This window comes from Camelus bactrianus, chromosome 2, assembly GCF_048773025.1.
Source record: "Camelus bactrianus isolate YW-2024 breed Bactrian camel chromosome 2, ASM4877302v1, whole genome shotgun sequence".
NCBI classification, from domain to species: Eukaryota; Metazoa; Chordata; class Mammalia; order Artiodactyla; family Camelidae; genus Camelus; species Camelus bactrianus.
Genome location: NC_133540.1, coordinates 82,402,537 through 82,474,625, shown reverse-complemented (window position 1 = coordinate 82,474,625; position 72,089 = coordinate 82,402,537). Strand labels below are relative to the sequence as shown.

At 35.8% G+C, this 72,089-nt stretch overlaps 2 protein-coding genes, 1 long non-coding RNA gene and 1 pseudogene across 4 annotated transcripts in view; 3 read left to right on the top strand and 1 right to left on the bottom strand.

Moving 5' to 3' along the window:
• LOC141573305 (UDP-glucuronosyltransferase 2B31-like) overlaps window positions 1-4,689 on the top strand; it is a 15,633-nt gene extending 10,944 nt beyond the window's left edge. Inside the window, exons 4-6 of one of the 2 annotated variants that reach the window (XM_074344379.1) lie at window positions 366-453; window positions 1,301-1,520; window positions 3,299-4,689. In XM_074344379.1, the coding sequence (XP_074200480.1) occupies window positions 366-453; window positions 1,301-1,520; window positions 3,299-3,578 (588 nt within the window). In that variant the 3' untranslated portion in view covers window positions 3,579-4,689. The remainder of the gene's footprint in view (window positions 1-365; window positions 454-1,300; window positions 1,521-3,298) is intronic. The other variant, XM_074344376.1, reaches the window with a different exon arrangement.
• A 10,959-nt stretch (window positions 4,690-15,648) lies between these two features.
• On the top strand, window positions 15,649-34,743 carry LOC105078895 (UDP-glucuronosyltransferase 2B31-like; annotated as a pseudogene).
• On the bottom strand, window positions 26,202-54,279 carry LOC141573760 (uncharacterized). The gene is made up of 3 exons (XR_012499840.1): window positions 53,398-54,279; window positions 32,883-32,989; window positions 26,202-26,332 (listed from the first exon to the last, which is right to left on the bottom strand). It is a non-coding gene; the product is annotated as an uncharacterized LOC141573760 (long non-coding RNA).
• Window positions 54,280-54,884: 605 nt separating this feature from the next.
• LOC105078894 (UDP-glucuronosyltransferase 2B31) lies at window positions 54,885-71,278 on the top strand. The gene is made up of 6 exons (XM_010967551.3): window positions 54,885-55,644; window positions 56,235-56,383; window positions 63,255-63,386; window positions 65,317-65,404; window positions 66,499-66,718; window positions 68,691-71,278. The coding sequence occupies exons 1-6, from the start codon at window positions 54,924-54,926 to the stop codon at window positions 68,968-68,970; spliced, it is 1,590 nt and encodes a 529-aa protein (XP_010965853.2). The 5' UTR covers window positions 54,885-54,923; the 3' UTR covers window positions 68,971-71,278.
• The last annotated feature ends 811 nt before the right edge of the window (window positions 71,279-72,089 follow it).

Here is a 72,089-nt window from a genome sequence, read left to right as displayed (position 1 = left end):
AAACAAATGTGTAGATTATTAGTAATTTGCCACTGTTTTGCTTTTTCACTAGAATCCAGACTACCTAACAATTTCATAAATACTTGAATTTGTCATTGAAAAATTCATTTGTCAATGACATCATGTGTGATATGTCATGATTCATTCCATACCTCATTGAACATAAAAATAAGTACACAGAATGTGGGTATTCCTATTGATGTCAGTGCATTACTAGTCATCCCTACTTAGGATCTGCTGTCTTCATTTCCTGACCTGTCGTATGGAAGGCATTTAACTGGATGTCTTTTCATCTCTTTAGAATTCTAACGTGCTATAACTTTGAAGTTCAACTCATGAATAAGCTATCTACTTCACCCTAACAGGTTCTTTGGAGATACCATGGCAAGAAACCAGATACCTTAGGACCCAATACTCGGCTGTACAAGTGGATCCCCCAGAACGACCTTCTTGGTGAGACCTGGGAGAACAAATGCTGGAAACAAGAGTAACAGCTGAGGGAGTGACAGCACTGGGACAGGAAACCAACTTACCCAGCACTTATTATTCAAACATGCAAAAATTCTTCATTGTTATTTCCACTCCTAGTGGGAAACCAGAATAAAACATAACAGTTGGTTTTTTATTGAAGAGTCACATCTTTTATGGACAGAATCTTTATTTTGGCTGTAATTACTTCTCACAGTAAAATTATCAAGAACATCCTGGATTGTTGCTGTGTCTCTGAACTCACTCCTTACACACATCTTTCCCCCTCTAACGAGTATATCAAATATTCCTGAAAAACAGCGGCTCATTTTCATTACCCCATTTTTTGTAGGAAAATACTTCACAATTGTTTTCATGAGGCTGTCAACACAATTCATGATAAAATGTAGCTTTTCCTTTCTCTGGTCTCAGTGTCACGACCATTATGATTCCTGTTGCCTTGACACCCTCCCTATCAGACTAAATGTCTTACTATTTCTTTAAGAGACTATGTTTTCTGACATGCCCTCACCCGTTTTTAGCTCATGTGGTTTTTTTACCCAGAATGTTCTTTCCATTTGTTCACCTGACAATCTGGAGTACATTTGTGAATTCAACTCACACAGCACTCCTTTCATGAAGGCTTCACTTCCCTCTCCAGCAGACTGAGTGGCTTCCTGATCTGAGTTCTGAAAGCAGTTGAAATGCAGTTTCATGTGTATAATCATCTGTTATCGAAAGGACACTGCTTCTTTCACTGCCTTGTAATGGCCAGTTCTCATTTGATTTCTAACATTAATTAATCATTTTACTGAAATTCACTCAATCCTAGGTCATCCAAAAACCAAAGCTTTTATAACTCATGGTGGAACCAATGGCATTTATGAGGCCATCTACCACGGGATCCCTATGGTGGGCATTCCTTTGTTTGCTGACCAACCCGATAACATCGCTCACATGACGGCCAAGGGGGCAGCTGCCAGACTGGACTTGGACACAATGTCAACAACAGATTTGCTCAATGCATTGAAGCAAGTCATTAATAATCCTTCGTGAGTACATATGTATATTTTTCTACTACATACTCTGTCTAGAGAAGTTCTCATAGGGAGGCCAGGGAGGCAGTAATACATTTTCACATAAACGCAATGAGGAGTAAGTGCTGGTCAATGCTTTGAACAGTCAGTGACAGCCTACTGTCAATGTTACATTAAGGTTTTGTTTTGGGGGGGGGTGGGTTTGGTGGCTTAATGACAAAGCTTCCTCAAAGGTTTAAGGATAGTGGAGAAATTTGAAAGGGCTAATCATTAGAATGAGAAGAGTCACCAAAATGGTAACAGAAGGATTAAGAGGAAGCTGGACGAACAGGGTTCAGGATGGGAATCATGAGGTTATAAGAGTACCCACCCACACAGTTATGACTTTCCTTCAGCATAAGAACTCCTCAAGTGTTTTAAACTCTTCCAAGATGCCTGTGCCATGTAAACTACATTCATATTCAATTTCAAATTCTTATTACATTCAACAACTTCCATGTTTTCTGTGCTAATATTCTGAACCCATTGCTGATAAGTAGTAAACAACTAGAACTTTATATAGATATAAAAGCAGTGTTATCTATTTTCATTTTAGCCCATCTATTCTCCTAAAAGAGCAGCATAAGGAGCACATTTTCCTCTTTTCTTAGGACATCTATCTTTCATTTGGTGGTTTTATGTAAAAGCACATTTCTCTAATATCATTATACCTTTTTAATTTTTAATAATGTAAAGCTGATGTCAGAAAATGAAGATAAGTTATTAGGTGCTACGTACAGAATGTTTACTACATGCTACACATTGTATGAAGTCCTTCGCACGTATTGAGTAACTTCTTCATGTTGGTCTTTCCCTATTGTATTACAAAAACTTCAGCATAACTTCCTCCTCTGAAAAACCCAAGGCTCGCCCAGCACATGAAGAGAATGTGCCTCCAAGGCTATTGCTACAGAGCCATGCTATCGCACTTTGTGATTCAGACTGCGTGAGCCATCTCTCCTTATTCCTCCTCCCCTCTGGTCTGTTAGTCCATAACCATTTCAGCAGTAACTGCGACACCTGAAACTGAAAGGTTGAGTACTTCCCAGATTCTAAAATCACTAACAAGAAAAACAACAATACTAGCAATGACCTACTGAGAGTGAATTGTGCACTACAAATACCTCTAAGAATCGATATTATTCCCCCAAATAATCACATGAGATCCTATTCCTAACCATTCCACTTAACAATAAAAACCTGAGGAAAGAAGAATAACAAAGCAGGCAACAAGGTAAGTGCCAGAGTCAGGATTCAAACCAAGGCAATCACTTCCACACTTTAAACCACCACTTCACTAATAAGACGTCAATACCAGTTCCTGCTCACTACCAGCTGCTGCCCAGCCCCACCTGGACGTGTCTCTGAACCTCGACACGGATTTTCCACCTATCTCTGGATTATTATAGTATTTCAAAACTTGTCTGTGAACAATCACTTACGGGGTCGTTCACTAGCTTGGAACACTCAAATCACGTTTTCTTGTTTGTTTTTTACTCTTGTGTCTCAACTCATTCCATTCTTTAGGCTAGAAATACTCCTCCTCTCCCAGTTTCTCTCTCTTTCCATAGCCTGAAATCAAATGCATTTAACAACCTCTAGCCATTAGCTAAGATCTCTATAATCATCTCTGAGGAAGATAATCTTTCCTTCCACTCACTGTGGCACTCATTCTTACCACCTGCATGAAAATCTTGCAGACTTTAATTTTCTAGATCACTCTCTAAATTGATGTCTATTTGTTTTTCCTTCAGCTACAAGCAGAATGCTATGAGGTTATCAACCATTCAGCACGATCAGCCAGTGAAGCCCCTGGACCGAGCAGTCTTCTGGATCGAGTTTGTCATGCGCCACAAAGGAGCTAAGCACCTGCGGCCAGCCGCCCACAACCTCACCTGGTACCAGTACCACTCTCTGGATGTGACTGGGTTCCTGCTGGCCTGTGTGGCAACTGCTATCTTTGTCATCACAAAATGTTGTCTGTTTTGCTGCCAGAAGTTTCCCAAAGCAGGAAAGAAGAATAAAAGGGAGTAGTTGTATCTGAGGCCTGATACAGGAACGCTCCATACATGGATCACTTCCAGTTGATCCCAGCAAGAAGGAATGAGGTTCCTGTCTTCCGGTGACAAAAGGACATTTCTCAATTTAGCATCAAAGATCAAAATTTGCTTTCAAGGGGTTTTCGTCCTGCTTGAGAGTTAGAAATATGTTGTGAAAAGAGAAAAGCTGCCAAAAATTAAACAAAAATAAAACTATAAGGGTATCTATTGAAATTTATTATTTTAATTAAAAACTTATGCTAAAAAGAAATCATTGAATTTAAGTCTGTTTCACATGGTATGCACGTACAAAAGAACCATAACAAGTCTACTCACAGTATCAAAATTATGTTGTAGATATTCAGAATATTTTCACCTTATTTTGGTGCAGAATTTTATAGTTTTATCTTGCTACAGAAACTGTTCAATACTTGAAATTGTGTAAAAGATTCACCCTTCCATTTCATTTGTGAGTCCACGAACACTTCTTGGATTTTACTGTGCATCCAGCCTCAGCATCACTCCTTACCTAAAGCCATGGCAACTCACTTGCATTCCTCCGGGTTAAGTCATGTCCCAGTGAAATGTCTGTGGAATCAGTCATACAGCAACTGCTACCTGCTTCCTATTATAAAACTGAGCCATTTGTGAAAATCTTTGATTTCATGACTGAATTTTCTTTTTCTCTTTACCTTTAAAAATATTCACCTGATCGCTTTCATTCCTATATTCAGCCTTTGATAATGGATATAACTTTTCAACTTTAAATCAAGAAAATATACAACCTATACTCTAAAGGGAATTATTGAATTTTCATTCCCTCCAAATGTACCAAAATATATCTATATCTCTATATATTCCATCAAAATAAGACACAGCATCACTTAGCTTATTGCAGATACACTATGAAATTCAATGTGTTTGTTGAACACAGATTGAAATAATGGATATTACTCTACATAACCATACTTTGGTTCAGTATAGCTCATTCTTTTGTCTCTTTTCTCAGGAGCCTATTTCTCCATCCATTCCATAACAATTATCTGTAAACACTCAATCCTTTGTCAAGAGAAAAAATAATAAAAGCATCATTTTCTTTAAACCTAGGCCCTCCTTGACTGACATAATTGGTAACAGTGGGTGGAATACAAAAATTATATAAATTTCATGGAAAATTGGTAAATCAAATGGAAGATATCTGAAGGCACTCTTGAAAATTGCACATCAGGAAAGGACTTTATTATCAAAGTGGTCCAGATGAGGAAAAGCATAGTTGTCTTATTGGTCAAAACCATCATCCAAATCATGTGACAGTCATTCCTCAGCTGAAAGCATAATTTATTTTAAAAATAAATTAAAACATTGACGTTTAGGGAATTATAGAAAACATGTGCCACAGAATTTTCAATACAATTTGTATGTATAACTGACACCTTGTATTTAAAAATGGAACTAAAATGATGCCATAGTATATAATAGTTTTAAATCACACATCGAGGCTTAAATAATTTTCCTCAAATTGATTCTGCAACATTTAAATATTATAGATAAATGTATTACTACTTGTATTTAAAATTTCAATAGTTTTAAAAATCTTAACTCACAAAAATTTAATGCCTTTACTTTGGTTTTAATGTCAATATTGAATTAATTTTACAATAGCTCAGGGACCTCTGCTGGCTTACTTCCAATACTTACATTTATAGTGTTTCTGAGATATCACTACAAATATTTTGACATCTCTCCCATCAAGTAATTTCCTCTCTTTTAAAGTTTAGAAAGTCTTGTTGCTGGGAGGAGAAGGCCATAGCTCAGGGGTAGCGTGTTTGCTTAGCATGCACAAGGTCCTGGGTCTAAACTGCAGTACTGCCATTAAAATAACTAAATAAACCTATCTATCTCCCTTCCAAAAAAAAAAAGTTAAAAAACAATTTTGTACTTGTCTCACAAATGTTGCAGTCTAACCTCCAATAGTCAGTTACAAACTGCAACATATTGTCTATTTCTTCGTCTGTCTCTCTCTCTCTGTCTCTGTCCACTCCCTACTTCCCTACTCACCACGGAGCCCTGTACCACACCCAAAGTCCCCATGGTGAATGATCATTTGTGGAGAGTTCATAGATATGCCTCAGAAGTCCTAGTACTTGGCCCTCCAACAGATTGCATCTTCTCAAACCAATCACCAGATAATTACAACCCCAGCCACCACAAGACTGTAGCCACCTGAGAAACCTCCTACAATAATCACTTAGCTGAGCCTAGACAACACCCAGAACTATAATAGATAAAAATAAAATGAGGACTGCTCTTCTAAGCCCCTACTTTTAAGGGCACTTTTTATGCAGTAATACACCACTGGAAAAATAATTATACCTTTGTAATAATATTACAATAAAGATACAGCTTAATAATGGGACATTATCAATGTTACATTTTGAAAAACTGTAACCCAAAAAGGAGACCCACCATACCAAAATGGTTAAGAGTTTGAACTCTGTACTCAGACAGCATGGATTTAAGTCCCCGAAGAACTGCCACAGACTTGTGTGGGGTTGGGAGTGTTACTGTATCTCCCTAAGCCTCAGCTGCCCCATCAGTGAAATGCAGATAAAGTAATGGTATTAACCACTTCATGGAGTTCTTCAAAGTCTGAATATACTAACCTTGTAAAGCACTAAATGTAGTTGGTGTCTATAGTGCTATGTAATTTACATTAACTATTCTGATTTAAATGCATGGAAATACATTCATAATAATTTTAGTCCACAGGTTTATGCAGTACATTTTATGTAACATGTTTCAAATGCAAATAATGATAATAACAGCATTTCCTGTAAATATGCAGAAACTAAATAAGGAGAAATAAATTTGTGGTACAGGACTGTGCCAAGATGCCAGAGTAGGCGGACATGGTGCTCACGATCCTCACAAACACATCAAAAATACATCTTCACGTGGAACAGCTGTCACAGAAAACTGTAAACTGACAGAACTACGAAAACAAAGCTACAAGAAAGAGTTCCCTGTAACCAGGCACGATGGAAAAAAAGTAAAGGGGCAAGATGGTGAAGCGATAGGACCATGAGCTCGTCTCTCCTTGCAACTACAACAAAACCACAAATGACTGCTAAACAACCGTCAAAAAAAAAAAAAGAGTGGAATCTAGCGAAAAAAAAAAAAAAAAAACTTTTTCAACTCTAAACATAAAGAGGGAACCACAGTGGGATGGTAGGAGGGGCATGCTTCCAATATTATCAGGCTCCATACCCCTGGGTTGAGTGACCCACAAGCTGAAAGACGATTAAGTTGCAAGGGCGCACCCACAGGAGTGAGACTTCTCAGCCCCACATCAGACTCCCCAGCCCAGGGTTCCAGCATTGAGAGGAGGAGGAGATCCCAGGACATCTGGTTTTCAAGGCCAGTGGGGCTTAGCTCCAGGAGCATCATGGGACTAGGGGGAAACAGAGACTTCATTCTCTAGGGAATAGAACACAGAATCTCACGTGTGCCAGGTCCAAGGGCAGAGGCAGTGATTTCATAAGAACCTGGGACAGACCTGTCTGCTGGTTTTGGAAGGACTCCTGGGGATGTAGGGGAAAGCTGTGGCTCACCTAGGGGACATAAAAGCTGGTGCTGGACATTACAGGAGTGTTCATCTGCATGAGCTTTCCTGGAGGCTGGTATCATTATTGGATCACTAGCACCAAGAACTAGCCCCACCCAACAGCCTGTAGGGAAACCTCAAGCCAAAAAACATACTGGGTGGGAACACAGCGCACCCATCAGCAGACTTCCTAACCCCACAAACACCTCTAGACAGGGCCCTACCCACCAGAGGTCCAGAACCAAGCTGCACCCAGCAGTGGGCAGACACTAACTCCTCCTGCCAGGAAACCTGCATAAGCCTCTAGTTCCTCCCTCATCCACCAGGGGGCAGGTACCAGAAATAAAAAAACAATCCCAAAGCTTGTGGAAGGAATCCACAAACACAGGCCAGACTCTACACTGGGACCAGCTGGACCCTGGCCCTTGAGTAACAAGAGAGGAGTGTACCGCTGGGATGCATAGCACATCTCCTACAGAGGGCCACCTCTCCAAGGTCTACAAATGTAACTAACCTACCTAAAAATACAAATACAAGGACAGAATGTGAGGCCACAGAGGAATATCTCCCAGGTGAAGGCACAAGATAAAATCCCAGAAACAGAAGTTAGTGATAAGGAGATATGTATAATTTATTCGAGAAAGAGTTTAAGGTAATGATGGCAAAGATGTTCAGAGAACTGAAGAGGCGTATAGATGCAGAGAGTGAAGTTTTAGCAAAGAGTTTGAAAATATAAAGAAGACACAGAGTTGAAGGATAAAATCACCGAAATGAAAAACACACTAGAAGGAATCAAGAATAGACTAAATGAAGCAGAAGAACGGATCAATGAGCTAGAAGACAGATTAGTGGAAATCACTACTACAGAATAGACAAAAGAAAAAAGAATGAAAAGAAATGAGGATACTTTAAGAGAACTCTGGAACAATATGAAGCGCTCTAATACTCACATTATAGGGGTCCCAGAAAGAGAAGAGAAAGACAAAGGACCTGAGAACTGAGAAAATTTTTGGAGGGAAAATAACTGAAAACCTACCCAACTTGGGGAAGGAAACAGTCACCCAAGTCCTGGAATCGCAGAGAGTACCACAGAGAATCTACCTAAAGAGGAACACAGCAAGGCACATAGTCATCAAACTGACAACAATTAAGGATAAGGAGAAAATATTAAAACTAGCAAGAGAAAAGCAACAAATAACATACAAGGGAACTCCCATAAGGTTATCAGCTAATTTTTCAGCAGGAACTTTACAGGACAGAAGGGAGTGGCATGATACATTTAAAGTGATGCAACGGGGAAACTCGCAACCAAGAATACTCTATCCAGCAAGGCTCTCGTTCAGACTTGATGGAGAAATCAAAAGCTTCACAGATAAACAAAAGCTAAAAGATTTCAGCACCACCAAACCAGCTTTACAACAAATGTTAAAGGACCTTCTCTAGTCATCAAACCATAAGAAAACAGAACAAAAAGAAGAAAGAGGGGAAAGAAGAGAGACCTACAAAAGATTGTTCTGGCTATTCGGGGTCTTTTTGTGGTTCCTTATAAATTTCGGCTACAAACTGTACAATTACAACCAAACGACATTCTGTAAAAGGTACAGCTACAGAAACAATAAAAAGATTATGGTTTCCAGGGATTTGGGGAGAGGGAGGGAGGGAGGACTGAATAGATGGAGCACAAGGGATTTTTACACCAATGAAATTTTTCTGTATGATACTTTAGTGATGGCTACATGTCATTATGCATATGTCAAAACCCACAGAATGTACAACATCAAGAGTGAACCCTAATGTAAACTATAGACTTTGGTTGATAATAACGTGCCCATGTTGGTTCACCGACTGTACCAAATATGCCACACTGATGAGGGACGTTGAGGGTAGGGGAGTATATATGGGTGGGTGGGGAGGGCTATGTGTGAACTCTGTATATTCTGCTTAGTTCTGTTGTGTACCTGAAATGGCTCTAAAACGCTAAAGTCTATTTAAAAAAATAAAAGAAGAAGAAGAGGAGGAGGAGGAAAGAGAAGAAGGAAGAGAAGAATGAGGAAGAGGAAGAAGGAGGAGAAGGAGGAGGAGGAGAGGGAGGAGAAGGGAGGAGATGGGGGAGGACATGGGAGAGAAGGAGGAGAATGAGGAGAACGAGAAGGAGAAGACGACGATGACGACGACAAAGAAGATGAAGACGACGACATAGACGACGAAGACAAAGAAGAAGAAGAGAAGACCCAAAAACATTGCTTTGGTAGTTCCAGGTCCTTTATGGTTCCATACACATTTTGGAATTGCTTGTTCTAGTTCTGTGAAAAATGTCATGAGTATTTTGACAGGGGTTGCGTTGGATCTGCAGATTGCCTTGGGTAGTACGGCCATTTTGATAAGGTTGATTCTTCCAATTCAAGAGCACAAGCTATCTTTCCATTTCTTTGTATCATCTTCAATTCCTTTCATCAATGTTTTACAGTTTTCAGAGTATATATAACTTCCTTGATTAAGTTTATTTCTAGGTGTTTTGTTGTTTTTGATGCAATGCAAATGTTTATGCCAGTTATCAAATTCTGGTTTTTGAAGTGAAAGAAAAAAAAAAGTGAATGAAGGGCTGCAAATGGGTGGGTTGTAGTCTATTACATATAGAAGCTGCATCTTCTTTATCTATTCATCTATTGATGTGCACTTAGGATGCTTCCATTTATTGGCAATTATAAAGAACGTTGCTGTTAAAAGCAGGGTTGTGTATCTTTTTGAATTAATTCTTATGTTGTGGTCGGCTTTATTCCTTTGATAACTATTTAGTTAAAAAAGCTAAAGTTCTTAACATTCTTAGAAGTAATAAACATAACATGTATGTAAATTATTAAACAATATGTGCAACATATTCTGTATATGTAGTTACATACAATATACTCTATATGTGCAAATTGTAACAATTTTACATAATAAAACTGAAAAATGAAAAAAAAATCTGCAATATGCTGCCTACATGAGACATAGTTAAAGGCAAAAGATACACACAGATTTAAAGTGAGGGATGTACACAAGAATAAACAAATGGGACCCAATGAAATTTACAAGCTACTGTACAGCAAAGGACACCATAAGTAAAACAAAAAGACAACCTACAGAATGGGAAAAATTTTTTGCAAATGAAACCGACAAAGGCTTGATCTCCAGAATATATAAGCTGCTCACGCGATTTAATAAGAAAAAAATAAACAACCCAATCCAAAAATGGGCAGAAGATCTAAACAAGCAATTCTCCAAGGAAGACATACAAATGATCAATAGGCACATGAAAAAATGCTCAATATCACTACTTATCAGAGAAATGCAAATCAAAACTACCATCAGTTAAATCCTCACACCAGTCAGAATGGCCATCATTCAAAAATTCACAAACAACAAACGCTGGAGAGGCTGTGGAGAAAGGGGAACCCTCCTATACTGCTGGTAGGAATGCAGTTTGGTGCAGCCACTGTGGAAAACAGTATGGAGATTCCTCAAAAGACTAGGAATAGATTAACCATATGACCCAGGAATCCCGCTCCTGGGCATATATCCAGAAGGAACCCTGCTTCAGGATGACACTGGCACCCCAATTTTCACAGCATCATTATTTACAATAGCCAAGACATGGAAACAGCCTAAATGTCCATGAACAGATGACCGGATAAAGAAGATGTGGTATATTTATACAATGGAACTATTCAGCCATAAAAACTGACAACGTAATGCCATTTGCAGCAACATGGATGCTCCTGGAGAATGTTGTTCTAAGTGAAGTAAGCCAGAAAGAGAAAGAAAAATACCATATGAGATCACTCATATGTGGAATCTAAAAAAAAAAAAAAAAAACAAACAAAGCACAAATACAAAACAAGAACAGACTCATAGACATAGAATACAAACTTGTGGTTGCTCAGGGGACAGAGGGTAGGAAGGGATAGACGGGATTTCAAAATTGTGGAATAGATAAACAAGATTATACTGTACAGCAAAGGGAAATATACACAAGATCTTATGGTAGCTCACAGAGAAAAAAATGTGAACAATGAATATATATATGTTTATGTATAACTGAAAAATTGTGCTCTACACTGGAATTTGAAACAACATTGTAAAATGATTATAAATCAAAAAAAAAAAGAATAAAAAAAGATAAAACAGACAATCTTTCAGTCATGCTCAACAAGAATAAAGAAGACCTAAAATAAAAACAAAATAATAAACGAAAGAAAATGAGTATCAACCAACACCACAGAGATGCAAAAAAAATCATAAGAGAATACTATAAATAGTTATATGCCAACAAATTGGATAACCTATAAGAAATGGACAAATTTCTAGAAATATGCAACTTTCCAAGACTGAGTCAAGAAGAAACAGGCAATTTGAGAGACTGATAGCTAGAAGCGCAATAAAATGTGCAATATAATTTTTAACTCCTTGAAAACAAAAGTCCAGGAATAGATGACTTGACAGGGGACTTCTACCAATCATATAAAGAAGAACTTATACCTAGCCTTCTCCAACTATTCCAAAAAATTAAAGAGGATGGAACACCTCCAAATTCATTCCACAAGTCAACTAGTACCCTGATACGAAAACCAGACAAAGATATTGTGAAAAAAAAAAAAACTACATGCCAGTATTTTTAATAAATACAGATGCAAAAATTCTCAACAAAATATTAGCCAACACAATCCAACAATACATTAAAAGGATCATTCATCTGATCAATTTGAAATTATTCTAGGGCCACAAGAATGGCTCAACAGAGGAAAATCAATTAGTGTGATACACACATAAACAAAAGAAAAGTCAAAAACCATAATGATCATCTTAATACACACAAAAATGCATTTGAGAAAAGTCACATTCACTCGTGAATAAAAACTCTCATCAAAGTGAATATAGAGGGAACCTATCTCAATGTAATAAAGGCCATTTACAACATACCAATAACCAACAACTAACAGCCAACATAATACTCAACAGAGAAAAAGCTGAAAGCCTTTCCACAAAATTCAGGTACTAGACAAGAATGCCCACTCTCAAAGCCTCTATTTAATATGGGATGTGAGGTCCTACACACAGCAATCAGACAAGAAAAACAAAATTACCCAACATGTAAGGTAAGAGGTAAAACGATCCCTATTTGCAGATGACATGATACTCTATGTAGAGAACTCTAAATTAATATAAAGAAATCTGTTGCATTTCTACACACTATAACAAAATATCAGAAAGAGAAGAAAAAAACAATCCCATTGAAATCACATCAAAAAAATAAAATACCCAGGAATCAACTTAACCAAGAAGTTGAAAGACCTAACAACTGAAAACTGTAAAACAATGAAGAAGGAACCCAAAGATGATACAAAGAAATGGAAGGATATCTTCCTCTTGGATTGGAAGAATTCATATTGTTAAAATGGCCATATTTCACAAAACAATCTACAGATTCAATGCAATCCCTATCAAATTACCCAGGACACTTTTCACAGAATGTTAGAACAAATAATCCTAAAATTTATATGGAATCACTAAAGATGCAGAATTGCCAAAGCATTACTAAACAAAAACAATGAAGCTGGAGGAATAATCCTCCCAGACTTCAGACAATACTACAGAGCTGTAGTAATCAAAAGAGCATGGTATTGGTACAAAAACATATATGGATCAATGGCCAGAATAGAGAGCCCACAAATAAACCTACAAACTTCTGGTCAATTAATCTTTGTAAAAGGAGGCAAGAACATACAATGGAGTAAAGACAGTCTCTTCAGCAAATGGTGTTGGGTAAACTGGACAGCTGCATGTAAATCAATGAAGTCAGAACATTCCCTCACACCATACACAAAAATAAACTACAAATGGCTTAAAGACTTACTTATAAGACAAGACACTGTAAACCTCTTAGAAGAAAACATAGGCAAAAAGATATCCAACATAAATCTCAGCATTGTTCTCCTAGGGCAATCTATCCAAACAAAAGAAATAAAAGCAAAAATAAACGAATGGGACCTAATTAAACTTACAAGCTTTTGCACAGCAAAGGAAACCATAAGCAAAACAAAAAGACAACTTACTGAATGGGAGAAAGTATTTGCAAAAGATGAGAGGGACAAAGGTTTAATATCTCGAACATATAAACAGCTTACAAAACTTAATAAGAATAAAACAAACAACCCAATCCAAAAATGGACAGAAGACCTAAACAAGCAATTCTCCAATGAAGACATACAAATGGCCATTATGAAACAGGAAAATCATGCTCAATATCACTAATTACCATAGAAATGCAAATCAAAATTACGATGAGGTATCACCTCATATCAGTGAGAATGGCCATCATTCAAAAGTCCACAAACAATAAATGCTGGAGAGGCTGAGGAGAAAAGGGATCTCTCCTACACCGTGCGTGGGAATGTAGTTTGGTACAGCCATTATGGAAAACAGTATGGAGATTCCTCAAAAGGCTAAAAATAAACTTACCACATGATCCTGCAATCCCACTTCTGGGACTATATCCAGAAGGAATCTTAATTCAAAATGACATACACACCCCAATGTTCATAGCAGCACTATTTACAATAGCCAAGACATGGAAACAACCTAAATATCCATCAACATATGACTGGATAAATAAATTGTGCTATATTTATACAATGGAATACTATTCAGCCACAACAAATAATAAAATAATACCATCTGCAGTACCATAGATAGACCTGAAGAATGTATTTTAAGTGAAGTAAGCCAGAAAGAGAAAGAAAAATACCATATGATATTACTTAATGGGGAATCTAAAGAAAAAAGCAAGAAACAAATTTATTTACAAAACAGAAGCAGACTCCCAGACATAGAAAACAAACTTATGGTTACGGGGTGAGGGGGAGGAGGGAGTGAGAAGGGTTAAATTGGGAGCTTGAGATTTGGAGACACTAACTAATACACATAAAATAGATAAACAACAACTTAATACTGTATAGCACAGAGAACTATATTAAATATCTTGTAGTAAGTTATGGTGAGAAATATTAAAATGAATATGTATGTATGTATGTTCTTATATGACTGAAGTATTATGCTGTACACCAGAAATTAACACACCATTGTAAATATATATATATATACATAATACATATACATACATATATATACACACATACACACACACACACACACACACACACACACAGAGACACAGAGAAATGAAGAAATTTCTGGAGGCACAGAACCTCCCATCAAGAAATGATCCTTAAAGAAGAAAGGTATAATAAAAATGTCCCACCAAATAGCATCTATGAATAATTAGAAATTCTATTTAAAAAAATTAGCATATGAAAATTGTGGAGTAAAATTATACAATCTGAAATGAAAAATTCACTAGAGGGGATCAACAGTAGACTAGAAGGAGTTGATGAAAAACCTGAAAACTTGAAGATACACCAAAAGATAATATAATTCAAATAAAACAGAAAACAGAATGAAAAAAATTAAGGCATAGACTTGGTGGGACAAAATCAAACACACTAACATATACAAAATGGGAGTGCCAGAGGAAAGAGGAGTAGTGCAAAAGACTACTCAAAATACCTGAAAGCATCCTAAATATGATGAAACATATTCATCTCCACATTCCAACTGTTCAACCAATTCCAAGTGGGATAAAGAGAGAACAGCCACACCCAGACACTATAGAAATGTTAAAAGATAAAGACAGAAAATCTTGAAGCACTAAGAGAAAAATAATTCATAGCAGTAAACTCCAGTAAGTTACAGCTTCTATCTCAGGAGAAACAATGGAAGCTCTATGACAGTGGGACGACATGCTCAAAGTGCTGAAACACAAACCTGTCAATCAAAAATTCTGTATCAAGGAAAGCTATCTTTCAAAAGTGAATGGAAAATACAGACATTCCTTTGTTTCACACTCCACCAAAACACAATTCATTGGTGTGAAATCTTCCTTACAGGAAAAACTGTAGGAAAGTCTTTGAGCTCATGAAAGTAAACCCAGACTGCAGCTCTACTCACCAGGATAAACCAGAGCATGGGTGAAGACAACTGACTAATTATACCTTGAAAGTGGGACCTATATTATAGCCTAACCCTCCATTTTGCTGATGTCACCGTATCTCTAATTCTGTGTCAAGGAGACTGCAGACACAAGAGCCCCTCACGTCCTATTGCTTTACATTAGTCTTATTACTTACATAATACAGCTGAATTGCATGTGCAAGGTCATCGACATTTAGAGGGGTGACAGCACTGACAACACAACAGTAAACACACTGTAGAAACACCAAGTGTTCTACACTTTGCCCTTTCACTTGATTTCCCACAGCTGCTGACTACTCATATAACGTACTACTAGAGATATAGGAGTTGTATTTTAACTTCCTGATTGATTTCTCCTTGGATATAAGCATGAGCAATAGCAAAAGAATACAATAATTCTTTAACAGCATTGCATGTGAACAAGATGTCTATGAAATGGATCTCCCTTCTGCTGCTGCTGCAGCTGAATTGCTACTTTAGTTCTGGGAGTTGTGGGAAGGTGCTGGTGTGGCCAGTGGAATATAGTCATTGGATTAATATGAAGACAATTCTGGATGAACTTGTCACGAAGGGTCATGAGGTGACTGTCCTGATATCTTCAGCTTCCATTTTTATTGATCCCAATACACAATCTTCTATTAAATTTGAGATTTTTAACTAAAGATGATTTTAAGTATGTCTTCAAGCATTTGCTTGATAAATGGACATATTTGGCAAAAGACTCATTTTGGACTTATTTTTCAACAGTTGAAAGTATCTTGTGGGAATATTCTGATATGCAAATGAAACTCTGTAAAGATGTTGTTTCAAACAAGAAACTTATGACAAAACTACATGAATCAAGGTTTGACGTTGTTCTTGCAGATGCCGTCGGACCCTGTGGTGAGCTGCTGGCTGAGATACTTCAAATCCCGTTAGTGTACAGTCTCCGCTTCTCTCCGGGCTTTTTACTGGAGAAGTATGGTGGAAAACTTCCACTCCCACCATCCTACGTACCGGTTATCATGTCAGAATTAGGTGATCAAATGACATTCATGGAGAGGGTGAAAAATATGATGTACGTACTTTATTTTGACTTTTGGTTCCAGACATTTAATGAGAAGAAGTGGAATCACTTTTACAGTGAAGTACTAGGTAAGTCATGTTTTCAGTTGGTGGCATGAAGTCTTAACGTTTCTAATGCCTTTGAAGATGACACCGTATAAATAAAGCGTCACAGAAATTTATGTTTTATAAGTGAAATGATAAAATGAAAGTATAAAATGTTTCATCAATTTCATAATAATTATGGAAAAATTACTTCACTGGGTAAGGCCCATTACTAGCGCAGGACACTCCAGCAGTCATAAACCTCAAATTGAAGCACGTACAACATCTCCAAGAAACTATATATCCATCTTAATAAACTTTGCTTTTTAACTTTAAAAAGGTGACTAGAAACCTCCTAAAACGTCTTGATAAAAAAAAAAAAGGTAGATTTAAGAGCTATGCATATATTTGTAGCATAGGTATGTAGGTGGCATTTAGAAATTGTTTCTACCTGTGTAGCTCAGTTTCCACATTATAGTATAGTATAGACAGAAAAAAAAATATTTGCTTTATCAAAGAACAGCCACGTACAAACATCTTTGACTACGTTATTCCAAGCTCCATTTCAAATATTGCCTAATACATTCACATGGCAATATTCTCATTTGATCGAACATTTGTTCTTTTTGCTTTTGTTTCTCCTTTCAGGAAGACCCACTACATTATTGGAGACAGTTGGGAAAGCTGACATGTGGCTCATTCGAAACTACTGGGATTTTGAATTCCCTCGACCACGGCTACCAAATTTTGAATTTGTAGGAGGCCTCCACTGCAAACCTGCCAAACCTCTGCCTATGGTAACATATTCCTATTTATGTGGTTGTCTTCACTTTGCATTTTCAATAGGAATACTTATGCATTCTTTATTTACAATGGTTAATACAGCAGAGAAATGTGGGAAGCCAGATAAAGTGACTTGTCAGTTAGAAACTCATATTTCTATACTAGCACAGGTATGTGAAATTCATTACCATTACAGAATAAATTGGGACATCTGGGAGACTTTGACACTATGTCTGTTAAATTACAGCCTTCATTATTCAACACATAATGAAGCATCAGACAGTCATAAAAATAATAATTATAAAGGGACTCGCCTATACCAGAAGTGAGTGCTCATATGCAGAGGAATGATATAAACACAGTTTCTGCCACCTGACAGTCTACTGGAAAGACAGAATACAGGCAAGTCGTAAACATTGTGTAAAGAGTGTTATAATAAGGGAAGACCACAATGCTAAGGAAACATTCACAGAATTCATAGAAAGTATCTCTGATTCTTTGATAATTAAGGTCAGATCTGAACATGTGCAGGAATAAGCAGACGGGGTAGGTCAGGGGTGGAGGAAGATACAAAAGACAGCCAGGGAGAGTAATTAGTGACAGTTCCCAAGAAGTCCAAGTTTAGTCTGAACAGGAAGAGGCTGAGTAAAGAGACAGATGGTGCTGGAGAATTAAGCTGGAGACAGACATTCTAAGGAGTGTGAAGCATCTAATAGGGGCATTCGGGAAAAAATTAAGAGTGTTAAGAAAGGGAGAGGTACAATCACATTTAAAGAAAAACACAGGATGTAGTCACTGGGTTGGGTTATGAAGGGGTAAGAGTAGAAAGGGAGACCATTTCACAGGTTTGCTGAGAGATACAGGCAACAATGATGGAAAACTAGACTACAATATTCATACAGACATGACCATACTGACTCATAATAACAGTACGAATCTCATACAGTTGTAGTTGGGAAAAAAGTTGTTAGTACACATGAAACATCCAAAATGTCTGGCACATACTGATCCAGAATAAACATTAACTATTGTCTTTATTGTTATTTTGTTACTATTACACTATCAATAATCCAACATGTGCCAGCCACCTGGATCTAAATCGTAATTGAATAGGAACTGATTTTCCAATACACCTATATGCTCTAGCAAAGTCCTAGAGAGAAGATAGCACATGGAGTGCTTGAAAAGCAAATTTTAAAAGATTTTTAATCAAAAAATTTAATAACAGCATATACTAAATTTATTAAAAACTGAATTTAAATAAAATATAATTTAATACACTTAAGTTAAAAATCTTAAATGTTGAGAATTCTTTCATGTTTTGGGCAATCAGATGAGCAAGATTACAAGCTAAAAACTTTTTATAAGGGTTGAGGCTCTTCACCAGGGACCCTTCCTCAAAAATACAAATGAATGCCCCAACAACTTCTGCACCAAATCCAACATTTCCTTGCTTCCACAACAGCGTTTAAACCATTCCTCATCTAAAATCCTGGAGTTTTACATCTTACAGCATGAAAGATATAAATTAGTCTATTAGAACAGGTGTTTTCTGCCTAAACTAAGCATACAGAAAACCTCAGTACAGCTCCCTTAAGGAACACGGGTCTCAACATTGTAGCTGCTGACAGAATGAGCAGACAGAAAATGTACACTGTGTATATAAGCACATTAATTCTGCACACTAACAGTAACGACCAAATAATTTCTACCACTTAAATACAAAAACTACCCATAGTTTCAAATTACAAAAATTCTCTTCAGTTTATAAGATACTATTCCTTATGAAGGAAAGCAAGAAGCTAATCTGTTTTAAATTGACATGCTGTTTTAAATTGATTCAAGATATAAATAGGAAGCAAGCAATCTTTAGCAAACTATTTTGTGATCTCTTAGGAGATCCTTTTTTGATTACTCCTTATTGGTGGAAAAATGAAACATATCTTTTTCAACTGTCATACACAGTATCTCATTTGTTTACAAATTGTTTTGGTATTCAATGGTAAACTATCACAGCGTTCAAAGGCTGAAATAAAATTAGTGATGATTATATCTCACTCTATTTTTTAAAGATATCCCCATTCTCCTTTCAAGCAAGTCACAGTGTTAGTAGGAGTGAAAGTAAGGACCAGAGAAAGAAGGACAAATAGAAGATGAACAGTAATATAACGATATTAGTAATAGTAGCTGTTGTTACTACGTTGCAAAACAAGAGATGAATGCAAGAGGATGTCTGCAAACTACTAACTTTCAAACTACTAACTTTTCCGTTAATTATTCCTTCAAACTACTAACTTTTCCATTAATTATGAGGTTCTCAGAAAATTACTGAGGAACATTATGATACCTGATCTTATATTTAAGTCTTTGATCCATTCTGATTTAATTTTTTGAGAGGTCTAAAGTAGGGGTCTCATCATTTTTTTTCCATGTGCTTATCCAGTTTTCTTAGAAGAAAAGAAGAGACTACCATTTCCCCAGTGGGTGGTGTTCTCTCCCTTGTTGAGTATTAGTTGACTATATATGCAGGCATTTAATTTGGGACTCTGTATTCTGTTTCACTTGTCGATCAACTTCTCTATTTTTAGGGCAGTACCATACTGTTAAATACTACAACTTTGTAGTAATACTTTGGAATTGGTAGGTGTGAGGCCTTTGGCTTTGGGTAGTGTGGATAGTGTAGCAATATTAATTCTTCTGATCCATGAACACTGGATGACTTTCCTTTTTGTGTGTTTTCTTCACTTCTTTCAACAAAGTCTTGTAATTATTACTGTACAGATTTTTCACTTCATTGGCTAAAATTATTTCCAGTTATTTTATTGTTTTTCATGCTATGTTGAATGGAATAATTTTTCATATATTTCATTATTAATAGAGAGAAAAGCAACTGACTTCTGTATGTTGAATTTATGTTATATCCTGCAACTTTACAGAATTTGTTCATTAGTTAAAGCTTTTGGTTGACTCTTTGGGATTTTCCATACAAAAAAATCATATCATCTGCAAAAAAAATGAAAATTTTACTTCTTCCTTTCTCATTTGGATGTCTTTAATTTCTTTGTCTTGCCTGGATGCTCTAAGCTGGGACTTTTAGTACTACGTTGACTGGAAGTGTGAGAGTGGGAACCCTTGCCTTTTCCTGATCTTAGAGAAAAACGTTTCATATTTTCACTGTTGACTATAATGTTAGATTTGGGTTTGTCATATGTAGCCTTTATTTTGTTGAGGAATGTTCCTTCTATATACCCAACATGGTCAGGTTTTTCATCTTAAAGAGATTTTGTATCTTGTCAAATTCTCTTCCTACAGCTATTGAGATTATCAACTTATTTTACCTTTCATTCTGTTAATGCAATGTATTTCATTTATTGATTTCAGCATGTTGAAACTTCCTTGCCTCTTACAGGTAAATCACACTGGGTCATGGTATATGGTACTATTAATGTGTTCTAGAATTTAGCGAACAGACACTGATTTGAGAATTTTTAAATCTATAATCATTCTGGATATTGGCTTATACCTTTCTTTCCCAGGAGTGTTCCTATCTACTTGGTATCTACATATACTGGCTTTGAAGAATGAATTTTGAAGTGTTCCCTCCCTCCTCTTCAGGTTTTTTTGGAAGAGTTTTTGAAGGACTGGCATTAAATATTCCTTAAATATTTGATAGAATTTATCAGTGAAGTCATCTGGTCCTGGGGTTTTCTGTGTCAGGAGCTTGTGATTACTGATTTAGTATCTTTACTTATTATGACTGTTCAGATTTTCTAATTCTTTCTTGTTTCTAGAAATGTAGCCATTCTTCTTGGTTATATATTTTCTTGCCATAGAATTCTTCATAGAAATCTCTTACGATCCAGTGAATTTCTGGAGTCTCAGTTGTAATGTCTTCTCTTTCATTTCGAATTTCATTATTTGAGTTTTCTTTCTTCTTTAGTTAGTCTAGCTGAAGGTTGTCACCATTGTTTCTATTTTGGAACATGCAGAGAAAGAAAAATTCTGTATTATACTTCTTCTGTCTGAAATCTAAAAGAGTCAGTTGTATAAACTGAAAATAGTATGGTGATTACCAAGGGCTAGGGGGTGGGAGAAAAGGAGAGATGTTATTCAATGTTATTATAAACTTTCATCTCATAGTAAATTAGCCCTGGAGATTTAAGGTAAAGGATAGTGAGTATAGACAACAATATATTCTAATCATCAAACTTGATGAGAGACTAGACCTTAATTATTCCAACCACAAAAGAAAAATAATAATCATGTGACATGACAGAGGTGCAACCTATCATCAAGATGGCAATCCTATTACCATCTATAAGTGCATCAAATCAGTAAGTTATACAACTGAAATAATGTTATACCTCTAACATATTTCATCATTAAAAAATATTTATAAATTTTAAACTAAGGATATCCCTAGACAGAGAATATAAATACATCTTATTTCACTTCTATAATTTTTCTTATATTGAATAATGTCATGAGCTTATATTATTTTCATACAGATGTCAGACAATGAGAATAACCAGTCCACAACAGTGATTAACTTTTAAATAGAGGATGTATTACAATAATATGATAGGGATGCATCTTCTACAGGAGAGATGAGGCAGCTTTGGGGAGCAAGCCAATGAGGAAAAAACAAAGAACACAGGTAACCTTAAATGCTGGGACAGGTCACTGGAAATACACACATTACCTAGATGCACCATGAAAGTCACAAGGAAGTTCAGAGACATTAATAGCAAAACTGATCATCAGGGTGAAATTGTACTTTTGAAGAATGATCTACACAATATAGAATGCAAAGTTAAATTTTGAAACAAATTGCCTATTTTCCTGTTCCTATTGAAAATAGTTTTGAATGCAGTTTTTAATAGGGTTCCTATTGTTTAGCACAGGGAACAATATTCAATATCTTGAAATAATTTATACTGAAAAAGAATATAAAAAGGAATGTGTGTGTCTGTGTCTGTCATATATATATGAATTAATACCAATGCTGTACACCAGAAATTAACACAACACTGTAAACTGAATATAATTCAATAAAAAAAGTAGTTTTATGACATTAATCATGATAATAAACTATTCATTTTAAATGGAAGGATTAGGTCAGAATTTTCCAGAGAAAAAAGAATAATGAATGTAAAACAGCAGAAAGATATTTTAAAAACAGGAGTATATGGTTTAATGAGATCCAGAAAATATTGCTCCTTTGCACTTTTTTTGTAATACAGTATGTTGAACAATGTGTAATTATTCTAGTGCAGACAGTAACAATTTTTTAGTGAGAAAGGGTCAAGGACTACAAGACAAAATAATTCTGAGAGAATTCCAATCAAATACAGCTTCACCAGGAGCTTTATTTAGTCTGACATGAACTACTCACAGGTGACCAGATCTCTGCTACAGAAAGCCTGGTGTTCCTCTCCCACTGTGGGGCAGGTGCTCCCCCAGGGACTTAGTGAGGTGATGATGAGGGTCCCTCACAGCCCCTTGCACATAGCACATCCTACTGTGACAGCAAATATACAAGGTGATTTCAGAGCAGAGGGTGTCCCATGGAAACAAACCCAGCAGTATGCTCACTCAGAAATGCAACTACACAAGTATATCTCTTGCTTATTAACAGGACACACAGGGCTGTTTCACAGAAATTCTAAACTATAATACCAGACTCCTCAATGTCAGTGACTCGTAATTTAGAGACAGATTTGGGGAACTTCTGAGTAACTTAAAGTTAAGGTATGAGGATTATAGATCTGTGAGAAGGATAAAGTCATTCAAATCCTAACTTTCTCCTAGTGATCATAGTCAGGGAAATGAAATACTAATGACTACTCCAAACTAATTCTCTAGAAAGGGCCTGGAATAAACAAATGATTTAGTAGAACTATAATAAGAAAGAATTAAAGATGAGTTAAGATCCTGCTGTGTGACCTCCTTCCAAGGATCTATGTTAGTAATTAATAACATGACTGATGAAGAGTCTAACACTGTTTACCAGTGTGTCCTCCTCACTACTGTGTACTGCCTCTATCTCATTTCTTCCTTATATGCACACATTTGCACACATACATATAACAGAAGAAACCGACCTCACATCACACATCTCCTTCCCAAGGACATTAGGGATGAGGTCTATTAAAACAAAGCCATTACTGAAAACTTTTGAGGAGTTTCCAAAAGAAAAAATATAAAATAGAATTACCATATGGTCCAGCTATTTCTCTTCTGGATGTGTATACAAAAGAACTGAAGCTAGCACCCCAAGGAGATATTTGCACACCATATTCATAAAGGCATTATTCACAAGAGCCAAGAACTTGAAGCAACCCAATTCTCCATGAACAGATAAAGCAATAAACAAAGTATGGAATACAAAAACACTCGAATATCACTCAGTCTTTAAAAGAAGATTCTGACACATGACACAACATGAATGAACCTTAGGATAAGGGAAGTAAGCCAGTGACAAAAAGACAAGTACTATACAAATCAACGTATAAGAGGTATGTGGACTGAGCAAATTTGTAGAAACGTAGAGTAGAATCATGATTGCCAGGGGCTGGGATCAAAGAGGAAAATGGAGTTTTTAATGGGCACAGACTTCCAGTTTTGCCAGATGAAAAAGTTCTACAGATCGGTTCCACAATGTGAATGTACTTAATACTTTTGAACTACAGACTTAGGAATGACTAAGATGGTAAATTGTATGTTACATATATTTTATCAGGTTTTTTTTTTCAAAAAGCCACTACTGAAATAATTCCTGATTGTATCAGAATTTTTACTATTCAGCTGTTTGTAGCAATCCTTTCAATAACGTTTGCTATGCTGTTGCTCATTTGTAATGGAGAAAATTCTTTTTTGACAGGAAATGGAAGAGTTTGTCCAGAGCTCAGGAGAAGACAGTATTGTGGTGTTTACTTTGGGGTCGATTGTCACTAACATAACAGAAGAAAGAGCCAATGTGATTGCATCAGCCCTTGCCCAGATTCCACAAAAGGTAGATAAAGAAACATAATAGTGGACAACTATAAAATGAGACAGTTAAATCTTGTAAAAAGTTTGACTATAAACATACTTTGCAAGAAAGGTAAATTATTACGATAGCTCCAACATGTCTCAAATATTTAAAAGCCAGAATATACATAGCAGGTGCTGCAATAATACAGACAGTGTCTTGACAATGATTTTGGATACACACTATAATCAAGTAAATATACATGAGAGATGCAGTGCGAAATCTGGTTAGTATAATGGTACTGTGGGCAGGTAGAGAAATCACCAAATTCTGCCTTGTCATCGCTGCTTTCCTTGAAGGATTCCTGAGGACACAGTACACACACAGAAGTTCTCAGGAGTTAAATTTTAACAGTAATTGTACTAGCACAGTAACGTTGGGCAATATTGATAAAAGTCGGAAATGTGCTATGCAGTTTATACTTGCCAGGTAATCCTGGCTGCCTTTATTTTCCCTAAATTTTGGAACAGATCTATTCAGTGTGCTTTTCAGGGTGCTATTCAGAGAAAAGATGATCAGGGCTCCCCAAGCTGCCTGCAGACACCCAGTCAGGCACCATGATTTACACAAAAACAAACATCAGCCTGCCCTGGGTGCCTTGGTCCTACCAAAGCCTGAAGCAGGAAGATAAAAGAGAAACAGTGAAGATGGGGTTCTGCCCTGAAGGTGAACCCTGTGCATTGTAAAGGGTGGACTATAACGGACTCTGCATCCAGCCTATCAGATTACTCTTCCTGACTGAGGAGGGAGAATGGACTATTTGAGAAAGTCAAGCATAAGGAAGACTGGCATGGAAAAGATTCTACTGCCTCCTTCCCCATATTATACAGCAGTAACTTACTCTCTACAAAATAAAATACACCTGGGATCTTTGGTTATTTGTGACCTACTCCTACTTTACTATCTGATATTGTAGTCTTCTCTTAAACAACTGAGCTAATTTTTTGCTGAGAACATAACGTCACTTTCACTCACACAGCAAATAGAAATTGGACACCAGGAAATTATAATCCAATGTGTAAGAATTACTTGGAAATCCAAAATGGGTGGCTTATTTTGGTGCTGAATATGAAAACCGCATTAACCACTGCTGTCAATGCACTGTGCTTCACTGTTGAAGTGTTCAGGGTCAGCTGAATAATTTTAGCATCCCACTTTTGGAGCTTTTCCAATACCTTATTGTTACTTGTAAATTACCACATGCTCCTCCTTTCTAAACTTAAATGTTTTCACACCTACTAATAGTGGTAATAATCTGGATTTATGTCAAAAAATACCAATTCTCTCTTTTTTTTTTTAAAAGCGCTTAACAATTTGTAATCTAAAAGAAGTTTTACTTTCTAAGCAGCATTAATTGTCTTATTATTAATAAATTATAAATAAGCAGAAATACTTACTTCTCTTAAGTGGCTAACTGCAGGTACTTTCTATTAGTAAATCAAAACATGTAAAATTCTAATAAAATAACTTGTCACATTAACAAGTGGATATACGTAAACTCCATTCCTTAAGAGTCGATAAGAAATAACTCAGCAAATAACAACTTTGAAAATAAGAGCTAGTATATAAAATAAAGCAAAACAAATGTGTAGATTATTAGTAATTTGCCACTGTTTTGCTTTTTCACTAGAATCCAGACTACCTAACAATTTCATAAATACTTGAATTTGTCATTGAAAAATTCATTTGTCAATGACATCATGTGTGATATGTCATGATTCATTCCATACCTCATTGAACATAAAAATAAGTACACAGAATGTGGGTATTCCTATTGATGTCAGTGCATTACTAGTCATCTCTACTTAGGATCTGCTGTCCTCATTTCCTGACCTGTCGTATGGAAGGCATTTAACTGGATGTCTTTTCATCTCTTTAGAATTCTAACGTGCTATAACTTTGAAGTTCAACTCATGAATAAGCTATCTACTTCACCCTAACAGGTTCTTTGGAGATACCATGGCAAGAAACCAGATACCTTAGGACCCAATACTCGGCTGTACAAGTGGATCCCCCAGAACGACCTTCTTGGTGAGACCTGGGAGAACAAATGTTGGAAACAAGGGTAACAGCTGAGGGAGTGACAGCACTGGGACAGGAAACCAACTTATCCAGAACATATTATTCAAGCATGCAAAAGGAACACTCTGAATCTTCATTATTCTCTCTTGACCTGGAGGAAAACAAATAAAATATAAAGGTTGGCTTTTTTTTAACACCTTTATTATGGTACGATTCCTGTACAGTAAACTACACATTTTTCGGATGTACAATTTGATGAATTTTGATAGAGGTATACACCAATAAAACATCCACCACAATTGAGATGGCCAACTATTCGATCACTCTCCAAGAGGTGCAAATTTCCGATTCCCAACTTACCCTTTCCCACCCTCTTTACCCCTGGTAACAATAAGTTTCTTCTCTACTTAATAGTTGACTTTTTATTAAAGAGTCACATCTCTTACGGACAGAATCTTTATTTTGGTTGTAATTACTTCTCACAGTAAAATTATCAAGAACATCTGGGATTATTGCTTTGCCTATAAATTCTCTCCTTACATCTATCTTTTCCCATCTTATGGGTATTTTAAATGCCCCTGAAATACAGCAGCTCCTTTTTATTACCAGTGACTCCCCATGTTCTATAGGAAAATACTTCACAATGTTTTCAAGAAGTTATAACACATTTCATGATAAAATGTAGCTTTTCCTTCCTCTGGTCCCAGTGCACGAACATTCCCCTTCCTGTTGCCTTGACACCCTTCCTATCAGACTAAATGACTTCACTATTTCCTTAAGAGACTGTATTTTTGACACATCCTCCCCCTTTCTTGCTCTGTGGTTTCTTTCACCCAGAATGTTCTTTCCATTTGTTCACCTGACAATCTGGAGTACATTTGTGAATTCAACTCACACAGCACTCCTTTCATGAAGGCTTCACTTCCCTCTCCAGCAGACTGAGTGGCTTCCTGATCTGAGTTCTGAAAGCAGTTGAAATGCAGTTTCATGTGTATAATCATCTGTTATCGAAAGGACACTGCTTCTTTCACTGCCTTGTAATGGCCAGTTCTCATTTGATTTCTAACATTAATTAATCATTTTACTGAAATTCACTCAATCCTAGGTCATCCAAAAACCAAAGCTTTTATAACTCATGGTGGAGCCAACGGCATTTATGAGGCCATCTACCACGGGATCCCTATGGTGGGCATTCCTTTGTTTGCTGACCAACCCGATAACATCGCTCACATGACGGCCAAGGGGGCAGCTGCCAGACTGGACTTGGACACAATGTCAACAACAGATTTGCTCAATGCATTGAACCAAGTCATTAATAATCCTTCGTGAGTACATATGTATATTTTTCTACTACATACTCTGTCTAGAGAAGTTCTCATAAGGAGGCCAGGGAGGTAGCAATGCATCTTCACATAAACACAATGAGGAGTAAGAGTTGCACAGGGCTTTGAATAGTCCACAATCACCTACTGTGAGTGTCACGTTAAGTTTGTTTGCAATGGTTTTAGCAGAAAGCTTATTCAGAAATTTAAGGAAAATGGAGAAATTTTGAAAGAGCTCATCATTAGAATGAGAAGACTCACTGAAATGGTGAAAGAAGAATTAAGAGGAAGCATAAAGGACAAAGCTCAAGTAGGGAATCATGACGTTGTAAGAGTACTCATCCGCAGTTATGACTTTCTTTCAGCATGAGAACTCCTCAAATATTTTAAGCTCTTCTAAGATGTCTATTTTCAGTAAACCACCATGACATACTCCATCTCAACTTCTCATTACATTTAGCAATTCCCAAGTTTTCTGTGCTAATATTTTGATCTTATCACTGATAAAAGGGAAACAACCAAAACTTTCTAATTTACCCAACTGCAACTATGTAGTCACTACTTAAAATCATAGGTATATTCTTAGTTCTTTTTGCTATAACTCTTTTTGACTATTTGGAAGAACTGAAATCAGAAAGTGACTTGGAAGAGATATGTTGGGATATTCCTGTTTTTTTTTAATTAGTTGCATATTATTTTGAAAGGTTACTTTCCTTTAACAGTTATAAAACTTATTGGCTATTTTCCCATTGTTGCTCAAAACATATTTGAACACATATTGCATCCAAAGTTTGTATCTCCTAGTCCACCACCCTTTTGTTTCCCCTCCCACTTCACTGGTGATGGATAGCTTCTTCTCTGTATCTCAAAGTCTGTGCTAATATTTTGATCCCATCCCTGATAAATGGAAGCAACTATATCTTTCTAATTTACCCAATTACAACTATTTAGAGACTACTTATGAATGTAGGTATATGCATAGATATTTTGGTTATACTTCTATTTGTCTATTTGGAAAACATGTTTGGATATTCCTATTTCAAAGCGATCGTATTTGGTTTCCAAATCATTTGAGGATTTACATGAATTTCAGTAATATTATTACTATTATTATCACAACTACTGTATGTATTTTCTCCCTTTTGTTTCATAATGACTTTGAATAGAAAACTTTTTGTGAATGTGTTCGTAATAATAGCAAAGTTGACATTTTGGCTTTAATAGCAGTGTTATTTTATTTTTTTAACTGACATAGTCGGTTTACAATGTAGTGTTAATTTATGGTGTTTCATAGTGTTTCAGTTATTGTATGATGTACGTATGTATATGTATGCGTTTGTTTGTGTGTGTGTGTTTATATATATCCTTTTTCATAATTGTTCTCATTATAGGCTATTAGAAGTTAATAAATGTAGTTCCCTAAGCTATACAATAAGACCTTGTTGTTTATCTATTTTATACATAGTAGTTAATATCTGCAAATTCCAAATCCTTGGTTTATCCTCCATTTCCAACCCACTCCCTCTAGTAAACTTAAGTTCAATTTCCATGTCTGTGTATTTGTTTGTGTTTTGTAGATGTGTCCATTTGTGTCAGTTTTTTTACATTCAACATATAAGTGATATCATATGGTATTTGTCTTTCTTTCTTCCATCCTGTCTTTATGACAATCTCCAGATCCATACATGTTGCTGAAAATGGCATTATTTTATTCTTTTCTTTTTTATACCTGGGTATGATTCTATATATATACACCACAACTTCTTTATCCAATTATCTGTCCATGGACATTTAGATTGCTTCCATGTCTTTGTTACTGTAAATGGTGCTGCTATGAACACTGAGGTACATGAAGCTTTCAAATTAGAGTTTTCTCCAAATATATACCCAGGAGTGAGATTGCTGGATCATATGGTAACTTTTGCTTTAGTTTTTTAAGGAATCTCCATACTGTTTTTCAAAATGGGTGCACCAAACTACATTCTACCAACAGAGTAGGAGGGTTCCTTTTCTCCACATCCTCTTTACCATTTGTCCTTTGCAGAGTTTTTAATGATGGCCATTCTAACCAGTGTGATATGATACCTCATTGTAATTTTGATTTGAATTACTCTGATAATTACCTATACTGAGCATTTTTTATGTGCTCATTGGCAATTTATATGTCTTCATTGCAGAAATATTTGTTTAGCTCTTCTGCTCATTTTTGAATTGAGTTGTTTGTTTTTTTGTTATTCAGTGGTATGAGCTGTTTGTATATTCTGGAAATTAAGCCCTTGTCAGTCGCATAATTTGAAAATATTTTCTCCCATTGTGTAGGTTGTCTTTTGGTTTTGTTTACAGTTTCCTTTATTGTGGAAAACCTTACAAGTTTCAGTAGGTACCATTTGTTTATTTTTGCTTTTATTTCTATTGTCTTAGTAGACATGATTTCATAGGAGGAAACTGCTAAGATTTATGTCAGAGAATGTTTTCCCTATGTTTTCGTCTAGGGGGATTATAGTGACTTATGTTTAAGTCTTTAAGCTATTTTGAGTTTATTTTTGTGTATGGTGTGGGGTAATGTTACAACTTCACTGGTTTTGAATATCCAGCTTTCCCAGCACCACTTGCTGAACAGGCTGTATTTTCTCCATTTTATATTCTTGCCTACTTTGTCAAAGATTAATTGACTGTATGTATGTATGTTTATTTCCGGGCTCTGTATTTTGATCGATTGATCCATATGTCTTATTTTGTGTGTCAGTACCACATTCTTTTGATTACGGTAACTTTGCAGTACTGTCTGAAGTCTTAGAGGGTTATTTTTCCAACTTTGTTCTTTTTCTTCAATATCACTTTGGAAATTCTGGGTTGTTTGTGATTCCATATAAATGTTAGAATTATTAATTCCAGTTCTGTGAAAAAAACATCCTGGGTAATTTGATTGGGACCCCATTAAATCAGTAGAATGCTTTGGTAGTGTGACCACTTTAACTACATTAAATCTTCCAATCCAAGAGTATGGGATATCTTTGCATTTCTTTAAGTCATCTTTAATTTCCTTAATCAATGTTTAATACTTCTCTGCCTCTAAGTCTTTCACCTGCTTCGTCAGGTTTATTCATAAATATTTTATTTTTTTCTGACATGATTTTTGTGAAAATTTCCTTTTCTGATATTTCATAATTAGTGTGAAGAAATGCAACAGATTTCTGTGTGTTAAACTTCTATCCTGCTACCTAAAAACAGTGTTATTTATTTAAATTTTAACACAACTATTGTCCTAACTGAACAGCATAAGCAGCACACTTTCTAATTTTAAAGAAATATATGATTCATTTGGCAGTTTAATGTAAAAGTGTAACTCTTGGAAAGATTATACCACTTTAAATTTTTAATAATGTAAAGCTGGTGTCAAAAATGAAGATAATTTATTAGCTGCTAGATACAGAATGTTTGCTATATGCTACACATTGTATTAAGTCCTTTGCACATATTAAGTACCTTCTTCATGGTAGTGTTTCCCTATTGTATTACAAAAATGTCACATAAGTGTCTCCTCTGAAAAACCCAAGGCTCCTCCTGTGCTTTATACAGAACACAAAGAGATTTTACCTCCTTGTTATTGCTTCAGTGCCATGCTACTGCACTTCGTGATTTAGAGTTTGTGAGCCATATCTCTTTATTCCTCCCTTCCTCCTTGTCTGTTAGTCCATGGTCATTCCAACACTAGAGACAAATGCAACTGCAATGCCAGAAAGTGAAATGTTGAGCACTCGCCAGATTCTAAAATCACTCACAAGAAAAACACCACCAATACTAGCAAACGTTTACTAAGAGTCTGCTGTATGCCAGGAATACTTAAGAATTGATATACTATTCCTCCAAATAATCAGATCAGATACCATTCCTATCCATCCCATTTATCAATGAAAACCTAAGGAAAGAATAACACAGCAGACATCAAGGCAAATGTCAGAGTCAGGATTCAAAACAAGGCAATCACTTCCAAACTTTTAACCACCACTTCACTAATAGAAGATAAATACCAATTCATGCTAAATACCAACTGCTCACCAGCCCCGACTGGACATACCTCTGAATCTCAACATGGATTTTCCTCCTATCTCTGGATTATGATAGTATTTTAAAACTTGTCTAACAGGTCTATTAACAATTCCTTACTAAATGCAGTTTGGTGCAGCCATTGTGGAAAACAGTAAGGAGATTCCACAAAAGACTGAAAACAGACTTACCATATGATCCAGGAATCCTGCTCCTGGGCATATATCCAGAAGGAACCTAATTCAAAGACACCTGCACCCCAGTGTTCACAGCAGCACTATTTACAATAGCTAAGACATGAAAACAACCTAAATGTCCATCAACAAATGACTGGATAATGAAGTTATGGTATATTTGTACAGTGGAATACTACTCAGTCATAAAAAACGATTAGATAATGCCATTTGCAGCAACATGGATGGCCCTGGAGAGTGTCATTCTAAGTGAAGCAAGCCAGAAAGACAAAGAAAAATACCATATGTTATCATTTATATGTGGAAACTAAAAAAAAAAAAAGAAATGAATGTGTATATATAAAATAGAAACAAACTCACAGACATAGAATAAAGACTGGCGGTTGCCGGGGGGGAAGAGAGTGGGAAGAGATAAACTGGGAGTTCGAGATTGGCATATATTGACTGGTATATATAAAGTAGATAAATAACAAGCTTATACTATGTAGCACAGGGAAATATATTCAATATTCTGTGGTAGCTTATGGCAAAAAAGAATATGAAAATGAATATATGTATATGCATGGATGGCTGAAGAATTATACTGTACATCAGAACTTGATACAACTTTGTAAACTGACTATACCTCAATATAAAAAAATTTTTTGTTGTCATTATATACAAAGAAAAAAAAATCCTTCCTAGATAATACAAACTGTGAACACTCAAATCATGTATATCTTTTCTGTTCTTTTATTTCAACATCAGGACCTAACCCATTCCATTGTTTTCGCTACAAATACCTGTCCTCTCCTAATTTCTCTCTTTTCTCCATAGCTTGAAATTCTATGCATTCAACAAATTGTAGCACATAAGCTAGGATCTATAATCATCTCTGAGAAAAATAATCTATTTTTCTTCCATTCAATGTGGCACACATTTTTACCACGTGCATGAAAATTCCACATATGTATCTTTTCTAGTTTATTCTAAAAATTAACGTCTGCTTTTCCTTCAGCTACAAGCAGAATGCTATGAGGTTATCAACCATTCAACACGATCAACCTATAAAGCCCCTGGACCGAGCAGTCTTCTGGATCGAGTCTGTCATGCACCACAAAGGAGCCAAGCACCTGCGGCCAGCCGCTCACGACCTCACCTGGTACCAGTACCACTCTCTGGATGTGATTGGGTTCCTGCTGGCCTGTGTGGCAGCTGCTCTCTTTGTCATCACAAAATGCTGTCTGTTTTGCTGCCAGAAGTTTCCTATAGCAGGAAAGAAGGAAAAAAAGGAGTAACTCTATCTGAGGCCTGAAGCAGGAACACCCCATACATGGATCTGTTTCAGCTGATTCCAGCAAGAAGGAGTTATGATGAGGTTCCTGTTCTCCTGTGACAAAAGGACTTTTTACAATTTAGCATCAAAGATCAAAATTTGCTTTCAAGGGATTTTCTTCCTGCTTGAGAGTTAGAAATATGTTATGAAAAGAGAAAAGCTGCTGAAAATTAAATAAAAATAAAACTATATAGGTATATATTGAAATTGATTAGTTTAATTCAAAATTTTACTAAAAAGAAATTATTGAATTTAACTGTCTTTCACAGGGTGTGCATATACATAATAAAATAACAAGTCTACTTATATTATCCATATTATTTTGAAGATAATCTGAAAATTGTAAATTTATTTTGTTCTGGAATTTTATTACGTTATCTTACCACAAAAAGTGTTCCAATAATTGGAATTGTGAAAAAGATTCACCCTTCCATTTTATTTGTGAGACCACTAACACTTCTTGGTTTTTACTGTGTATCCAGCCTCAGAATCACTACTTATCTAAAGCCATGGCAAGTCATTTGCCTTCATCCAGTTTAACTCATGTCCCAGTGAAATGTCTCTGGAAGTAGGAATACAGCAACTGCTACCTGCTTCCTATTATAAAACTGAGCTATTTGTGAAAATCCTTGACTTAATTTTCTTTTTCTCCTTAATTTAAAAAATATTTACCTGATCTCTTTCACTCCCATATTCAGCTTTTGATAATGGATTTAAGTTTTCTATTATATATTAAGAAAATACGTAACATGTACACCAAAGGGACTTACTGAATTTTCATTCTCTTCAAATGTACCTGGAAACATCTATATACCCTGTCTATATCTATATATCTTTATATCTATATACATTTTTTCAAAACAATACAAAGCATCACTTAGCAGCTTGAAGATACGTTGTGAAATTCACTGTGTTTGTGGAACACAGATTGAAATAATTACTATTATTTTATATAATGATACTTAACATCATGTGTGTCATTCTTTTGTCTCTTTCCTCATGAACCTATTTCCCCTTCCTTCCCATAATACTTAAATGTAAATGTTTAATCTTTTGTCACAACAAAAATAATAACAGCATCATTTTCTTTAAACCTAGGCCCACTATGACTTACATAATCAGTAACAATAGGCTGAATACAAAAATTACATAAATTTTTTGGAAAATAAGTAAATCAAAGGAAAGAAATCTGAAGGCTATCCTGAAAACGGCACATCAGGAAAGCCCTTTATGATCGACATGGTCCAGATGAGGAAAAGTCTACTTATCTTACTGGTCAAGAAGAGCATCATCCAAGTCATATGTCAGACATTCTTCAGCCTAAGGCATAGTTTATTTTAAAAATAACTTAAAACATGATGCTTAGGGAACTTTAGAAAACATTTACCACAGAATTTTTCATACAACTCTTTCAGATAAATAAAACCTTTTGTAAAAAAAAAATGGAATTAATACGGCACCATAGTAGATAATATTGTTAAATGATGCATCTAGGCTTAAATACTTTTCTTCAAATTGATTCTGCAACATGTGTAACACAAATAGGATTCATAGTCACTGTACAGTGATCACCACTACTTACCTTCAATAAAAAGTCAAACAGTCACAATGAAAATAGATGAAGCATATGAACAGGATTTTCCCAAAAGTGAAATTGCCAATGAGATACAAATGTTGACACAGGCCACTGGTGAATTGGGAAATGGGAACTGTCAATAAATTATTTGTCTACAGATGATTTATGGAAAAAACAATCTGGGATCACTATTTTTTCTGGAAGTATACTGTGGAAATACTCTTGTAAATAAAATATAAACAGTGTTTGACAATTGCAACTCTACATCTAGGAATGCAGAAAAACTTGCGTATGTTCATTATTATATTCTGAATATTCCACTAGAACTTAAATGGCTATCCACTAGTAAACACACTTAACTACAACATAGGTATGGGTTATACAGCTATGAGAGGAAACGGATAGATTATGGGCCATGTTGTTGAATGCTCTCCATGTCACTTACTAAATAAAGAACACGTACAGAGATTACAAACAAAGAAAGTATGACATTCTCCTTTGGAAATAAAATTACATGTATGTAAATTTATAAACCACAGAAGAAATGCTCTTAAAGAATATACTGAATTCCCAATGATGAGAATTTAAATTTTTATTCTCTAGACATCATTATTTGACCTTTCACAATAATGTTTTCATTTCTTATTTACATGGTTTAAAAATTATTAGTGAAAATAACATATTCATTCAAGATATTAAGTTCTACAATTTTTGATATCTTGTTACCAATTTATTAGTTTCATTCAGAGCACTTGAAATGACTAGAAATCTGACATATGAAATATATCAAATTAGAGCTGTTTTTTAGTACACCAACTACACATTTTACATATTATAGATAAATATATTACAACATATATTTGCAATTTCAATAGTTTTAAAAAACTTAACTCACAAAGATTTAATGATTGTGGTTTTAATGCCAATATTGAAGTAATTTTAAAATAGCTCAAGCACCTCTGCTGGCTTACTTCAAATACTTACATTTATATTGTTTTTGAGATATGACAAAAATCTTTGATACCTCTCCCATCAAGAAATTTCCTCTCTTTTGAACTTTGGGAAGTCTTGTTGCTGGGAAGGGAAGGGTATAGCTCAGGTGGAGGGTGCATGCTTAGCATGCACAAGGTCCTGGGTTCAAATCCCAGTACTGCCATTAAAATAAATAAATAAACTTAATTACCTACCCTCCAAAAACTTTAAAAGAAAAATTTAAAAAGAAAATTTTGTTGCTGTCTCACAAATGTTCCAGTCTAACCTCCAATACTCAGTTACAAAATGCAACACATTGTCTATTTCTTTCTTTGTCTCACTCTCTGTCTCTCTCTCCCTCCGTAGCTCCATACTCAGCATGGAGCCCTGCACCACACCCAAACTCCCCGTCGTAAATGATCATTTGTGGAAAGTTCATAGATATGCCTAAGAAGTCCCAGAACTTTGACCTTCCAACAGATTGAGTCTTCTCAAACCAATCACCAGCTATGTCTACATAATTACAACCCCAGCCACAAGACTGTAACCACCTGAGAAACATCCTACAATAATCACTTAGCTGAGCCTACACAACACCCACAACTGTAATAGATAAAAATAAAATGAGTACTGCTGTTCTAAATCCCTACTTTTAAGGGCATTTTTTTATGCAGCAATATACAACTGGAAAAAAATTATACTTTTGCCATAATATTAAAATTTAAGATATAGCTTAATAATGGGAAATTATCAATGTTACATTTTGAAAAACTACAACCCAAAAAGGGGATCCATTGTATCAAAACGGTTAAGTGGTTACACTCTGTACTCAGGTAGCATGGATTTAAGTCTACAAAACTACCAGAGTTATGCGGGGTTGGGCATGTCACCTTCCTATGATTCAGCTGCACCATCAGTGAAATGCAGATAAAGTAATGGTATTAACCACTTCATGGAGTTGTTGAAAGTCTGATTATACTAACCTTGTAAAGAACTAAATGTAGTTGGTGTATATAGTGAAATGTAATTTACATGCACTGTTCCCATTTAAATGCATAGAAATAATTTTAGTACTCATTTATGTAACATATTTTAGTGTGTCATATTTCAACTGTAAATGATTATAATAACAGCATTTTCTGTAAATATGTAGTTATAAAATTTAAGTTACAAGATTGTGTCAAGATGACAGAGTAGGAGGACACACAGCTCACTTCACCCACAAACACATCAAAAATACATCTTCATGTGGAACAAATGTCACAGAAAACTACCTGTAAACATACAGAACTCCTACAAAAACAAAGCTACAAGAAAGAGTTCCACGTAAGTGGGTAGAATGGAAAAAAAGTAAAGGGTTGGGGCCTCTGCCCCTGTGAGGAATTTGAAAAGAAGAGAAGGCCCTCACAGGTGGAGCCTCTTCTGAGCTTGGAGAACTCACTATGGAGCACCAGACTGGGCATTCCAGCCCTGGTGTCCTATATGGAGGAAATAACCCCTTTGGATGCTGGGGAACTAATGAAACAAATAACAGGGCTAGACTATCCTATACTCCACTCTCAAAGAAAGTATACATGTTGGCTTGCCAACAAACAGTAAGGACATTTTACAGTGGCAGATGCCTGCTTGCAATACTCTAGAATCTGAGTGGGCAAGCATCTCAGCCCAGTTCATTCCACACCACATCTTGGCTCTGGATCTGGGACAGCTGGACCCTGGAAAAAGACTCAGTCTAGCTATGCAGTGGAGGCATGGGCCTTGGGTGTGGTCTGGGGGGCAGGTTGGGGGAGGCTGCTGCGAATGTTGGTGCTGATTAGGTAGTGTTTCAAGATCCACAGGGACCAGTATGACACATCCCTCTAACATCTGGCCAAGTACTTTGGCCCCTCTTACTCCACAACACAGCCTTGCACTATTATCTGGTACAACCACAACAAGGTACAAGATACAAACTTGGGCTGCACCTGAGCAGAGCCAAAGATGCCTACACAGGTGGTATATCTGACTTCTCTGAACACAAAGGCTTCACATGCTTTAGCACTCCCCACCCTTGGGTTTAGGAATACTATCAATAAGAAAGGACCCTGATTGTGCTGGAATCTCCAAGCTTCTATTCCAACACCTGGGAAGAAGATACTACCCCTGACAAGGTGGTAACAGACATGGAGCAGAGAAATAGTCATGCCTCACACTCTACACAGGTTTTAGACACTCCAACAGCAACAACCCCCCCATCAATATGATAATGGCCATCACAATCTGTTGAAAGATGTGGCTGACTAGCATTTCCAAACGAGTGCGCACACCAGAGACACGGGAAACATGTAGTCTACACAGGGACTCTCCCAGATAAAAACACCTCTTCAAGACCACAGTAGAGAAGTTTCTCCTAAATTCACGAAGACAGAGAACATTCACTGAAATGACAAAGCAGAAGTAACATCCCCAATTGAAAGAGTAAAAGAAATCCTCCTAAAGAATAAATAATGACACAGAAACACAAGTTTATCAGACCCTGAGTTCAAAAAGGACGTGATAAAAAACCTACATGAATTAAGAATACTAACAGATATAAATACAGATTTTGATCAAGGAGAGGGGATTTATGATGATCAACTAATGAAAATAGATAATTCAATTTATGAGATAAAACTCACTGTAAAAGTGATGGATAGATGATTACAAAACACAAAACAATGAATAAGTGATCTGGAAGATAAAATAATGGAAATCAGCCACTCAGGCTAGCAGACAGAAAAGATTTTTTTAAATAAAAGCAACATATGAGATACATATAATTGTATAAAACATGCCAACTTATATATAATAGAGATTTCAGAGAAAGAAGAGACAAAGAAGTGGATTAATGTATGTGAAGAAATTATGGATGGAAACTTGCCAAAACTAAAGAAAGAAACAGATACCAAGGTACAAGAAGCAGAAGGGTATGAAACAGTGAACCCAAAAAAGACACACAAAAATACATATAATTAACATAGCAAAAGTTAATAATAAAGACAGAATGCAAAAGCACAAGAAAAAATAAGGAGTCATTTTGAAGGGATCACCCTAAAGTCTATCAGCTGATTCCTTAGCAAGAAATTTGCAGACCGTAAGGGAGAGGCATGTTATATACAAAGTCCTGAATGTGAAAATCCTGCAACCTAGGATACTTTGCTCAGTAATATTATCATTCAGAATAGAAGGAAAGATAAAGAATTTATGAGACATGTAAAAACTAAAACAATTCGGCAGTACTAAACCTACCCTAAAAGAAATGTTGAAGGGTCTTCCCTACATGAAAAAGAAGCAAAAATTTTTCTGAAGGGAAAATTCCAATAGCAAGAAAATACATAGTAATGACTGAGTATCACTTAAATACGCCAGTTCATAGAATACAAAGCAAACAAAAAATTGTAAAAGCAACTCAACTACAATAAACAGTAGATATACAAGCATGGTGATTAAAAAAAGGACATAAATAACAAAATGTGGGAAAGAGGAATAGACAATAAAGACCTTTTAGAGTGTGACTGAACTTAAATAATTATCAGTTTAAAGCAAATAGACACATTTATGGGTCAACATAAATAAATCCCAAGGTAACCACCAATCAAAACCATACATACATTTTAAAAAGCTAAAAATTAAAGAACTCATGCATACTGTGAAACAAAATTATCAAACCACAAAAGGAAAGACAAAAAGAAGTGGTGAATGGAGAAGAACTAAAAAAGCAACTGAAAAACAAGGATAAAAACGGCAATAAGTACCTACTTTTGAAATAATTACTCTAAATGCAATGAGCTAAATGCTCCAATCAAAAGTCTGGCTGAATGGATTGTAAAAAAAATACAAGAACTTACACTATGTGGCCTACAAGAGACGTATTTCAAGGCAAAAGACACACACAAATTTAAAACAAGGAGATGAAAAAAGGTATCTTATGCAAATGGAAACAACAAAGAAGTAAGGCTAGCAATACTCGTATCAGACAAAATAGACTTTTGAAAAAGGTCATAACAAAGGACAAACTGGTCATTATGCAATGATAAAGGAATTAATAAAAGAAGAAGATATAACCCTCGCTACCATATACACAATCAAAACAGGAGCACCTCAATATATAAAGCAAATATTAACAGAAATTAAAGCTGAAATTGACAGGGATACAATGATACAATGAGAGTTTTAACACCCCACTGACATTAATGGACAGATCACCCAGACAGAAAATTCATAAGGCAACAGTGCTCCGCAATGACACAAGAGACTAGTAGGATTTAATTCATATCTATAGGAAACTACATGCATAAATGCAAAGCACACATTCTTTCCAAGCATATACGGAAGTCTCTAGGAAAGACTACATAGTAGGTCACAAAAAAGCCTCAACAAATTAAAGAGGATAGAAAGTATATCAAGCATGTATTAAACCACAATGTTAAGAAACTAGAAATCACTTACAGAAAGAAAAAGAAGGAAAGAATGAACATGTTGAGAATAAACAACACGCTACCAAAGAGCCAATGGGTCAATGATGAAATCAAAGAAGACATGAGAAAATATCACAAGACAAATGAAAATGAAAGCACAACTTTATAAAATCTCTAGGATACACCAAAAGCAGTTCTAAGAGGGAAGGTCATAGTCATGCAGGCCTTCTTTAAGAAACAAAAAAAATCTCAAATAAACAGTTTAGCCTACTACATACAAAAAACAGAAAAAGAAAAACAAAGACCAAAGAAGCAGAAGGAAGAAATTAATAAAGAGAAAGAAAATGAAATCAAGACTAAAAAACCATTAGAAAAGATCAAAAAACCAAGAGCTCTGTTTTAACAAATAAAACTGACATTCAGTTGTGCTCAACAAGAAGAGAGTAGACGCAAATAAACAAAATAACAAATGAAAGAAAAAGAATAAAAACCAATACCATTGAGATACAAAAAACCACATGAGAATACTATGAATCATTATATGCCAAAAACTGGGACAACCTAGAAGAAATGTATGAATTTTTAGAGATATACAACTTGCCAAGACTGACTTAAGACACAATTTGAACAAACTAATCACTAGAAGTGAAATAGATGCTGTAAGTTAAAAAAAAAAAAAAGTTTTGCCTGTAAACAAAAGTCCAGGAACAGATGGCTTCACATGGTACTTCTACCTAAAATATAAAAGAGAACTTATATCTACCCTTTTCAAATTATTCCAAAAAATTGAAGATGATGAAACACCTCACATGAATTCTACAAGGCAAATATTAGCCCTGATATCAAAGACATGACAAAAAAATTTACAAGCCAATATTTTGATGAATAAAGATGCAAAAATTCTCAATGAAATATTAGCCAAAAAATCCAAATATATATAAAGGATTATTGACCTGATCAAATTGGAATTATGATGGAACAAGGATGGTTCAACAGATGCAACCCTATCAGTGTGATAATTAAATTAACAAAAGGAAAATCAAAAACCACATGATCATCTCAATAAACACAAAACAGAATTTAACAAAAGTCAACATTCATTTATGAACAAAAACTATGATCAGTGTGGATATACAGGAAACATACCTCAGTGAAGGCCATTTACGAAATACCAACAACCTACATAATACTCAATAGTGAAAAAGCTGAAAGCCTTCCAGCAAAATCAAGTACTAGACAAGGATTCCCACTCACAGCCTCCATGGGACGTGAAGTCCTAAAAACAGCAATCAGACAAGAAAAAAAAAAGTAAATTCTTCAAAATGTAAGGTAAGGGGTTAAACTGTCACTATTTGTAGATGACATGATACTCTATGTAAAGAGTCTGAACATCTCCACACAAAAACTGTTAGAAGAAATGAATTCAACAAAGTGTCAGGATACAAGATTTATATACAGAAACCTGTTGCATTTCTATACACTAACAATGAAATATCAGAAATAAAAAGAAAAAATTTTCCTGTTTAAAATCACATCAAAACATCAAATTAAATTATCTAGGAATCAACTTAACCAAAGAGTTGAAAGACCTATACACTGAAAACTATAAAACATTGATGAAGAAACTGAAGATGATTTAAAGAAATGAGAAGATATCTCTTGCTCTTGCATTGGAAGAATTGACACTGTTTAAGTGGCTATATTACTCAAAACAATCTACAGATTTCATGCAATCACCACCAAAATACCCAGGATATGTTTCATAAAACTAGGACAAATGATACTAAAATTTATATGGAACCACAAAAGACCGCAAGTGGGAAAAGCAATCTGGAGGAAAAAGAATGAAGTTAGTGATACAACCCTTCCAGACTTCAGCCAAAACTGCAAAGCTGCAGTAATGAAAACAGTGTGGAATTGGCACAAAAACAGACACATGGAACAATGGAACAGAACACAGAGCCCAGAAATAAACCATCTACCTAAAGTCAATCTATGACAAAGGAGTCAGAATATACAAAAGAGAAAACACAGTCTATTCAACAAATGGTAATGGACAACTGGACAGTCACATTAAAAACAATGAGACTAGAACATTCCCTGACACCAAATACAAAAATAAACTCAAATTAGTTTAAAGACATAAATATAAGGCTTGACATCATGAAACTCCTAGAACAGAACATAGGTAAAACTCTCTTTAACATAAATCATAGCAAAATTTTCTTAGATTGGTCCCCAACGGAAAAATAAATAACAGCAAAAGTAAGCAAATGCGACCTAATGAAACCTAAAAGCTTTTGAACAGCAAAGGAAACCACAGACGAATTGAAAACACAACCAATGGAATGCGAGAAACTAGCTGCAAATGATGTGACCAGTAATGAGTTAATATCCAAAATACAAAAACAGCTCATACAACTCAATATCAAAAAACAATCCAATCAAAAACTGGGCAGAAGAACTGAATAGACATTTTTCCAAAGAAGACATATGCATGTGTAACAATCACATGAAAATATGCTCAACATTGCTAATTACTACAGAAATGCAAATCAAAATCACAATGAGGTAACACTTCATACTGGTTAGAATGAGTATCATCAAAAGTCTACCAGTAGTAAAGACTGAAGAAGACGTAGAGAAAAGGGAACCCTTCTACACTGTTGGTGGGAATGTACATTGGTGCAACCACTTTGGAAAAAAGAATGGAGACTCCTAAAACTTAAAAATAGAACTAATACATGGTTCAGAAATTCCACTACTCTCTTGTTTCAAAAGATCCAAGAATTCCAATGTTCATAGCAGCAGTATTTGTAATAACCAAAACATGGAAGCAAACCAAGTACCCATCAACAGAACTCTGTCTAAAGAACAGGTGGTACATATGTAAAATGGACTATTATTCAGTCATAAAAAAGAATATAAAATTATTTGCAGCAACATGGATGGACCTAAAGAATACTGGGCTTGGTAAAATAAGTCAGACACAGAGAGACAAATATTGTAAGATATTGCCTATATGTTTAATCTAAACAATAATACAAATGAATCTATACACAAAACAGAAACAGACTCATAGATATGGACAGTAAAGTTATGGTTACTAAACTAGAGGTGGGGAGGGACAAATAACGAATATGTAACAAAAAACAACTGTATGTAAAATAGATAAGCAACAAAAATTTACTATATAGCATGAGAGGTTATTCTCAATATCTTATAACAAATTGTAATGGAATATAATCTACAAAAATAACCAGTATGCTGTAACTTGAAACTAGCACAAAATTGTAAATCAACTACACTTCAGTGTATGTAAATAAATAAATTGAATTATGTTACAAACTAAGGGCTGTTCCACCATGGCCTCTTGACCAAATCTTAGCAGCCATTTGGGTTTTTACCACTGAGGTAAAATTCATATAACACAAAATTCACCTTTTTAACCATTAAATATTATACAATTCAGTGTAAGTTAATAAACATGCAGAGATGTAAACTGTCACCTCTATCTAGATCCAGACTATTTTCAGCACCCAAATGAATCTATATTCTCAGTAGACAGTTACTTCCCAATTACTCACTCCCCAGGCCATAGTAAATTGGCATTCTGTAAGCTTCATTCTACAGCATGTTAAAGCAATGCCCCACCTCAACCTCCCAAAAAGACATACAAGACTACAACATTAATCAGGTTTCTTTATAAATCTTTCATATATCTTCTTGGTTCTTTAATTAAAATTTTCTGAAATATTAAGATTTTCTTTTTCCTATCTTCTGTCTTTATTCTTTGTTTATTTTTATTTATTAATCTTTATTTATTACGTATTTATTACATATACATGTGCATGAAGGATATAGTTTGTGTAACTAGGTTATAAATAAGTGATGCACAGTAAGTACAGTTAATGTGATTACTGATCTACAACTTGCATTTTTACTTAATAGTACACCTTAGTGATCTTTCTGCATTGTTTAAATATTGATATATCTTATTCTTTTCAAGAACTACATTGCATGATTTTATATGATTATTTCTTGTTGATGGGAACATAATTTATTTTTATTTCAGGATTTCTCCCTTACTGAACATACGCAAGAACACAGCATATGTTCAAGAAGCAGAATGTAGAGAAATTTACAAAACTCCTTCAACCTCCCACTTTCACAATGGCAGTATGCCATGTTCTATGGACCAGCTTCCATGTGAATGGAGCATAACTAGACAAAAATTATTTTTAAATGACTATTTAAAAGGTCTAGAAATTGTCCTAAAGACATACAGCAAGTACACATTTATTCCAGAAAATACAAAATGGTAAAATCAGTGAGAACCTGTGCTATTTAAAACTCAACCCTTCTCACCTTCCTTAATCAGAGTAAGAGATATTCCTAGTAGGGTCAGAGAGAACTTAGGGCTCCGACTCCCCACATTCACATCTGAGTACTGTGGTATATTCTTAGAACTGTCAAGCCACTTGAATTTCACACACACACACACACACGCACACGCACACGCACACGCACACGTGTGTTACAGAGGATAAGTTCCAGACAAGTGTGGCCAACAAGATTCTCTCTTCTTCCACCTAGCCCCACTCATAGAGTGGAGGTCTTATTCAGGCACGACATATTGAAAATACTGAATCCCAAAGAGTCATCACCTAAGCTCATTCCCAGGTAGGAAGTTCCCTGATTATAAAGGCAAACTAAAAATAAAGGTTACTTCCTTCTTGTAAAGCAGGAATGTCACTCAGAGAGAAGTATGCCACTGTCCCAGCTCTAGAAGTCAAAGTTCAGAGAGTTTGACCAGAGGGAGACTCAAGACACAAAACGTGGACCTCCGAACTATTGCCAAGGAACTCATTTTATTTAAAACAGACTGTAAAGAGGTCAACCCAAAGAGTGTCTTTAAACTATGAAAGGTTTCCTGGTAAGCAGTGAAAAGGAAGCTGATTGCTTCATGACAGACACAAACTAAACTGTTGCCAAGCTAGTTTGTCAAAGAAAACCAGACAAAAAAACAGCTAAGAGGCTTCCAGAGGTCAGAACACACCTTAGATACTGACATCAAAAGTATACCTGGGTTTTCAGTCAAGATGGCAGAGTAGTAAGCCCACAAGTTTGCCTCCTCTTATGAACACAACAAAACTGACTGCTAAACCACCATCGATTAAAGAAAAAAAAGACTGGAAGCTAGCAAAAAGGATCTACTTCAACCGGAAACATAAAGAGGGAACCACAGTGGGGCAGTGGGAGGGGTCTGCTCGCAATATAATTGGGCTCAATACCCTCTAAGTGGGCAACCCACAAGCTGGAGAAATATTATATTGCAGATGCCCTCCCAAAGGAGTGAGAGTTGTGAGCCCCACATCAGGCTCCCCAGCCTGGGGTTCCAGCATTGAGAGAAGGAGACTCCAGAACATCTGGTTTTAAAGGCCAGCAGGACTTAACTGCAGAAGCTCCACTGGACTAGGGGAAAGAGACTTCACTCTCTTGGGAGGTGCACACAGAAACTCACACACACTGAGACCAAGGGCTGAGGCAGTGATTTCACAGAAGCCTGGGCCAGAGATGCCTGCAGGTTTTGCAAGGTCTCCTGGGGAAGCGGGTGGCTCTGCCTCACGCTGGGCACATAGAAGCTGCTGGTAGACATTTGGAGAGTGTTTACCTACATGAGCCTTTCTGGAGGCTGACATCTTCCTTGGATCTTTGGTGCCGATACCTGGCTTTAGTATGGGGAAGCCCAGGCCAAACAATACATGGGATGGGAACACAACTCCTTCCTTCAGCAGACTTCCTGAGCCTACAGCCACCTCTAGACACACCGAGAAACAGCCCTGCCTACCAGACTGCCAGGACCCAGCTCCACTGAGCAGTGAACAGGCACTGCCTCCTCCTTCTCGGAAACCTGTATAACCCTCTAGTTCAGCCTTACCCACCAGGTGGAAGAGTCTAGAAGTAAGGAAACAACTTGTGGAAGGAGTTCCCAAACAAAGGCCAGATTATACTGGGACCAGTTGGACATTTCCCCTTTGGGTGACAAGAGAGGAGTGCACTGCTGGGATGCACAGGATGTCTCCTAAAGAGGGCCACTTCCCCAAGGTCAATAAACATAACTAACCTACATAAAAACACAAACACAAATTTAGACAAAATGAAGCATCAGAGGAGTATGTTCCAGGCAAAGGCAGAAGATAAAATTCCAGAAAAAAAGTGATGAGAAGATAGGCAATCTACTCAGGAAAGAGTTTAGTTTTAAACATTGTGAGAATGACCAGAGAACGTGGGAAGAGATTATATTCACAGAGCAAAGTTTTCAGCAAAGAGTTAGAAAATATAAAGACCACTCAAACAGAAATGAGGAATAAAATTACTGAAAAGAATAATACAAAAGAAGGAAAAAAAATAGACTATACGAGGCAGAAGAATGGATCGGTGAGCTAGAAGATAGGGTAGTGGAAATCACTGCTGCAGAACAGAAAAAAGAAAATAGAATGAAAATAAATGAGGAAAGATTATAAGGCCTCTGGGACAAAATGAAGCACACTAACATTGACATTCTACAGTTCCCACAAAGAGAAGACAGAGAGAAATTTTTTTTGAAGAGGTAACAACTGAAAATTTCCCTAACTTGGGAAAGGAAACAGTCACATCCAGGAAGCAAACACAGTCCCCTACAGGATTAACTCCAAGAGGAACATGGCAAGGTACATAAAACTCAAACTGACAAAAATTAACAATAAGGAGGAAATATTAAAGTCAGCAAGAGAAAAGCAACAAATAACATACGAAGGAACTCCCATACTTACCAGCTGATTATTCAACAGAAACTCTACAGGCTGTAACGGAGTGGCAAGATATATTTAAAGTGTTGAAAAGGAAAAACCAAAAAAGAAAAAAGAAAAGAAAAGGAAAAACTTAAAACCAAGAATACACTTCCCAGCAAGGCTGTTGTTCAAATTTGATGGAAAAATCAAAGGCTTGACAGACAAGCAAAAACTAAAAGAATTCAGCACCACCAAACCAAAGTTACAACAAATGTTAAAGAAGCTTTCTAGGCAGAAGAGAAAAGGCCACTACCAGAAACAAGAAGATTACAAACTGGCAAGGCTCACTGGAAATGTAAACATACAATAAATGTAGGAAATCATCCACACACAAACTAAAGAGAAGTTGAAAGAAAAAAAGTAGTAAAATCATCTGTATTTGCAATAAGCAGTTAAAGGATACACAAAATAATTAGATGTACAATACAATATCAAAACTAGTAATCATAAGGGGAGGAGGGTATGAATGCAGGGTATGTAAAATGCATCTGAAATTAAGAGACTAGTAGTGTAAAACAATGGAGAGAGAGAGAGAGAGAGGGAGAGAGAGACTTCGATGCCTAAACCTCATGGTAACGGCAAACTAAAAATCTATAATAGATATACACACAAAAAAGAAAGAGGACTCCAATTGTAATGTTATAGTCACCAAACCACAAGAGAAGAGAGAAAGAAGAAAGAGAAAAAAAGACCTACAAAACCAAATCCAAAACAATTAAGAAAATGGCAATAAGAATATACATATAGATAATTACTTTAAATGTAAATGGATTAAATGTTCCAACCAAAAGACATAGACTGACTAAATTGATACCAAAACACGACTCATCTATATATGCAGTCTACAAGAAATGCATTATACAGCTAGAGACACGTGCGGGTTGAAAGCGAGGGGATGGAAAATGGTATTCCATGAAAATGGACGCCAAAAGAAAGCTGGAGTAGCAATATTTATATCAGACAAAATACACTTTAAAATAAAGACTGTTACAAGACACAAAGAAGGAAACGACACAATGTTCAAGGGATCAATCCAAGCAGATGTAACAATTGTAAATATATACACACTTAACAGAGGAGCACCTCAACATACAAGGCAATTATTAACATATATAAAAGGAGAAATCAACAATAACACAGTAATAGTAGGGGACTTTAACACCCCACTTACATCAATGCACAGATTATCCAGACAAAAATTTAATAAGGAAACACAAGCCTTAAAAAAAGCATTAGACAGGTGGGGTGAATTGATATTTAAAGAGCATTCCAACCAAAAGCAGCAAAATACACATTCTCCTAAAGTGCACATGTAACATTCTCCAGAATCGACCACATGCTGCCCTACAAAGCAAGCCTTGGTAAATTAAAGAAAACTGAAATCATATCAAGCATCTTTTCCAACCACAATGCTATGAGCTTGGAATCAACAAAGAGAAAAAAACTGCAAAAATCGCAAACACGTGGAGGCTACACAGTATGTTACTAAACAAACAATGGATCATAAAAGAGGAAATACAAAAATACTTAGAGACAACTGAAAGCAAAAACACAGTGATCTAAAACTTCTGAGACAGGGTAAAAGCAGTACTAAGAGGGAAATTTATAGAGATATAAGCTTACCTCAGGAAACAAGAAAAATCTCAAATAAACAACCTAATATTACACCTAAAGAAATTAGAGAAAGAAGAATAAACAGAACCCAAAGTGAGTAGAAGGAAACAAATCATAAAAATTAGAGAAGAAATAAACAGAATAGAAACTTTAAGAAATAGAAAACATCAATGAAACTAAAAGCCAGTTCTTTGAACAGATAAACAAAATTGATAATCCTTTAGACAGACTCATCAAGAAAAAAAGGGAGAGGGTCCAAATGAACAAAATCAGAAATGAAAAAGGAGAATTTACAGCTGACACTAGACAAATACAAAGGATTATAAGAGGCTACTATGAGTAACTACACACTAACAAAATGGACAACCTAGAAGAAATGGAAAACTTCCTACAAATTTGCCAAGACAGAACCAAGAAGAAATAGAAAATATGAATAGATCAATTACCAGTACTGAAATCAAATCAGTAATTAAAACATTCCCAACAAACAGAAGTCCAGGACCAGATGACTTCGCAGGTGAATCCTAACATTTAGAGAACAGTTAACACTGATCCTTCTGAAACTATTCCAAAAAACTGCACAGGAAGAAACACATCTGAACTCCTTCTATGAGGCCACCATCACCCTCATACGAAATCCAGATAGACACCACAAAACAAGAAAATTACACCGAATATCACTTATGAATGCAGGTGCAAAAATCTTCAACAAAACACTAGCAAATCGACTCCAACAATGCATTAAAAGTTTCATACCCCATGATCAGGTGTTATTTATTTCAGGGATGCAAGGATTATTCAGGAGCTGCAAATCAATCAGTGTGATACACCACATTAACAAACTGAAGCATAAAAATCATATCATCATGTCACCAGATGCAGGAAAAGCTTTTGATAAAATTCAACATCCATTTATGATAAAATCTCTCCAGAAAGTGGGCATAGAGGTAACATACCTCAACATAACAAAGGTCACATATGACAAACCCACAGCTAACATCATACTTCATGGTGAAAAACTGAAAGCATTTTCTCCAAGATCAGGAACAAGACAAGAATGCCCACTCTCGCCACTTTTATTCAACATAGTTTTGAAAGTCCTACTCACAGCAATCAGAGAAGAAAATCAAATAAGAGCAATCCAAATTGGAAAAGAAGAAATTAAAACTTGTCACTGTTTGCAGATAAACATGATACTATAGAAAATCCTAAAGATGCTATGAGGAAACTACTAAAGCTCATCAATAAATTCAGTAAAGTTGCAAGACAAAATTAATATACAGAAACCAGTTGCACTTCTATACACTAACAAAAGAATAGCAGAAAAAGAACTTAAGGAAACAATTCCATTTACTATCACATGAAAAAGAATAATATACCTAGGAATAAACCTACCTAAGAGGCAAAGGAACTGTATTCCAAACACTGTAAGATAATGATGAAAGAAATTGAAGACAACACAAACAGATGGAAAGATAAACTGTGTTCTTGGATCGGAAGACTCAACATTGTTAAAATGGCAATACTACCTAAGGCAGTTTACAGAATCAATGCAATTCCTATCAAGTTACCCATGCCACTTTTCACAGAACTGGAACAAAAAATGTTAAAATTTGTATGGAAACATAAAAGACTCCAAATAGCCAAACAATCTGAAGAAAGTAGAATGGACCTAGGGGAAATCATGCTCCCTGACTTCAGACTACACTACAAGGCTACAGTAATCAAAACAGTACGGCACTCACAACATTGTAAACTGACTATAACTCAAAAAAAGAAAAACAAAAACAGTATGGTACTTCCACAAAAAACAAATACATTGATCAATGGAACAGAATAGAAAGTCCAGAAATACCCACCCACTTATGGTCAATTAATCTATGACAAAGGAGGCAAGAATATGCAATGGACAAAAGACAGTCTCTTCAGTAAGTAGTGCTGTGAAAACTGGACAGCTACTTATAAAAAATGAAACTAGAATATTCTCTAACACTATATGCAAAAATAAATTCAAAATACATTAAAGAGTAGGAAGGGGATAGCTCAAGTCGTAGTGCTCAGCATGCAAGACGTCCTGGGTTCAATCCTCTGTACCTCCTCCAAGCAGAAATCAGTGAATAAACCAAATTACCTTTCCCTCATAAAACAATATGGATTAAAGATCTAAATGTAACATTGGATACTATAAAATTCCTAGAGGAAAACATAGGCAGAACACTCTTTGACATGAATCGAAGCAATAGTTTTTTTTCAAACCAGCCCACAGAGTAATGCAAATCAAAGCAAAAGTAACCACATGGGACGTGATTAAACTTAAAAGCTTATGCACAGCTAAGGATTCCAACAGCAAAAAGAAAAAACAACCTACAGATTGGGAGAAAATATTTGCAAATTATGTGACCCACAAAGGACTAATTTCCAAAATATGCAAACATTTCATACAGCTTAATATCAAAAAAAACCCAAAAAGCAACCCAATCAAAAGTGGAAAGAAGACCTACATAGACATCTCTCCAAAGAAGACATCCAGATCGCCAACAGGCACAAGAAAAGATGCTCAACATCAATAATTATCAGCGAAATGCATATGAAAAGTACAACGAGGTATCACCTTACACCATTCAGAATGGCCATCATTAAAAACTCTACAAATAATAACTGCTAGAGAGGATGTGAAGAAAAACCAACCCTCCTACACTGTTCGTAGGAATGTAGATTGGTGCAACCACTATGGGGGTTTCTTCAAAAACTAAAAATAGACTTACCATATGATCCAGCAATCCCACTCCTGGGCATATACCCAGGGAAAACTATAATTCGAAAAGACACATGCACTCCAATACTCACAGCAGCACTATTTACAACAGCCAAGACATGGAAACAACCTAAATGTTGATTCACAAATGAATGGATAAAGAAAATTTTATACATATATATATATATATATATGTGTGTGTGTGAATTACATGAATACTACTCAGCATAAAAAAGAATAAAATAATGCCATTTGCAGCAACATGGGTGGACGTGGAGATCGTCAATCTCAATAAGTCAGAGAGAAAGAAAAGTACCGTATGATATCACTTAGATGTGGAATCTTAAAAAAATAAAAAAGACACAAATCAACTTATTTACAAAAGATAAATAAACTCACAGACATAAAGAACAAACTTATGGTTGCCAACGGGGGGAGGAAGTAGGAAGGGATAAACTAAGTGTCTGAGATTTGCAAATACTAACTACTACATATAAAATAGATTAACAACAAGTTTCTACTGTACAGCACAGGGAACTCTATTCAATATCTTGTAGTAACCTCTAATGAAAAAGAATATGAACACGAATATATGTATGTATATGTATGACTGAAACATTGTGCTGTACACCAGAAATTGACACAACATTGTAAACTGACTATACTTCAATGAAAAAGAATGCAAAGTCTTTAAAAAGTATTTCTGCAAAAGAGCCTGAGCTTTTAGGCTCAGACTCTGGAGCAATTTATGCTTCCAAGATATTATCATCAACGTTAGCCCAATCATCCAACAATTGGTGATAGCTAACAGTAAGAAAAGACTCAAAAGGAGTGCCCTACTAAAACCACTGGCAGCCCAGGAGATGGGAAGATGCCTGCGGCAACCCCTTCCAAGTAGACACATCAGAGGCTTTACACTGTAGGGGGAACAAACTTCACTAAAATAGTCCATTTGGTCGCTAAACAAACTACACTAACAATACATAGTACTGGAGAGAACCAGCATCCAGGGTGGCTACACTCGATTATCTAAATGTTACTGTCTTTAAGAAAAATTTCACAAGACATAAAAAGAAATAGGAAAATGTGACCTACATGAGAAAAACAGCAGGCCATAGAAACTGCCTGTGGGAGGAACAAATGGTTGGCTGTAAGGGAAAAATTTCAATTTATCTATTGTAAGTGGGTTCAGTGACTCAAAGGACGTTACCAAGAAGACAAAACCTTCAAATAAATAAATAAAATGAGAAATTAAATTAAAAAATTTAAATGATTGTAAGAGTCTATTGTGAGTCATGATATTCTAACAAATTGAACAAATCAGAAAAAATGGACAAATCCCTGGAAGCATACAACCTACCATCAGGAAACCACGCTTAATGAAGAAAGGTATAATAACAACATCCCATCTAAGAGCATCTATAAACAGAAACTGTATTTAACAAAACCAACAAATGGAAATTGTGGAGTTGAAAATTATAGTATCTGAAATGAAAAATTCACTAGAGGCGGTCAACAGTCAATTTGTAGGAGTTGATGAAAAACCTGCAAACTTGAAAATAGATCAAAAGATAATATAATCCAAATAAGAGAGAGAAAAAAGAATGAAACAACTGGAGAGGCTTAGAGATGCTGGCACAAAATTAAGAACACCAACATACACAAAATGGGAGTGCCAAAAGAAAGAGGAACAAAGAAAATATTATTTAAAAACTTCCTGAAAACAAACCAAATATGATGAACTAAATTGATCTACACATCCCAATTGTTCAATCAATTCCAAGTAAGAGAAAAAGAGCACAGGCACACACAGACACTACTGAAATGTCAAAAACTAAAGACAGAAAATCTCGAAGCACTAAGAGAATATTCATCCATACAATCAAACTCTAATAAGATACTGCTTTTAAAACATCAGAAACAATGGAAGCTCTATGACTGTGGGATGACATATTCAAAGTGCTACAAACCTATCAACCAAAAATTCTCTATCAAACAAAACTGCTTTCAAGAAAGAGAGCAAAATACAGATATTCCTCTGTCCCACACTCCACCAAAATAGAATTCATTGGTGGGAAATCTGCCTTAAAGGAAAAACTGAAGGAAGATCTTCGTGCTCAAGAAAGTAAACAAAGACTACAGTTCTACTTACCAGGATAAACCAGAGCACGGGTGAAGACAATTAAGTAATTATACAAAACAGTATTAAGTGTACATTTCTTCTCCTTTCTTCTCTCAATAAATATAAAAAGCAAGCAGGTAAACCATGCATACAGTTGTACTGTAGGCATAAGACACAGAGTTAATACATTTGGGGAGGGGGACTGCAGCAGTGGCTGACGCCCAGGAGGGCATGGTCCTATAGCAGTAGAGCCCGGAGATGTACTGGGTCAAAGTTCCAATTCTGGCCCCAGGGGCGTCACAGAGCATCAGCACCTGTTCTCAGTGATGGCCTGTTAAAGCCCCCTGTCAGGACCCAGGGGGTGGGGTGCAGAGCAGCAGCGGTGTGGCCCTGGTAACGGTGGGGCAGAGCGCTGGCTGAAGACCCAGGGTGAGGAGCAGAGCGCAGCCCTGCGGCCCCAGCAATGAGAGCTTAAAGCCCTGACTCAGGACTCACGGAAGGTGCGTCAGCAGCAGCAGCTCAGCCTAGGGAGTGGCCAGTCAGAGCCACAAGTAGGAATCCAGGGTGAGGTCCGAAGCAGTAGCAGCAGGGCCACATTTATGGCAGGAACCCGCCCTGACTCGGAACCTGGGGCTCGGTGCACAGCAGCAGCTCCAGTCACACAAATGGCAAGGCCCGGTGACAACTCCATCAGGGAGAGCAGGTTACAGGAGGGACGGGGCCCCAAGGGTCAGGTCACACCACAGCTACATTTCCAGCCTCAGGAAAGACACAGAAGCAGGACTCTGGGCAGCTCTGTCAGCTGGAATCCGTGTTGGTAAAGATCTTGGAAGTCCTCTGTGTCAAAGGCCACAAACACCTAGGGTGGAGAGGCTTGCTGGGGTCCTCCAGGTCTCTTCTTCCCCAGGGGGTGAAATGCCTCCAGGGCATCTCTGCTGTGACAGGCTGCTCTGAACCAGGGCATGAGGCGAGGTAGGTAAAGTCTTTCCTGTGCTTTTCTACGTGGCCATCCTCAGTTTTGTAATCTGCAGGGATTCTGCTGCTGCTTCATTGTAGTCCAGACATTTTCCCCGAAATAACTTAACACCAGTTTGTAGTTATTCATTTATTGTTTTTGTTGTTTTTGTGGGTCTTAAAGTGTTGGGACCTCCTAACCCTCCATTGTGCTGATGTCACCGTATCTCTAATTTTGTGTCAAGGAGCCTGCAGACACGAGAGCCCCTCACTTCCTATTGCTTTACATTAGTCTTATTACTTACATAATACAGTTGATTTGCAGGTTGTAAAGTCATCGACTTTTAGAGGGGTGTTAACACTGACAACACAATATAAAACAAACTGTACAATCGTGGATTTTTCTACATTTTGCCCTTTCACTTGATTTCCATGGCTGCTGACTACTCATAAAATGTGTTTACTTAAGGTGTAGGAGTTATAATTTAACTTCTTTAGTGTAGGAGTTATACTTTAACTTCTTGATTGATTTCTCCTTGGATATAAGCATGAGCAATAGCAAAAGGATAGAGAAATTTTCAAAAGTTTTGCATGTGAACAAGATGTCCATGAAATGGCTCTCACTTTTGCTGCTGCTGCAGCTGAACTGCTACTTTAGCTCTGGGAGTTGTGGGAAGGTGCTCGTGTGGCCAGTGGAATATAGTCATTGGATTAATATGAATACAATTCTGGATGAACTTATCACGAGGGGTCATGAGGTGACTGTCCTGATATCTTCAGCTTCCATTTTTATTAATCCCAATACACAATCTTCTATTAAATTTGAGATTTTTCCAACACTTTTAACTAAAGATAATTTTAAGTATATTTTCAAGCATTTGCTTGAAAAATGGATTAATTTTGCAAAAGATTCATTTTGGACTTACTTTTCAACAGTGCAAAGTACGTTTTTGGAATTTTCTGATATTCTTATCACAGGCTGTAAAGATCTTGTTTCGAACAAGAAACTTATGACAAAACTACATGAATCAAGGTTTGACGTCGTTCTTGCAGATGCCATTGGGCCCTGTGGTGAGCTGCTGGCTGAGATACTTCAAATCCCATTAGTGTACAGTCTCCGCTTCTCTCCGGGCTTTGCACTGGAGAAGTATGGTGGAAAACTTCCACTCCCACCATCCTACGTACCGGTTATCATGTCAGAATTAGGTGATCAAATGACATTCATGGAGAGGGTGAAAAATATGATGTACGTACTTTATTTTGACTTTTGGTTCCAGACATTTAATGAGAAGAAGTGGAATCAGTTTTACAGTGAAGTACTAGGTAAGTCATGTTTTCAGTTGGTGGCATAAAGTCCTAACTTTTCTAATGACTTTGAAGATGAAATCATATAAATAAAACATCACAGAAATTTGGGTTTTATAAGTGAAATGATAAAATGAAAGTATAAAATGTTTCATCAATTTCATAATAATTATGGAAACATTAATTCATGGGGTAAGGCCCATTACTAGCGCAGGACACTCCAGGAGTCATAAACCATAAATTGAAGCACCTAAGACATCTCCAAGAAACTAAGTATCCATCTTACTAAACTTTTTTTAACTTTAAAAAGGTGACTAAAATGTCTTCTTAAAAAAATGTAGACTTAAGAGCTATGCCCATATTTGTAGCATAGGTAACTAGGTGGCATTTAGAAATTGTTTCTACTTGTGTAGCTCAGTTTCCACATTATAGTATAGTATAGCAGAGTCACAAAAAAATATATTTGCTTTATCAAAGAACAGCCACTTTCAGACATCTTTGACTACATCATTCCAAGCTCCATTTCAAATATTGCTTAATATATACACATGGCAATATTCTCATTTGATCGAACATTTGTTCTTTTTGTCTTTGTTTTTTCCTTTCAGGAAGACCCACTACATTATTTGAGACAATTGGGAAAGCTGACATGTGGCTCATTCGAACCTTTTGGGATTTTGAATTCCCTCACCCATTGCTACCAAATTTTGAATTTGTAGGAGGCCTCCACTGCAGACCTGCTAAACCTTTGCCTATGGTAACATGTTCCTATTTATTTTGTTTTCCTTACTTTGCATTTTCAGGGGAATACTTATGCAGTCTTTATTTACAATGGTTTATACAACAGAGAAATTGGGAAGCCGGATAAAGTGACTTGTCAATTAGAAACTCTTATTTCTATACTAGCACAAGTATGTGAAATTCATTACCATTACAGAATAAATTGGGACATCTGGAGGACTTATACTATTTTAAATTACAGCCTTCATTATTCAACACATAATAAAGCATCAGTCATAAAAATAATTATAAAGGGACTCGCCTATACCAGAAGTGAGTGCTCATATGCAGAGGAATGATATAAACACAGTTTCTGCCACCTGACAGTCTACTGGAAAGACAGAATACAGGCAAGTCGTAAACATTGTGTAAAGAGTGTTATAATAAGGGAAGACCACAATGCTAAGGAAACATTCACAGAATTCATAGAAAGTATCTCTGATTCTTTGATAATTAAGGTCAGATCTGAACATGTGCAGGAATAAGCAGACGGGGTAGGTCAGGGGTGGAGGAAGATACAAAAGACAGCCAGGGAGAGTAGTTAGTGACAGTTCCCAAGAAGTCCAAGTTTAGTCTGAACAGGAAGAGGCTGAGTAAAGAGACAGATGGTGCTGGAGAATTAAGCTGGAGACAGACATTCTAAGGAGTGTGAAGCATCTAATAGGGGCATTCGGGAAAAAATTAAGAGTGTTAAGAAAGGGAGAGGTACAATCACATTTAAAGAAAAACACAGGATGTAGTCACTGGGTTGGGTTATGAAGGGGTAAGAGTAGAAAGGGAGACCATTTCACAGGTTTGCTGAGAGATACAGGCAACAATGATGGAAAACTAGACTACAATGTTCACAGAGACATGATCATACTGACTCATATTAACAGCATGAATCTCATACAGTTGTAGTGGGGAAAAAAGTTGTTAGTACACATGAAACATCCAAAATGTCTAGCACATATTCACTGATCCAGAAGAAATATTAACTATTGTCTTTATTGTTATTTTGTTACTATTACACTATCAATAATCCAACATGTGCCAGCCACCTGGATCTAAATCATAATTGAATAGGAAGTGATTTTCCAACACATCAAGATTATATGATCTATCAAAGTCCTAGAGAGTAGATAGCCCATGGAGTGCATTAAAAGCATTTTTAAAAGATTTTTAATCAAAAAATTTAAGTTAATAACAGCATATACTAAATTAATTAAAAACTGAATTTAAATAAAATATATTTTAATATACCTAACTTAATCTTAAATGTTGAGAATTTTTTAATGTTTTGGACAATCAGATGAGCAAGATGACAAGCTAAAAATTTTTTATAAGCGTTGAGGCTCTTCACGAGGGACCATTCCTCAAAAATACAAATGAATGCCCCTACAATTTCTGCACCAAATCCAACATTTTCTTGCTTCCACAACAGCGTTTAAACCATTCCTCATCTAAAATCCTGGAGTTTTACATCTTATAGCATAGAAGATATAAATTAGTCTATTAGAACAGGTGTTTTCTGCCTAAACTAAGCATACAGAAAACCTCAGCACAGCTCCCTTAAGGAACACGGGTCTCAACATTGTAGCTGCTGACAGAATGAGCAGACAGAAAATGTACACTGCGTATATAAGCACATTAATTCTGCACACTAACAGTAAAGACCAAATAATTTCTACCACTTAAATACAAAAACTACCCATAGTTTCAAATTACAAAAATTCTCTTCAGTTTATAAGATACTATTCCTTATGAAGGAAAGCAAGAAGCTAATCTGTTTTAAATTGACATGCTGTTTTAAATTGATTCAAGATATAAATAGTAAGCAAGCAATCTTTAGCAAACTATTTTGTGATCTCTTAGGAGATCCTTTTTGATTACTCCTTATTAGTGGAAAAATGAAACATATCTTTTTCAACTGTCAAACACAATATCTCATTTGTTTACAAATTGTTTTGGTATTCAGTGGTAAACTGTCACAGCGTCCAAAGGCTGAAATAAAATCAGTGAAAATTATATCTAACTCCATTTTTCAAAGATATCCCCATTCTCCTTTCAAGCAAGTCAGTGTTAGTAGGAGAGAAAGGACCAGAGAAAGAAGGACAAATAGAAAGATGAATAGTAATATAATGATATTAGTAATAGTAGCTGTTGTTATTAAGTTGCAAAACAAGAGATGAATGCAAGAGAATGTCTGCAAACTACTAACTTTCAAACTACTAACTTTTCTGTTAATTATTCCTTCAAACTACTAACTTTTCCATTAATTATGAGGTTCTCAGAAAATTACTGAGGAACATTATGATACCTGATCTTGTCTTTGATCCATTCCGATTTAATTTTTTGAGAGGTCTAAAATAGGGGTCTCATCATTTTTTTTCCATGTGCTTATCCAGTTTTCTTAGAAGAAAAGAAGAGACTACCATTTCCCCAGTGGGTGGTGTTCCCTCCCTTGTTGAATATTAGTTGACTATATATGCAGGCATTTAATTCGGGACTCTGTATTCTGTTTCATTTGTGTCGATCTATTTCTCTATTTTTAGGGCAGTACCACACTGTTAAATACTACAACTTTGTAGTAATACTTTGGAATTGGTAGGTGTGAGGCCTTTGGCTTTGGGTAGTGTGGATAGTGTAGCAATATTAATTCTTCTGATCCATGAACACTGGATGACTTTCTTTTTGTGTGTGTTTTCTTCACATCTTTCAACAAAGTCTTGTAATTATTACTGTATAGATTTTTCACTTCATTGGCTAAAATTATTTCCAGTTATTTTATTGTTTTTCATGCTATGTTGAATGAAATAATTTTTCATATATTTCGTTATTAATAGAGAGAAAAGCAACTGACTTCTGTATGTTGAATTTATGTTATATCCTGCAACTTTACAGAATTTGTTCATTAGTTAAAGCTTTTGGTTGACTCTTTGGGATTTTCCATACAAAAAAATCATATCATCTGCAAAAAAATGAAAATTTTACTTCTTCCTTTCTCATTTGGATGTCTTTAATTTCTTTGTCTTGCCTGGATGCTCTATGCTGGGACTTTTAGTACTACGTCGACTGGAAGTGTGAGAGTGGGAACCCTTGCCTTTTCCTGATCTTAGAGAAAAATATTTCAAATTTTCACTATTCACTACAATGTTAGATTTGGGTTTGTCATATGTGGCCTTTATTTTGTTGAAAAATATTCCTTCTATATACCCAACATGGTCAGGTTTTTTATCTTAAAGGGATTTTGTATCTTGTCAAATTCTCTTCCTACAGCTATTGAGATGATCAACTTATTTTATCTTTCATTCTGTTAATGCAATGTATTTCATTTATTGATTTCAGCATGTTGAAATTTCCTTGCATCTTACAGGTAAATTACACTGGGTCATGGTATATATTACTATTAATGTGTTCTAGAATTTAGCTAGCAGACATTGTGCTGAGAATTTTTTAATCTATATTCATTCTCGATATTGGCGTATACCTTCCTTTACTTGCAATGTCCTTATCTACTTGGTATCTCCATATACTGGCTTTGAAGAATGAATTTTGAAGTGTTCTCTCCCACCTGTAAGTTTTTTCTGGAAAAGTTTTTCAAGGACTCGCATTAAGTATTCCTTAAATATTTGATAGAATTTATCAGTGAAGAGGTCTGGTGCTGGGGTTTTCTGTGTTCAGAGTTTTGTAATTACTGATTCAATATCTTAACTCATTTTGACTGTTCAGATTTTGTAATTCTTTCTGATTCAGTCTTTATTGATTTCTTGTTTCTACAAATGTAGCCATTCTTCTTGGTTATGTATTTTCTTGCCATAGAATTCTTTATAGAAATCTCTCATGATCCAGTGAATTTCTGGAGTCTCAATTGTAATGTCTTCTCTTTCATTTCGAATTTCATCTATTTGAGTTTTCTTCCTTCCTTAGTCTAGCTAAAGGTTGTCATCAGTTTCTCTTTTTGAACATGCAGAGAAAGAAAAATTCTGTATTATACTTCTTCTGTGTGAAATCTAAAAAAGTCAATCATATAAACTGAAAGCAGTATGGTGATTACCAAGGGCTAGAGGGTGGGAGAAAAGGAGAGATGTTATTTAAGGGTATGAACTTGCATCTCATAGTAAATTAGCCCTAGAGATTTAAGGTAAAGGATAGTGAGTATAGATAACAATATATTCTAATCATCAAACTTGATAAGAGACTAGACCTTATTTTTTCCAACCGCAAAAGAAAAATGATAATCATCTGACATGACAGAGGTGCAACCTACCACCAAGATGGTAATCCTATTACAATCTGTTAAGTGTATCAAATCAGTAAGTTATACAACTGAAATAATGTTATACCTCTAACATATTTCATCATTAAAAAATATTTATAAATTTTAAACTAAGGATATCCCTAGACAGAGGGTAGAATATATCTTATTTTAATTTAATAATTTTTCGTATTTTTAATACTTTAATGTCATGACCTTATATTATTTTCATACAGATGTCAGACAATGAGAATAACCAGTCCACAACAGTGATTAACTTTTAAATAGAGGATGTATTACAATAATATGATAGGGATGCATCTTCTACAGGAGAGATGAGGCAGCTTTGGGGAGCAAACCAATGAGGGAAAAACAAAGAACACAGGTAACCTTAAATGCTGGGACAAGTCACTGGAAATACACACATTACCTAGATGCACCATGAGAGTCATAGGGAAGTTCAGAGACATTAATAGCAAAACTGATCATCAGGATGAAATTATACTTTTGAAGAATGATCTACACGGTATAGTCTACAAGGTTAAAGTTTGTAAGAAATTGCCTATTTTCTTGTTCCTATTAAAAACAGTTTTGAAAACAACTTTAAAATAGGCTTCTATTCTTTAGCACAGGGAACTATAGTCAATATCTGATAATAATCTATAATGAAAAAGAATATAAAAAGGAATGTGTGTGTGTATATATGTGTGTATATATATTACATATATATATAAATTAATACCAACTCTGTACACCAGAAATTAACACAGCATTGTAAACTGACTATACTTCTATAAAAAATTTTTTATGACATTAATCATGATCATAAACTATACATTTTAAATGGAAGGATTAGGTCAGAATTTTCCAGAGAGAAAAGAATAATGAATGTAAAAAAGAAGAAAGGCATTTCAAAAAGAGGAGTATATGGTTTCATCAGATAATCAGGAAAATTTTGCTCCTCTGCATTTTTTTTGTTATACAGAATATTGAACAATGTGGAATTATTCTAGTGCAGAAAGTAAAATTTTTTAAATTAGGCTCAAGGACTACAAGACAAAATAATTCTGAAAGAATTCCAATCAAATACAGCTTCACCAGGAGCCTCATTTAGTTTGACATGAACTACTCATAGGTGATCAGATCTCTGCTACAGAAAGCCTGGTGTACCTCTCCCACTGTGGGGCAGGTGCTCCCCCAGGGACTTAGTGAGGTGAGGATGAGGGTCCCTCACAGCCACTTACACATAGCACATCCTACTGTGACAGCAAATATACAACATGATTTCAGGGCAGAGTGTGTCCAATGGAAACAAACCCAGCAGTATGGTCACTCAGAAATGCAACTACATAAGTACATCTCTTGGTTATTAACAGGACACACAAGGCTGTTTCACAGAAATTCTAAACTATAATACCAGACTCCTCAATGTCAGTGACTCGTAATTTAGAGACAGATTTGGGGAACTTTTGAGTAACTTTAAGTTAAGGTTTGAGGATTATAGATCTGTGAGAAGGATAAAGTCATTCAAATCCTAACTTTTTCTTAGTGATCATAGTCAGGGAAATGAAATACTAATGACTAATCTAAAATAATTCTCTAAAAAGTACCTGGAATAAACAAATGATTTAGGAGAACTATAATAAGAAAGAATTAAAGGTGAGTTAAGATCCTGCTGTGTGACCTCCTTCCAAGGATCTATGTTAGTAATTAATAACATGACTGATGAAGAGTCTAACACTGTTTACCAGTGTGTCCTCCTCACTACTGTGTACTGCCTCTATCTCATTTTTGCTTATACACACACCCACACACATTTGCACAAGTACATGTAATAGAAGACACTGACCTCAAATCACACATCTCCTTCAACCCTGAGGTCCATTTTTAAAAAGCCATTATTTAAAACTTTTGAGGAATTTCCTCAAAAAATATAAAATAGAGTTACCATACGGTCCAGCTATTTCTCTTCTGGCTGTGTATCCAAAAGAATTGAACCTAGAATCCCAAATAGCTATTTGTTCACCATAATCTTGAAAGCACTATTCACAAGAGACGAGAAACTGAAGCAACTCAGGTGTACATGAACAGAAAACACAAACAACAAAATATGGAATACACAAACACTGGGTTATTACTTAGTCATTAAAAGGAGATTCTGACACATGACACAACATGGATGAACTTCAGGAGAAGGGCATAAGCCAGTCACAAAAAGACAAGTACTATACAACTCAATGTATATGAGGTATCTAGACTAATCAAATTTGTAGAAACACAGAGTAGAATGATGATTCCCAGGGGCTGGGATCAAAGAGGAAAATGGAGTTTTTAATGGGCACAGACTTCCAGTTTTGCCAGATGAAAAAGTTCTGCAGATTGGTTCCGCAATGCGAATATACTTAACATTTCTGAACTATAGACTTAGGAATGACTAAGATGGTAAACTGCATCTTGTGTATATTTTACCTTTTTTTTTTTTTCAAAAAGCTACTACCGTAATAATTCCTGACTATAACAGATTTTTTCTCTTCAGCTGTTTGTATTAATCTTTCAATAATGTTTGCTACACTGTTGCTCTTTTGTAATGGAGAAAATTCTTTTTTGACAGGAAATGGAAGAGTTTGTCCAGAGCTCAGGAGAAGATGGTATTGTGGTGTTTACTTTGGGGTCAATTGTCACTAACATAACAGAAGAAAGAGCCAATATGATTGCATCAGCCCTTGCCCAGATTCCACAAAAGGTAGATAAAGCAGCATAATAGTGGACAACCATACAATGAGACTATTAAATTCTGTAAAAAGTATGATTACATATTCTGCAAGAAAGGTAAATTATTATGATAGCTCCAATGTATCTCAAGTATTTAAAAATCAAAATATACACAGCAGGTCCTACAATAATACAGAGAGTATCTTTGACAATGACTTTTGGATTCACATTGTAATCAAATAAATGTATTTAAGAGATGCAGTGTGAAATCTGGTATTATAATGGTATGTGGGCAGGTAGAAAAATCACCAAATTCTGCCTTGTCATTGCTCCTTTATCTCTGAAGGATTCCTGAGGACATAGTACACATACAGAAGTTCTCAGGAGTTAAATTTTAACAGAAATTGTACTAGCACAGTAATGTTGAACAGCAGTGATCAAAGTCAGAAATATGCCATGCAGTTTGTGCTTGCCAGGTAATCCTGGGCCCCATCACTTCCTCTAAATTTTGCAACAGACCCATTCAGTGTGCTTTTCAGGGTGCTATTCAGAGAAAGGTTGGTCAGGGCTCCCCAAGCTGCCTCCAGACACCCATCCAGCCACCATGATTTAGACAAAGACAAACATCAGCCTGCCCTGGGTGACTGAGCCCTGCCAAAGCCTAAAGCAGGAAGATGAAAGAGAAAGGATGGAGATGGGGTCCTGCCCTTAAGGTGGATCCTATGCATTATAAAGTGTGGACCTTAATGAACTCTGCTTCCAGCCTATCAGGTTACTCTTCCTGACTGAGGAGGGAGAAGGGCAAGAGTCAAACATAAGGAAGACTGGCATGGAAAAGATTCTGCTGCCTCCTTCTCCATATTATGTAGTAACTTATTCTCTAGTAAATAAAATACACCTGGGATCTTTTGTTATTTACGAACTACTTTTTACTTTACTATCCGATATTGTGGTCTTCTCACAAACACCTATGCTAATTTTTTGTTGAGAACTTAGTCATTTCATTCACATAGCAAACAGAAATGAAACACCAGTTAAATTATAATCCAGCTTATGAGAATTGCTAGGAAGTCCAAAATAGGTATCTTATTTTGGTATTGAGTATAAAAACCACATTAACCACTGCTGTCAATGCATTGTGCTTCACTGTTGAAGTGTTCGGGGTCAGTTGAATAAATTTTAGTATCCCTATTTTGGAGCTTTTTCAACAGCCTTATTGTTACTTGTAAATTACCAACATGCTCCTCTTTTCTAAACTTAAAAATTTTCAGAGCTACTAATAGTGGCAATAATCTGGATTTACATCAAAAAACAATAATTGTCTTTTTTTTTGGAAGAGGCGCTTAACAATTTGTAATCTAAAAGAAGTTGTACCTCCTAAGCAGCATTAATTATCTTATCATTAATAAATTATAAATAAGCAGAAATATTTCTCTTAAGTGACTAACTGTAGGCATTTTCCTTTTACTAAATCAAAAGATATAAAACTGATAAAAAAAAAAGTTATATTAATGACTGGATACAAGTAAACTCCATTTTATGAGTGAAAAAGAAATAAACCAGTGGATACCAAAATTGAAAATGAGTGCTAGTATATAAAATAAATCAAAACAAATGTGAAGATTATTACTAGAATAATTTTAATTCACTAGAATCAAGAATACCTAACAATTTCCCAAATACTTGAAATTGTCATTGAGAAGTTTGTCAATAACATCATGTGTGAAATGTCATGATTCATTCCATACCTGATTGAACATAAAAATAAGTACACAGAATGTGGGTATTCCTATTGATGTCAGTGCATTACTAGTCATCTCTACTTAGGATCTGCTGTCCTCATTTCCTGACCTGTCGTATGGAAGGCATTTAACTGGATGTCTTTTCATCTCTTTAGAATTCTAACGTGCTATAACTTTGAAGTTCAACTCATGAATAAGCTATTTACTTCACCCTAACAGGTTCTTTGGAGATTCAACGGCAAGAAACCAGATACCTTAGGACCCAATACTCGGCTGTATAAGTGGATCCCCCAGAACGACCTTCTTGGTGAGACCTGGGAGAAAAAATGCTGGAAACAAGAGTAACAGCTGAGGGAGTGAGAGCACTGGGAGAAGAAACCAACTTACTCAGCACTTATTACTCAAGCATGCAAAAGGAACACTCTGAATCTTCATTGTTCTTTCCTGTCCTAGGGGAAAACAAATAAAATATAAAGGTCGGCTTTTTTTAACACCCTTATTATGGTACGACTCCTGTACAGTAAACTACATGTTTTTCGGATGTACAATTTGATGAATTTTGATAGAGGTATACACCAATAAAACCTCCAACACAATCAAGATGGCCAACATTTAGATCACTCTCCAAGAGGTGCAAATTTCCAATTCTTTACTTATCCCTTTCCACCCCCCTTTACCCCAGGTATCAGTAAATTTGTTCTCTGTGTAACAGGTGGCTTTTTATTAAAGAGTCACATCTATTATGGACAGAATCTTTATATTGGTTGTAATTATTTCTCTAAGTAAAATTATCAAGAACATCCTGGATTATCGCTTTGCCTCTAAATTCTCTCCATACATCTCTCTTTTCCCATCTTATGGGTATTTTAAATGCCCCTGAAATACAGCAGCTCCTTTTTATTACCAGTGACTCCCCATGTTCTATAGGAAAATACTTCAGAATTGTTTTCATGAAGCTGTAACACATTTCATGATAAAATGCAGCTTTTCCTTCCTCTGGTCTCAGTGTCACGACCATTATCTTTCCTGTTGCCTTGACACCCTTCCTATCAGACTAAATGTCTATTTCCTTAAGAGACTATATTTTTGACATATTCTCACCCTTAATTGCTCATGTGGTTTCTTTTACCCAGAATGTTCTTTCCATTTGTTCACCTGACAATCTGGAGTACATTTGTGAATTCAACTCACACAGCACTCCTTTCATGAAGGCTTCACTTCCCTCTCCAGCAGACTGAGTGGCTTCCTGATCTGAGTTCTGAAAGCAGTTGAAATGCAGTTTCATGTGTATAATCATCTGTTATCGAAAGGACACTGCTTCTTTCACTGCCTTGTAATGGCCAGTTCTCATTTGATTTCTAACATTAATTAATCATTTTACTGAAATTCACTCAATCCTAGGTCATCCAAAAACCAAAGCTTTTATAACTCATGGTGGAACCAACGGCATTTATGAGGCCATCTACCACGGGATCCCTATGGTGGGCATTCCTTTGTTTGCTGATCAACCTGATAACATCGCTCGCATGACAGTCAAGGGGGCAGCTGTCAGGCTGGACTTCAGTAAAATGTCAACAACAGATTTGCTCAATGCATTGAACCAAGTCATTAATAATCCTTCGTGAGTATACATGTATATTTTTCTACTACATACTCTGTCTAGAGAAGTTCTAATAGGGAGGCCAGGGAGGTAGCAATGTATCTTCACATAAACACAATGAAGAGTAAGAGTTGCACAGGGCTTTGAATAGTCTACAATAGCCTACTGGGAGTGTCACATAAAGTTTGTTTCAGTGGTTTTAGTGGATAGCTTCTTCAGAGGTTTAAGGAAAATGGAGAAATTTTGAAAGAGCTAATCATTAGAATGAAAAGAGTCACTGAAATGGTAACATAAGGATTAAGAGGATTTATATGTAAATATTTTCTCCCTTTGCATTATTCTCCCATTGCTATTATTACCAACACATTCTCAAAATGTTTTCTTTATAAAGTCATTATGAAACAAAAGGGAGAAAATACATACAATAGTTATCATAATATTAATAATAATATCGAAATTCATAAAAATCCTCAAATGATTTGGAAACCAAATATTATCTCTTTGAAACAGAAATATACCAACATATGTCTTATAAATAGACAAAAACAAGTAAAACCAAAAAAACTAAGAATATACCTACATTCATAAGTAGTATCTAAGTAGTCATTATTGGGTAAATTAGAAAGATTTAGTTGTTTCCTTTTATCAGGGATGAGATCAAAATATTAGCAGACTTTCAGATGCAGAAAAAAAGCTACACAACACCAGTGAAGTGGGAGGGGAAACATAAGGGTGGTGGACTAGGAGATACAAACTTTGGATGCAATATGCGCTCAAATATGTTATGAGCAACAATGGGAATACAGCCAAAATTTGTAGTAACTGTTTAATGTAAAATTGCAACCCTGTGGAATACTTATACCACTTTCGATTTTTAATAATGTAAAGCTGGTATCAAAAATGAAGATAATTTATTAGCTGCTAGATACAGAATGTTTGCTATATGCTACACATTGTATTAAGTCCTTTGCATATATTAAGTACCTTCTTCATAGTAGTGTTTCCCTATTGCATTACAAAAATGTCACATAAGTGTCTCCTCTGAAAAACCCAAGGCTCCTCCTGTGCTTTATACAGAACACAAAGAGATTTTACCTCCTTGTTATTGCTTCAGTGCCATGCTACTGCACTTTGTGATTTAGAGTTTGTGAGCCATATCTCTTTATTCCTCCCTTCCTCCTTGTCTGTTAGTCCATAGTCATTCCAACACTAGAAACAAATGCAACTGCAATGCCAGAAAGTGAAATGTTGAGCACTCGCCAGATTCTAAAATCACTCACAAGAAAAACACCACCAATACTAGCAAACGTTTACTAAGAGTCTACTGTATGCCAGGAATACTTAAGAATCGATATATTATTCCTCCAAATAATCAGATCAGATACCATTCCTATCCATCCTATTTATCAGTGAAAAACTGAGGAAAGAAGAATAATAAAGCAGGCATCAAGGCAAATGTCAGAGTCAGATTCAAAACAAGGCAATCACTTCCAACTTTTAACCACCACTTCACTAATAGAAGATAAATACCAGTTAATGCTCAATACCAACTGCTCACCAGCCCCAGCTGGACATGTCTCTGAATCTCAATATGGATTTTCCTCCTATCTCTGCATTATGATAGTATTTTAAAACTTGTCCAACAGGTCTATTAACAATTCCTTACTAGACAGTACAAACTTTGAACAGTCAAATCATGTACATCTTTTCTATTGTTCTTTTTTTTTTTCACATCAGGACCTAATTCATTCCATTCTTTTGGCTACAAATACCTGTCCTATCCTATTTTCTCTCTTTTCTCCATAGCTTGAAATTCTATGCATTCAAAAAATTCTAGCACATAAGCTAAGATCTCTATAATCATCTCTGAGAAAAATAATCTATTTTTCTTCCACTTGATGTGGCACTCATTTTTACCATATGCATGAAGATTCCACATATGTATCTTTCTTAGTTTATTGTAAAAATTGATGTCTATTTGCTTTTCCTTCAGCTACAAACAGAATGCTATGAGGTTATCAACCATTCAACACGATCAACCTATAAAGCCCCTGGACCGAGCAGTCTTCTGGATCGAGTTTGTCATGCGCCACAAAGGAGCCAAGCACCTGCGGCCAGCCGCTCACGACCTCACCTGGTGCCAGTACCACTCTCTGGATGTGACTGGGTTCCTGCTGGTCTGTGTGGCAGCTGCTCTCTTTGTCATCACAAAATGTTGTCTGTTTTGCTGCAAGAAATTTCCTATACCAAGAAAGAAGGAAAAAAGGGAGTAGCTTTATCTGAGGCCTGAAGCAGGAACACCCCATACATGGATCTGTTTCAGTTGATTCCAGCAAGAAGGAGTTATGATGAGGTTCCTGTCCTCCTGTGACAAAAGGACTTTTCACAATTTAGCATCAAAGATCAAAATTTGCTTTCAAGGGATTTTCTTCCTGCTTAAGAGTTAGAAATACGTCATGCCAAGAGAAAAGCTAATGAGATATTAAAAAAAAATAAAACTATAAGGGTATATATTGAAATTTATCATTTTAATTCAAAATTTTACTAAAAAGAAATTGAGTTTAACTGTGTTTCACAGGGTGTGCATATACACAATAAAATACAAAGTCTATATTTTCCATATTATATTTGAGGATATTCTGAAAATTTTAACTTTATTTTATTGTAGAATTTTATACTTTTATCTTACTACAGAAGTGTTCAATAATTGGAATTGTGAAAAAGATTCACCCTTCCATTTCATTTGCGAGACCACTAACACTTCTTGGTTTTTACTGTGCATCCAGCCTCAGAATCACTTCTTACCTAAAGCCATGGCAAGTCATTTACATTTATGCAGGTTAAGTCATGTCCCAGTAAAATGTCTGTGGAATTAGGAATACAGCAACTGCTACCTGCTTCCTATTATAAAACTGAGCTATTTGTGAAAAGCCTTGATATATGACTGAGTTTTCTTTTTCTCCTTAACTTTAAAAATATTCACCTGATCTCTTTTACTCCCATATTCACTCAGCCTCTGGTAATAAGATTTAAGTTTTCTACTGTAAGAAAATATTTAACTTGTACTCTAAAGGGTCTTACTGAATTTTCATTCTCTCCAAATATACCTGAATATATCTATATGTGCTATCTATATCTATATCTGTATATATTCTTACAAAACAAGACACAGCATCACTTACCTACTTGCAGATATGGTATGAAATTTAATGTGTTCATTGAACACACACTGAAATAATGGCTTTTATTCTATGGTACCACATTTTAGATCGTGTGTCAATCTTTTGCCTCTTTCCTCATTAGCCTATTGCCCCATCCCTCCCATAAACATTCAATATGTCATCATGACAAAAAAATAATACAGACATCATTTTCTTTAAACCTAGGCCCACCATGACTGACATAATCAGGAACAATGAGCAGGATACAGAAATTACATACATTTTATGGAAAACTGGTAAATCAAATGAAAGCAATCTGAAGGCACTCTTGAAAACTGCGTGTCCTGAAAGGACTTTATATCAAAGTGGTCCAGGAGATGAAATGCATACTTGTCTTATTGGTCAAAACCACCACTCAATAAATTGTATTCCATTGTGTATATATGCTACATCTTCTTTATCCATTCATCTATTGATGTGCACTTAGGATGCTTCCATGTCTTGGCAATTATAAAAAATACTGCTGTTTATAGTGAGGAGTATGCATCTTTTTGAATTAATGTTTTCATTTTTCTCAGGTCTATGCCCAGGAGTGGAATTGCTGGGCCATATGGTGGTTCTGTTTTGGGTTTTTGAGAAACCTCTATATTGTTTTCCATGGTGGCTGCACCGCTTTACATTCCCACCCACAGTGGACAGGGATTCTCTTTTCTCCACATCCTTGCCAATATTTGTTATTTGTGTGCTTTTTGACGGTGGCCATTCTGACAGATGTAAGATGGTGTCTCACTGTGATTTTGATTTGCATTTCCCTGATACTGGTGATGTTTCATGCTCCTGTTGGCCATCTGCATTTCCTCTTTTGGAAAAATGTCTGTTCAATTCTTCTGCCCATATTTTAAATGGGTTGTTTGCTTTTTTAATTGAAGTACAGTTGATTTAAAAAGTTGTATTAGCTTCTGGTGTCCAGCATGGATGAACTTGGAGGGCATTATACTAAGTGAAATAAGTCAGACAGAGAAAAACAAATACTGTAAGATACCACATACATGTGGAATCTAAAAAAATACAACAAACTAGTGAATATAACAGAAAAGAAACAGACTCACAGATGTAGAGAAGGAACTAGTGGTTACCAGTGGGGAGAGGGTAGGGGGTGGGAAAAGATAGAGGTGAAGGATTAAGAGGTACAAACTACCAGGTATAAAATAAGCTATAAGGATGTATTGTACAACATGGGGAATATAGCCAATATTTTATAATAACTAGAATACAACTTTTAAAAGTTGTGAACCACTATATTGTATACCTGTAACATAACATTGTACATCAACTGTACTTCAATTTTAAAAATCTATTGTAAAATAAATACACAAATAAAGTTAAAGAAAAAAAACACTGAAATCATATGACAAATATTCTCCAGCCTGAGACATAATTTATTTTAAAACAAATTAAACTATGGATGCTTGGGCAATTACAGGAAAAATTTACCACAGAAGATTCCACACAAACCCTGTACATAACTGACACATTTTTAAAGAAAAATAGAACTAATATGGTGCCATATAGATAATATTGTTAAATCATGCATATAGTCTTAAATCATTTTTCTCTAATCTATCCTGCAACATATGTAACTAAAAAAGGATTGGTAGTCATTGTACAGTGAGAACTACTACAAATCTCCAATGAAAATAAACAAGTCCAACGTGAAAATGAATGAAGGATACGAACAACAAATTCACAGAAGTGAAGTAGCTAACTACATACAAACCCTCAATTTGTCAAAAAACACAATACCTGTAAAGCGCAATAAAGCAAAGCACGGTGAAACAAGATATGTCTGTATCGCAAAGCCGAATTTGGAGCTGAGACACAATAAACTGAAAACTGGTAAGGCAGACAATATTTCAAATGTCTCATTTGTTAGCATCCCTTACGTTTTTGCATCCTTACTGCATCATGGTAAAATTCAGGTGAATAAGAGGCATGGCTTTCTTTTAAAATGAAGTTTGTGAAAGTGGAGACAGATAGAGCTGACAAAGGGGAACTTAAGAGTAGGCTCCTCTGGGTCGGCAGCCCCGCTGTTGGCCACTTTCCTGATCTCCAAATGTATAATGGAATAGACATACTAGCAGGCTGGACTCTTGCCTTACGTAATAGCTAGCTCAGTCTTGGTTAGGGTCATCCATTCTGTTACTCCTGAAGGCGTATATAATGTGCCACTC

What these genes read in the sequence shown, in the direction of transcription:
- LOC105078894 (XM_010967551.3), top strand. Translation starts at nt 54,924, where the DNA reads ATGTCCATGAAATGGCTCTCACTTTTGCTGCTGCTGCAGCTGAACTGC. An exon ending in TTGCCCAGATTCCACAAAAG is followed by an intron (nt 63,387 to 65,316) that starts GTAGATAAAGCA and finishes TCACCCTAACAG; the next exon opens with GTTCTTTGGAGATTCAACGG. An exon ending in CCCCCAGAACGACCTTCTTG is followed by an intron (nt 65,405 to 66,498) that starts GTGAGACCTGGG and finishes ACTCAATCCTAG; the next exon opens with GTCATCCAAAAACCAAAGCT.